We start from the raw sequence: 72,089 nt of genomic DNA, 5'->3' as shown, positions 1-72,089 counted from the left end.
TACAGGGGGCAAGGGATAGGAGAGAGAAAATACAAGCAAATCATTTTAATGCAAAGTATAATGTGGCAAGTGCCAAAAGAGAGATCCAAGCTAAATCTAGTTGGGGAGAGGGATAAAGAAACCATGCCCAGCTGGGGGACTCAGAAAAAAGCTTTATGAAAAAGAATGTTTTAAATAGACCTTGAAAGATGGTTAAGATCTGAGCAGACAGAGATGTAGAATGTATTCTAGTGAGTGTGAGAGGAGCATGTGCCCAGAAATGGGAAAGCAAAGTGTGTGTATTCAGGGAATGGTGAACAATATAGTTTGACTAGAGCTTAGGATACATATGGGGGATAATGAGAGATAAAATGGGAAATACTGGGAAGGGCCATATTGCAGAGTGCCTTTAAATGCTAAAGTAAGAAGTCTGGACATGATCTGGTGAAAAATGAGGAGCCAATGAAAGCTTTGGGGTGTGAGAAGGGTGCCATAATCAGAATTGCTTTAGAAAGGTTAATCTGGTAACAGCCTGTATAGTGATTTAGAGATGAGAAGAAAGCAGTGAGACTGGAGGTGGGGAGTCTAGGGAGGGGTTTTGGAACCGGAGAATCTTTGCCCCCATGAATGTGCCAGAGAATCTCTGTGCTTATTCCCTCCATCCTTGCCCAGAGCAGGATCTGGAGCAGAAGCCTTGGCAGGAGGATAATCCAACAATTTCAGTGCAGTTTTCTCCTGGAATTTCTTCTGCAGGAAGAGGTCAGGTCACTATTGTACATGTTAGACATGATGATGGACATTTCACAGTGGGATGGTTAGAAAGAAACAGATGCTACTTCTGAGTCTGTATGAAAAGGACAACCCAGCTTTCTAGTCTTTCCTGAGAACTGTTCAGTTTGCCTGACTGCTTACTATGGCACATAAAATTACAAGGTCAGTAAGCAAAAAGAAAACTTACATATATTTTAGAGGCTGGATTGGACATTAAGTTAACATATATTTTTTAAAGGTTCATGTGAATACTGCCCAAGGTAAAAGCTTGGGAGTTTGATTTCTGAGCCTCCATTTTTTTGTCATCACAGCTGATAGAAAGCTGAACCAAATTATAGGTGACTTAAGGTGTCATTATTAGGATAGTTGCTAGTAATTATGAAATATCAACCAGTCAAGATGGTGGCATAGAAGCAGGAAATTTTGTGAGTTCCCCCCACAACCACCTCAAATACCTATAAAATATGACTGTAAAATTTTAAAGCTGCAGAACCCACAAAGTGACAGAGAGAAACAAATCTGCCACTGAGAGCAGCCCAGCAGGCCAACAGGAAGGATCCATCAAAGCATGCTTGTAGCAGAGCACAGTCCCAAGGGACCCCCGGTTTTGGCCTCAGGGTAACTCTGACCAGCAGCAGCTGGAGCAGACTTCAGGAGAGTGAATTACCAGCAGCTGTGGTAGTTTCTAGACTTCTCAACCAGTAAACACAAAAGAACAAGTAAAAGGTCAGTGAGGAACTCTGTTGGAAAGGAAGGATGCAGTCCCCTGCCCCCAGGTAAGATTATTGGACTACTTGAAAGCCATGATCAAAAAAAAAACCTAGAAATCATCCTTCAAGAAATCCTCAAGGAAAATGTCCATGATATTCTAGAACCAGAGGGTAAAATAGAAATTGAAAGAATTCAGCGATCACCTCTTGAAAAAGATCCCAAAAAGAAAACTCCTAGGAATATTATAGCCAAATTCTAGAGTTCCCAGGTCAAGGAGAAAATACTGCAAGCAGTCAGGAAGAAACAATTTGAATATTGTGGAAACACAATCAGGATAACACAAGATCTAGCTGCTTCTACATTAAGGTATCAAAGGGCTTGGAATATGATATTCCAGAGGTCAAAGGAGCTAGGATTAAAACCAAGAATCACCTACCCAGCAAAACTGAGTATAATGCTTCAGGGGAAAATATGGTCATTCAGTGAAATAGGGGACTTTCAAGCATTCTTGATGAAAAAACCAGAGCTAAACAGAAAATCTGACTTTCAAATACAAGAAGCAAGAGAAACATGAGAAAGTAAATGGGAAAAAGAAATCATAAGGAACTTGTTAAAGTTGAACTATTTATATTCCTACATGGAAAAATGGTAATTGTAACTCATGAGACTTTTTTCAGTATGAGGATAGTTGAAGGGAATATATATGTATACATACATATATATGTTTATATAGAAGGGTATATGTGTGTATAAATACATATGTGAGTGTGTGTATAAATGTGTGTATGTATATATAGACAGAGGGCACAGGATCAGTTGAATAGGAAGGGATGATATTTTTAAAATAAAATTAAGAAGTGAGAGAGGAATATAATGAGAGAAGGAGATGGGGAGAGATAGAATAGGGTAAATTATCTCATATAAAAGAGGCAGGGGACAACTGTTACAATGGAGGGGAAGAACAGGAAGGTAAAAGGGAATGGGTCAACCTTGCTCTCATTGAATTTGGCTTAAGGAGGAAATAATGTACACACTCATTTGGATATCTTACCCTACAGGAAAGTAGGGGGAAAGGGGATAAGACAGGGGATGATAGAAGGGAAGACAGATTTGGGGGGAAGGTAGTTAGAAGCAAGCACTTTTGAAAAGGGACAGGGTCAAAGTAGAAAATAGAATAAGTGGGGGGGGCAATATAGGATGGAGGGAGATATAGTCAGTCTTTCACAATATATCTACTATGAAAATGTTTTGTGTAACTACACATGTACAACCTATATTGAATTGCTTATCTTCCCAGTAGGGGTGGGTGATTAGGGAAGAAGGGAAAGAATTTGGAAATCAAAGTTTTAAAATCAAATGTTTTAAAAAATTATTATTATTATTTCTACATGCAACTGGGAAATAATATATACAGGCACTGGAGTATAGAAATCCATCTTGTCCTACTAGAAAGTCAGAAGGGGTATGGAGGAGGATATTAGAGAGAGCAGATTGGGGGAAGGGGGATTCAGTAGGATTGCTATTTTGGGGTGGTGGGTAGGGGATAGATGGGGAGAAAATTTGTAATTCAAAATCTTGTGGAAATGAATGTTGAAAACTAAAAATAAACCAAATATATATATAAACAAACGTCAACCAGTTAGTCTAATGGGTCATCTAGGAACTGGAAGAAAAACTGAGACCAAATTTCATGCTAATAACAGAGAAATCATCACGTCACTTGTTAAAAGCTTACTTCTGCATGATGTTACACTGAGCTAAAGCCCTTGCCTCATCATATGTAACAGTATAACTTTTTTTAAAATACATTTTATTGTAACCGGCCAGTACCCTGTGACACATGGATGCCTCTTGCCTTTATTTCTCAGTGATAGTAATTTCTGGGAAAACAAAACAAAACAAGAAAAAACCGTGTCCAACATTGCAGATCAAGCTCTTCCTTTGTGACAAAAGAAAACAAGTAAGTAAAAGCATTCAAGGCCCTTCAATAAAGCTCTCAAATCTCATGGTACATATGGGTGTTCTGTCCTAATAGACCCTTTACTCTTCTGCCAGAGAGTTGAAAAATATGTTTCATTATCTGTCTCCTTAACTGTTTTTTCCACTCAGAGCTCAACTTACTTTGAGGGATAATTTCATTTACAATGTTCTAGCAATTGTCTCTATTGCTCTTTTTGTTCTAAACTGATAATTTAATTCTGAGGCTTTTCTTTGGATTTAAAGATATGGAGCTAGAATTATGTTAATTGTTATGAGATGAAAATTTGTTCCGAGATTGAAATGGAGGCTGGAGAGTCCTGGGAAACTCGTGTAATTGTTTGAGTCCTGTAAAGAATAAAGCATATAGGGGAGGGAAAGAGGTTGGCAGGGAGAGAGAGAGAGAGAGAGAGAGAGAGAGAGAGAGAGAGAGAGAGAGAGAGAGAGAGAGAGAGAGAGGAGGGAAGTGGTCAAAGGATAGAAACACTTCTCAAATGAAGACCTGCGAAATATTGATAACATGAAAGCTTGCTCCAAATAACTAATAATAAAAGAAATGCAAATGAAAACAACTCTTAGGTTTCACCCAGCAAACTGGCAACATGATAAAAAAGAGGGATATTCAATGTTGGGGTGTGTGTGTGTGAAGTTAAACATAGTAATTAATACACTATTGAATTAACCCTAGACATTCTAGAAAGTAATTCGGAATTATGCTTCAAAAATTTCTAAAATGACCTTATCCTTTGGCCCAGAGATCACACTACTAGGCATACAGAACATGGAGATCAAAGACAGAAAGTTTCAATTGATAGCAAAACATTTATAAGCAGCATTTCTTGTGGTAGCAAAGAATTGTAAACAAAGTTAACACATCAGTAAGGGAATGGTTTAACAAATTGTGGTACATGAATGTAATGGAATATTACTGTTTCTTAAGAAATGAGGAATATGAAAAATTCAAAAATAAGAATAGGAAGAGTTATATGACCTGCTATAGAATGAAGTAAGCAGAAGGGGGAAAGAATAAATACAATGACTACATTAATGTGAAAGGAGAAAAATCTGTGTATAGTGGTCAACCTCATCCTCAAATAAGACATGAGAAAATTTAGCTCCTTTACCTCATTGGTAAGGTAGAGAGCTGCAGGTATGGAACCTTGCATAATTCTACCAGTCAGTGGATATATTGGTTAGCTTTGCTGAACAGTTTTCTTTTTTTTGTCACAAAGTCTGTCTTCTTGGTAGAGATACATTTGGAAATTAAAGTGATATAAAAACAAAATATATCAATAAGAATTCTTTTAAAAAAAAGAAAACAAGAACTATCATTCTGAAAGGAAGGAGGAGGGGCTTTGTTGGGGAGAAGGATAAGTATTTATTAGCTCCTACTATGTGCCAGACACTGTGTTAAGCACTTTCCAAATACTATCTCATTTTATCACCAATACAGTATACATGAAAAAGGACAAGATAGTATTCTTGAAACTCATTAAACACCGTAGCTGAAATACTCAGCCCTAAGTCAAATGGTCGGTAATCTGAGGGGTAGGGGAGGAGAGTAATTGAATTAGTTCTTAAACATCTATAATATGCCAGGCATAGTGCTTGTTGCAATGAAATAGTCCCTGTCCTAAAGTAGATTACATTTTCTGTTTCTTTATGGACAAAGAGGAGCCAAATATACCTAATGAATACCAATGGGAGACAATGGGAACCAGTTAGAGTTAGGAAAAAACTGAATTATTGACTTAAAAAAACTTATACATATTTATAAATTGAGACATAAATAAATGTCAACAAGTGAAATGAGTTGTTAATAAAAATTGACATTCATGATAGTTTTATCACCTAATAAGGCATCAGAAACAACATAAAAATTGAAACCAAGTTAGAAGAATCTTCAAGTTATTAAATCCTCGATCTGTAGACTGCTGATCGACCTATGCTCACAAAACCTAAAGTTTGCAGATAAATTATTTTAAGCATTTTACTCAGTAACAACCATATGCATCAATGCACATTCATAATTAAAGGGGTAGAAACTATTCCAAAACCCTGAGTTCTTACAAAGGAATGATTTGCTTTTTATCTCTGGTATAGCCAGCAATGTTTCTCAGGGCATGGTTTGTATTTATGCCCCTTTGTTTTGTGGGGAACACATAAGAAAGAGCTGGGATTCCTGCCAGGCCCCCTGAATACCTGAAATTGACAGCATATGATGGGAGGGGCCCTTAGGGGATACTTGAGGGAAAAAGCATCTAAAGGCATTACCCTGGCTTAAGAAAAATGGGCATTGGGAAAGTATAAAGCTGGATGCAGCTAACCCTTCTTTTCCTCAGACAGCACCAGGATTCATTGTAGTACCCTGTGATTGCCTCTAGAGGGACTCAGTTGTGAATGGAAATGAGCAAGGGGCAAAGGGAAAAATTAGGCTATGTTGTGAGTGGAAAGCTAACTGCAAGAGGAAACTGTACAGGCGATCGTAGAATTTCAAAGTTGGAATAGACCTTAAAAAAAATCAAGCCCAGCCCACTCTACTTGAGGGAGTGGGGAGTGGGACTACTGGGAGGAGAATGGGGTCCCTGGAGACAGTGGGCTGTGGCAGAGAGGCTTACTCTCAGAGCAGCTGTTGTTAATCAGGAGGGTGATGTCTTGACTTGCAGAGCCATACAAAGTCCTCAGCCTCACTGTCCTCCAGAGTCATTGGGGTCCAGCAGCAGGACATAGGTCAGAATGACTGGCGAGCAGCTTGCAAAGGGGAGACGTTATAAGCAACAGGGTGTAATTTTTCTGGGAAGCAGTTCTACTTTGACTGCATCTCGTTTTTTTTTTTAAAACTGAGGAGTTTGTAACCCAAAATAGTACCCCAAGAGGACCCCCCCCTCCCCAAAGACACCATCTGGTCCAATCTACTTATTTTATAAATGGGATACTGAGGCCCAGGGAAGCTAAGTGATTTGCCTAAGGTCAGACATAGTTTGTAAATGTTAGAATTGAGATTTGAAGCTTCTGACTCTGGATTCACTCCTCTTTTTGCAACACCAAGATGCTTCCCTGACTGTTGTACTTTCCTAGTTCTTTTCCCCCTTCTCTGGTTCTTCTTCCTCGGTTTCCTTGGAGAAATCCTCTTCATCCTCCTATCCCATAAATTGGAGGAAGGGATTATCCTCCAAGACTCTGAGGTATTGGCAGTACTCTGCCAATATACTCATCTCCCGGGAGAACTCCTTTAATCTCCTGGCTTCAACTATTACCCCTTTGCTGAAAACTTCTTTTTAAAATGTCTTGATAATTTTTTATGTTACCTTCATTTCCATATGTATATATATATACATATATATATATATATATATATATATCTTTCCCTCTCCTACCTGGAGAACTCTTCCATGTAATAAATTGTGAATGAGTTCCTAACATATATTTCCAAATCTGAAATTTCTTTATATCAGTCCTATATTTCCACTTACTCGGGTGATGTATCAGATTGTATGTCCCTCAAACATAGCACATACAAAATAGATACCATCTCCCCCTACTCCCAAAATCAATTTCCTTCATTGATTATCTCATTTCTATCTATTGGTACCATCCTTCTAGTAGCTCAGACTAAAAATCTTGACTGATTCTTTACTAGTCTCTGTCCCCTTTATCCAATTGGTCACTAAGTTCTGTAGTTTCTTCATTCATATCTTTCTTTTGGCTTTTCAGTTCATTCCCAATGCTGCCACTCTAATCTAGGACCTCATCACCTCATGCCAAGCCTCTGAGGTCCAGGCAACAAATTCTGGCTACCAACAAATTCAACTCTACAAACATTTCTTAGGTACTTACTATGCCACGTATTAGGCACTGGAGATACAATGGAAAATTGCATAGTCCCTTCTCTCGAGTAGGCTATATTCTTTTGGGCGATGAGAAGGGAAGAAGAAGAATGTTGTAAGTATAATGTAAGACAGACCAATGGGAAAAATAACAGATCCGTGTAAAAAACTCTAGGAAACTTTGTGAAATAGAATGGTTTTTATCTGGGGACAATCAGGGTCCCACTTTCATGATGTCACTTAGTATTCTAGAGTAGGAGTTCTAGACTTGGGGTTCACAGACTTCTAAAGACTTCATGGGTAGATTTTAGAGGGTCTGTGTACTTGAATGGGGAAAATACATCTTTATTTTCACTAACCTATGACTCAAATTTGGATTTCCTTCAATTATTTAAAACCTTTATTCTGAGAAAAGGTTCACAGGTTTATCCAGACTTCCAAAGGGGCAGTCCATTAGAGAGACTGACAGAGAGAAAGAGAGACAGAGAGACAGAGAGAGAGAGAGACAGAGAGAGAGAGAGAGAGATAGATAGAGACAGAGAGACAGAGAGAAAGACAGAGAGAGACAGAGACAGAGAAAGAGACAGAGAGAGACAGAGACAGAGAGAGAGAAGAACCCCTTAGTCTAGAGCATATCACAAAGAATTCCCTACCTGAGTTTCAAGGACTTCAGTAACCTTATTTCAACCTGTCTATTCAAACTTATTTCCCATTACGAAAGCATTGTTGAAAGAAAAATCAAGGATTTAATGATTGGATGTCTATGGGGGACAAGTAGTAAGAGGAAAGCAAAGATGTTGTAAGTTGTCTTTATACCATTAATAGAGGCTGACTAGTTCTTTAGGAACTTAAGAAACTTAACTTCTGTACATCAATTTTAAGGAATTAAGCGCTCAAAGCATATCATTTGATAATCCTTTATTTGAGACTCCAAGTTTCAAAACTTTCCAAGGGGTAAATATAACACTAACAAGGGCCCTCTGGTAATAATAGCAGTACTCTTTTTATATAGTACTTTATGGTACAAGAGACGGCCATTATTTTAACTGATTTCACAAGAGCCCCCATGAGGCTGCTATAATATTTTTATTATTTATTATTATTCCTCTTTTATAGTTTAGGAAATTGAAGCTCAAAAGACTTGAGTAACATGGCCAAACGATAGCAGACCTGGGGACTCCAAGTCAGGTCCTGTGTCTCCCTAGATCTTGTTCTCTTACCACTACATCACAGGTCTCACAATAATAGGCTGACAATCCCTCAGAGGAATGTTATAAGGTGATCTTATCACAAGACAGGTTGCAACTACGGCTGTTTCACTGACCTGAAGTTTAAGGCAGATTTTGCCAAATATCCAATTAACTCATCAGTGTGTCCACTACAGTAGATCTCACAGTTTTGTTCAGTCATTTCAGTCCTGTCCAAATCTTAGTGATCCTATTTGGGGTTTTCTTGGCAAAGATACTAGAGTGGTTTGCCATTTCCTTCTCCAGCTCATTTGACAGATGAAGAAACTGAGGCAAACAGGGTTAAGTGACTTACCCAGAGTAACACAGCCAGTTAGTGTCTGAGGCTGGATTTGAACTCGGGTCTTCCTGACTCCGGGCTGAGCATTCTATCCACTGCTTCACCTAGCTGCTCCCAGCTTAGGGTCCTGACTTCCTTCAATATCCCCAGGAATGGTAGCATTGGTCCTCTTGATACTTTCTTTTTTCCTGAGAATTATTCGGTCAGTTTTCCACTGTGTAAGCAAACTTTGGAAAGGAGAATTAGTTTTAAACCTCAAGTTTAAAAGAGGAAGCCTTTTCATTATTTCCAACAGCTTCTTATACTTAGCATCTGGTACAATCGAGCAGACAATAGCTTTTCATGCTTTCTAATGAAACACAGCTGTTACTTTTGCTCATGAGAGGTGTGATGAAAAGACTGTTCCTGGTGATGGAAAATGCCCAGTATTAGTACCATATGTGTAAAGTACATTTGATAGTACTTAATAATAATAATAATAGGAATCTGAAAAGATATCCTGGAAGGACATTGGAGTCACCAGAAAGAACCAGAGTAGGGGACCCGAGTCGGAAAATGCACGAGCAGTCATTGGGGTTGAGGACTGTCAGTCATCTGTACTCAGCAAATGAGCCAAGAGTTGGAGACAGACCATATACTGTGAGCAGGAGCTTGGTGGGAGGTCCAACATGGAGTTCAAGCATTGAAAAAGAAGAGATGCCAGTTTGCTCCTGGTGTTGGAAAGAAACCGTCATAATACAGACCCTTCCAGGCATGATGGGACTTATGATTGAGCCCATGTGACCACTTAGGAAAAAGACTCACACATAAGGGGATGAGGCAGAGTTCTGGGGGAGGTCCCAATTTAATTCAAGCCAATTTGTGGTTATGCTATGGTTACTTTAGTATAAGAACTGGCAGTGTTTTGAGTATAGATCAGGAAAGGATCTTAAAGGCCATCTAGTCCAATGTCCTCATTTTACAGAAAAGGAAACTGAGTCTCATGGGAGTTAAATGACTTGCCCAAGGTCACACAAAGTAGTGCCTGTTAGGGATGGGATTTGAACCCAGGTTTTCTGACTCCAGAGTCAGTATTCATTTCACTACATTACATTGCCTCCTTGATAACACTATGCACCATAAATTCATTTCTATGCTTTTGAAATTTATTTTGTTTTGCTTTTCCTTACTTACCCAATAATGTTCCTCTCAAATAATCCCCCATATCCAAATCCCAAACATTTGAAGGGCTTGTTACATGGAAAAAGGCTAAGATATGTATGTTTTCCTGGCTCAAGGGGGCAGAACAGACAACAAAGATTAGATGTTTCAAAGAGGCAAATTTCAGCTCAACGTAAGGAAAACTCCTTAACAATTAGATCTATCCAAACAGTAGAATAGACTGCCTTAGGAAAAAGTGAGTTTGCCTCCACATGACATCTAAGAGCAAGCATTTAGGGTAGTAGTATAGACTAGTAATATAGTAGAATAATTGCTGGATGAAGATTCTGGTGGAGGGTACTCCCATCAGGCACAGGTTGGACTAGATGACATCTGAGTCTTTCCTATTTCTGAGATCCTGTGATTCTGTGAACTTTGTCTCAGATAAACAAGTGGTACCATATTTTCTGTCATGTAGTCTATTCCTTCAAGGAGCTTATGGAAGGAACCTTATATTCATATAGTACTTTGAGAGGCAACATGAACAGTGAAGAGGGAACTAGATTTGGAATCAGAATGACATAAGATCAAGTCATTCCACTAACTTTTTCACCTCTATAGAGAAGAGTCAAACTCTTTTTCTTACATGCTTTGACTCTTTAAATCCCCGCTTAAAAACCTAACGGAAAAATCACTTCAAGCTTGGATTCATATCTAAAGTCACCTTCAAAGGGTTTTTTAAAAGTACTTCAGTGTAGACGGTAGATCAGGTATGGGACAGCTATTTATTTCTTCAACAACAAAAAAGAATGCTTAAAATACATGTACTAGGCTTCCACACAAGCCTGAGGCATCTTGTGCACAGCTCAGTTTTCCTAGGATGATATGATTTGTAATTGGTTGAGAGAATGTTAAGGTGATGCTGGATACATGTATGAAAGGCAAATTTGGTGCCAGAGCCTCTTGGGAGAGAGACACATGTGGTTGCAGAGATTCTTTGGGAGAGATGCATGGGAAGAAAGACTTTTAAAGCTACAGACATGTATAGGAAGCGGGCTATTCAATAAGTCCCTATTTCCAGCTTACCTTCCTAGAGACTTTGGAAAGAAAATTGCCACTTGGGGGAGCTCAGGACCTCTTTCTTGTTTAAGTTAAGAGACTATATTTCCATCTCATTCATTCTTGTATTTTCTGGTAATGTTTGATAAATAATTGTTTTGATTTCTGTTTGTTTGGATAAATGTATTTATTGCTGTTGACCATTTGCAACCACAAAAAGCAGAAAGGAAATAACCACTGAGGATAAGTTAAAGGGACAGAGGAAGAAGCTTTTGTTTTGAATCCCTCTAAAATAGCACCCTAAACCAGAGATAATTGATGGTGACAGATAGATGCAATTTTAGTCCAATACTCATCTTGGATATGTGAGAGAAGGAGCAAGCTCCCAGCCATAGCCCTTCTCCTGCTTCTCTTGAGACAGAAATTATGGTCTCCCTTAGAGAGAGGTAGGCCAGATTTCAAAGATATCTATCCACCTGGTCCGTGAGCTATGCATTTAAACATTTAGATAACCAAAGTGGATATATATTGATAGTGCCCGACACACAGTAGGCACTTGATTGATTGATTGATTGATTGATTGATTGATTGACAAAGACAAATTAGGGAAGAGTGGCCTGTAAATGTTATAATCTCCCAGGAGGCTGATGGGACTGACAAATAACCATTTCACCTACAATTTGGTTTTTTACTGCTTGAGCAAGTCTTTCAATGTCCATAACTTTTGGTAAAATTGTGTACGGTTTGGTCTCATCCTCCTAGTGAAGATCATCTCCTCCTAAAAGAACTATAGGAATTTACTCCCACAGTACCAATGAGCACTGACTGAGAGATTGTAGTGCTCGCTACTACTCAAACTCATGAAGTTGTCTTCAGGGCTGGAAATGTGTATCTCAGGTTCACCCTTTGGTCATCTATGCATTTGAGACGGTGTACATCCTTCAACAAGAAGCCAAAATTCTTGTTGCATACTCACAGGGTCAGAGCTCATGGGGCAGTGTTGCTGCTTTTATTACATAGATGTATATGTATATCTGTACACACACACATATACATATATGCATGTGTACAGACGTGTGTGCTCTGGTACACCAAAAAATGTACACACATTTATGTCTATGTGCTTATGATACATGTGTACGTATATACCCATGTATATATCTACATATGCATAGATATTGTGCCTCAGTGTGTCTCAAACCATCCTGAGAAATTGGTAGCACAAACATCATTTTAAAAATCAGAAAGCTGAGAGATGAAGAGGCAAGGTCACGTAGCCACTAAGTAAGTGTTGGGTCTGAGAGAATTATGCAAATTAGAATCTGACATAAAGACATGTTCCATCAAAGAGGCAGAAACACAGTTCTTGTCTGTCCTGTTCCTTCCCTGCCTTCTGCAGTAATGTGGTAGATCCCCCTCAGAGCTGCCGTGAATATCTTGAGACTAGAAAACTTGGTAAGTGAATGAATGCAGGGTAGGCCAAGGCCAAGTCTGCCCACTGTTTTCCTAACACTCATCATTTGGGGCATCGTCCTCAAATTACAAGCCGTATATTAAGTTCCCTCTGTGTGTGGTTCTGTTGTAGCCTACAGGCTGCAGGCTTCAGTAACAGACGTTTCTTTATGCCTAGCCACGTGCACACACGCTCCTGTATACACACCCTTGGAGACACGCACCCAAACATCTGCAGGCTCAGACACTGCCCCCTCCCCCCAAAGTGCCAATACACAGGCAGAGGCCAACTTAGCTCAAGTTTGAACCTCCCCCTGTGCCTAGCACAGAGCTCTATCTATGCTAAATACTCAATATTTGTTGTACTGTGGAGACTGACACACTGTTGAATCAACCAGAGTACAGTGAAAGGGTTGTATTATGTGACCTCTAAATCCCCTTCCAGCTTACGAGTCCATGAGCCTATGACCTTTGGGGGGCAGGGGTAGGAATCACAGAGAACTAATGCTCAGACCACCCAGAGAGTATACATGTGTGTATTAGTGCAAAATCTGGTCAAGATCCACAAGAGAGAAAAAGCCTTGAAGTGTTCCGGAGGAAGCAGGGCCCTAAGTTTACAGGCAAATCAGAATTACTCCAGACCTACACAGATCAAATACCAAATCAGAGCTATCTCTCAATGGAGAACCATCGCCAGGAAGTTTCAACACTCCCCGTTTCCAAACTGACAAAGCAGAGACTTAGCCCAAGCTAGCTCCTCCCTCTCTCCCCACCAGGGCTCTGAGTCCCACTGCAGGCCCACCCACCCCCAGGGAAGAGGCAGCTTTGCAAATAGGATGGCAGGGTTCTGGTCAGAGACATTCTTAGAGCCCCAGTGGCAGAGGAAACAAGATCAGGCTATATTTCATGCTAAAAAGTGAAAACCAAATAAACACAGCCCCCCTTTCATGGCAACAGTCCAGGTCAGCTGTGTAAGTGAACAGCAAAAACATTCCTCTGTTCTTTGGAAACCTTTGGAGGAAATCCAAAACTGTATGGACTCAGCCCAGCTGTTTTTCTCTTATTACTTGAAAAAATGCATTTACTTTTTAATTTGTCAGTATCTTTCAGTTTCTGTCACTTGCTTGTCATTTGGGCTGCTGGGGCAAGGGTGGGAATAAAGGACTGGACAATACTGTAAAATAATGCTTCAGTCAGACTTGAAATGGAAGTGCTTATGACAGCCATATTAATACCAGATGGGTTCGCCCTGATTATTGTGGAGCTTCTTTCAAAAACACACCAGACTGAAAGAAATCCATCCAAGCATTTTTAACGAGTCATCCATCAGGATCCAATGACCTAAAAGACCATCCCTCAGAAGTGCCCTTCTCGTCCCTCACCAGGGGCCACGCCTGAACAAGTAAACATTCGCATTTTGGGTGGTGAAGATACTTTGATGAAAGATTTGGTAAGTCTGACCATTGTTTTCCCCAAAACTAGATCTCTTATTATTTCACTTTCAGACGAGTAACTTGTCAGGAATCATGTCAAACATCGAACACTGGGTCTGGTCCAGGATGAGAAGGCAAGGATTCTCCCTCATCTGCTGCTTAACTTCACTGATCTATTTGTTTGACCTGTTTTCCCTTGATGGCTGTGCTCCACAGGGACACTGCAGGACCCCTGGTTATTAAAAACTTAGAGCTCAGGGACCTTTCTCTTCAGGAGATTTGCTCTTTTTCTTATGACCCATGTCTTACCTAATCACAGTAACATACTCTTGCAGATTCCAAAAATTGCTGTATTTGAATAGGCAATTTGGATCATAGGATTTTACTCCTGAAGGGAAATTATAGATCACCAAATCTCTCATTGATAGGTAAGAAAACTAAAATCAAGAGAGGTAGAAGGACTTACCCAAGGTCACACAGGTAATAAGTAGAACAGCCAAGATTTAAAACCAGACTTCTGATTCCAAATTCAGTGCCTTATCCAGTATCCCACACAGTAAAGACATATGAAGTTCCCCCGAGGGCAGCTTAAGAGACAGATCTTACCAGAAACTTAAGTTCAGGGTTATTTTTTCTAGCCATTTCCTAACTGCTTCAAAGAAGTCTGTGTTCTCTTTATGTTAGTATATCAGGAAAGAATGCTGCAAAGGAGTCTGAAGACCTGAATTCAAATCTCAGCTTTACTACATACTGCCTTGAGCAATTCACTTTCCAGCCCTGAGTTTCCTTATCTGCAAAATGAGTGGGTTGGATTATATGACCTATCAATCCTCTTTCAGTTCTACATCTGTGTCCAGACTGGCATCTCTCCCTTGGCTTCTTGACTTCTATAAGCAGCTACTCCCAGATGAACGCCTCTGGTTACCAGAGAAACCTGTTCCTTCTAATCCCTGTTTGCACTGAACTAAAAATCTTTTCTCTTTTTCTCACCTTCTTCCTAGTTGTCCAGGTTCCTCTTTGATCTTTTATTTATCTGATTTGAAGCTGTCTTCTCCTCTGGGAGCCAGACAGGCATCATACTTATCTAATAATAAAAATTAACCATTTATATATACATACAGAAAAGACATCATATACTCATACAAAATATAATTTCAGGCATAGGAAAAGGAGACAACCTACTCTCTTGAAGATTTAGGATTCAGATATTTTGTGGACACTTCAGGCAAACCTATTTCACTCACTGTATAGGGTAGAGGAGACAATAGTAATGGACGTGGGAGGAGATGTTATTCCTCAACTCTTATATTGCTTCTATCTTTCCTTCCAATGAAGATGATTTCTAGAATAAGAAGGATGAAACAAAATTGGTTAACAGAGTTGAAACTCAGAGTCATTGAGCATATGGTAAGAAAACATCGGGGGAAGCTAGGTAGCATAGTATACAGGTCCTGGAGTCTTCCTGAGTTCAAATCTGACCTCAGCCACTTATTAGCTGTGTGACCCTGGGCAAGTCACTTAACCCTATTTGTCTCAGTTCCTCATTCTTAAAATGAACAGGAGAAGGAAATGGCAAACCACTCTAGGATCTTGGCCAAGACAATCCCAAATGGGGTCAACAAAGAGATGGAAATGACTGAATGACTGAACAACAACAAAAAAGAGAACATCTGATTGCTTTGCACAAACAAAATCAATGCAGCTAAAAATAAGAGGGGAAACTGTCAGTTTGAAACAAATTTCACCTCAATTATCTCTGACAAAGGTCAAATATCCAGGATATGTAGGGAATGTAAGCAATATGTAAGAACAAGAGACATTCCTCTGCAGGTAAATGATCAAATGATATGAAGAAGCATTTTTTTAAAAAATGCAAACCATTGATAATCATACAAAAGAATGCTCCAAATCACTAAAATTAAAATGAAAACAACTCAGAGATTTCACTTCACCATATTAGATTGACAAAGGTGACAAAAGACATAAATGGTAAATGTCAGAAGGGTGATGGGAAAAGAGACTAATATCCTGTTGTTAAATCTATGAATTGGTCCAATGTTTTCTAAAAAACAATTTAAAATTACTCAAGAAAGGTGACAAAATAGTTGACCTGACCATCCCACTGATAGACATATGCCCCAAGGAGATCAAAGACAAAAAAAAAAAAGAAAGATCCAGAGATAAAAAATACCAGCAACAATTTTCAGGATGCCAGACTCCTAAGAATGAAGCAGGAACCCATTGATTGGGGCTTGGCTAGACAAACTATAATATTTTAATATAATGGAAGGTTATTGACCTATATGAAATGACAAATATGATGAATTCAGAGAGACTTAGGAAGGTGGATGAATTGTTGCAAAATGAAATAAGTAATACCAGGACAACAATTCACACAATGACCACAATACTGTAAGTGAAACAGGCTCCACACAGGAGAGAATAATTCGAGAGATTTGGAAGGAGGCACTGAATGGCACTGTCAGAATGCCATGATGCCCAAACTGCCTCACCCACCTTTTTGAGTGGGGCAGATTTGTGGGTAGAAGATAGGAGAGGCTGAATCATATGAGCAGAGCTATTCAGAAAAGGCAACACAAGAGGTAAAGTATGGAAATGGAAAGTCACTGAGAGCTCTGCCACAGAAGGGCTCGACTGTGTCAGGGCTGTGACAGCCTGAGAGTGATGAGAGCATGGATCTGCAGCTCTGGGGGTGATAAGAGCCAGCCAAAGGACACTATTAATCCAGTGACCCCTTTTACCTCTTAGTAAAACTGCTTGTTCCCTTTCTAATTACCTGGGTGTCCCAACTTGTTTGTTTCTTCTCTATTACTCCTAATTGAGGTTTCGTTTACCTGCTATAAAAATCCTGCTTACCATCAGAAATGCTAGGTTAGATTGTTTAGGTTTTATTTAAAGGTTATAAATTGCAAAGGGGTAAGAAAGTGTGTGTGCTCCTTATTTTAGGGAGACAGGAAGTTTGGTTTGGACTGACCCTGGGGACTTGGAGCTATTTAGGACAGAGCAATATTAACCAGTTAGGAGCCTGGGAGGTAAACTTGGGATTCATTTTTCAGAGTGCAAGCTTGCAAAGGACAAGAGACAGCAAAGAGAATAAAGCATGGACGTTTTAACGATCACTTTTTGCAACATTGGCTGCAGGCATTTTGCTGTGCTAGGTTTTCAAAAGCAAGCCATGCCCTTGAAGAGAAGTGAGTTGCTTGAAAGGTGAAGAGCATGTCCCTGAAAGGGAGGGAGCTGCCAGGGGAGTTCCACCCACAAAAACAGAGGAGGAGCAAATTGTACAAAGCAGTGGATTGAACCCCAGATCTGGAGTCAGGAAGCCCTGAGTTCAAATCCACCTTAGATATAGACTAACTGCCTGGGTAAGACTACCAGTTCCATTTGCCTTCGTTTTTTCATCTTTAAAATGGAGATGATAATAGCACCTACCTCACAGGGTTGTTATGAGATGCAAATGAGATATTTTAAATTGCTTTACAAACCTCAGGACAGCACAGAAATGCTAGCTACAGTTGTTATTACCAGCATGTTCAGGAGGTCTGCTGGCTCAGTGGGTGACTGACTGTTCAGACCCACCTAATTTCTCAGGCCACTAGCTGCCTATATTTAAAAAGATTGGGGCAAAGGGAGAAGCACATCGCAGGATATCAGAATTCCGATTAATATAGTGACCAATATATTACCAGAGAACTGATGATGAAACATCTCCTCTTAACCAAGATAGGAGCAGAATAAGATATACATTGTCAGACAATGACCCTATTCTATTTCACATTGTTACTAATGATTTGGATTAAGACTAGTTTATGACCCTCAGTAAGTGTGCACTGAGTGCCATTATTGTGTGCCTAGGCTGTGTCCTTCTTAGATATGAGATGACAGGGAGCTGAGAGGCATAATATATGATAGAGTCAACAAGCTAAAATAATGGGCTTAACCTAAAAGGATGAAATTTAGCAGGGAAAAAGGTAAACTACACTTTCAAAAATCAACTGCATAAATGCAAGATGGGGGGAAGCGTGATTAGAGAGTAGTTCATTAGATAAAAAGGTTTTCCTAGATTAGTTATAAGCTCAGTATGATTCAATACGGCAACCAAAAAAATGTATGGCTACTCTAAGCTGAATTTATAGAGGCATAGTTGACTAGAATTAAGAAGGTGATTCATTCAGCAAATATATTTTGTACCTGCTAAGTGCAGAGCAATGTGCTAGATAGTAGGAATTTTGTTGTTCGGTTATGTCTTATTCTTCTTGACCCCATTTGGGGTTTTCTTGGCAAAGATACTGGAATGGTTTGCCATTTCCTTCTACAACTCATTTGACAGATGAGGGAACTGAAGCAAACAGGGTTAAGTGACTTTCCCAGGGTCACATAGCTATTTGGACTCGATTTGAATTCAGGAAGATGAGTTTTCTTGACTTCAGATCCAGCACTCTATCCACTGTGTCACCAAATGAAACAGCCCTCCTCCCCAAGGAGTTTACATTCTACAGGGGGATACAACATGTATTAGGACAGCTAAGTGGCTCAGTGGATAGAGCACTGGACCTGAAGTCAGGAAAACCTGATTTCAAATTCAGCCTCAGACACTCACTAGCTGTGTGACCCTGGGTAAATCACTTAATCTGTTTGTCTCAGTTTCCTCATCTGTAAAATGAGGATAATAATAGCACCTACTCTCATGGTTGTTGTGAGGATCAAATGAGATCATTGCAAAAAGGCTAGCACAACATTCAGCCCACAGTAAACACTATATGAATGTTAGCTATTTATTTTTGTTGTTACTATTCACTTACTTATTGGGGGATTTTGTGTCTTAATCTGCAATTTGAGTCCATCACCCCTATATCAAGAAGTAGGTAGTAGCATGTTCCATCATTAGTACTCTTGAATCATCAATGATCATTATGCTGATCAGAATTTCTAAATCTTTCAGTTGTTCATCTTTTTAGTATTATATTAATTGCATAAATTGTTCTCCTGGTTCTGATCATTTCATTCTTTATCTGAATCCATCCCCTTCATCATTCCTTACAAAATGATAGTATTCTATCACATTTATATATTACAACTTGTTCAGTCATTTTACAACTGATAGGCAACCCCTCTCTGTTTCCTATCTTTGCCACCACAAAAAGAGCTATAAATATTTTTGTACTTCCTTAGTTGGTGTTTTGCTAATGATTAATCCCTTGTTAATCTTCCCTCCAAATTACTTTCCCTTCTTCCTTTTCCTTCCTGTCTCCCTGTTGAGCAAAATATATTTCTGTACCTAATTTTATGTGTACTCTTCTCTCCTTCAACCAGTTTAAGTGAAAGTGAGGTTCAAGTGTCAGCTTCTCCCTCATTTATATAGACTTATGCACTCCAGTTATGTGAGACTTTTCCCTAAACTTCCTTTCTCTCTCTCTCCCACCCTCACCCTCCACTCCAGTACATTTTTCTTCCCCTCCTTTTCTATTCTTCTTTTAGGATCATCAAGATATAACAGAACTACTTTCAGGTCTTCTGTATAATTAGAATCTCTCTATGACCTCTGATGATAATAGGAATCAGAGGGGACATATATGTATATATATATATATATATATATGTCTGTGTGTGTATGTGTGTGTAGATGTTTGTGTATGTATATGTGTGTGTATGTGTACAGGTATACACACATATTGTTTATATATACATATATGTATATCCTTTCCCTATGTTAAAATATTAAGTTTATATATTTGTTTAATTAATCATCATTCTGCCTTCACATCTGCCTTTTTATGTTGCTCTTGTCTCCTTTTATGACACTTCATCGTTTCTATACAGCTCTGGTCTTTTCATTGGGAATTCTTGGAAGTCCTCTCTATGTTTAGACTTGGTTTTTCTGGGTAAGTTATTCTTGGTTGTAAGCCTATATCCTTTGCCTTCTGGAATATTGTATTTTAAGCTCTCTGCTCCTTGGTTTTAGTAGCTGCTAAATCATACTTAACATCCTGGCTATTTTTTTTTTCTTTTGAATCTCTTCCAGCTGTCTCTTCTCATTCTTTCTTCCATAAAAGAGAGTCCAATTTGGGTTCTTCTTTGAAAGGAATGTAAACCTGTATTTTGTATTCAAGAATTAGAAAACCTTCCTGTTTGTGTGGTGGTAGCACCTCCCTTGACTCAGGTAAATCTTGTATTCACTGAAGCTGTGCTTCTCAATGTTCTTGACTTTGAGAAGGTGGCAAAGATTTTCCCCAGGTATACATGATGGTGCTCTATTGCTTCTTCCTCCTCCATCTCTACTCCCTCTGCAAAATCATCATACAGGTCTCAGACGCCCTATACCTGAATGACCCAGGGCACTCCTGGGTCCTCTACTCTCTCTATACTTTCTTTTGATGATGTCATCAACTTCCATGGATTCAATTATCATCTCAGTGCAGTCGAGAGCTAAATGGTAATCTACATTTATCTAGGCTTCATTCCTCTACTGAGCAGAAGATTATGAAGTGACTCTCTGACAATTTGAACTGCCTTTTCCATAGGTGGGGCAGGTAGGCAGTGTAGTGGATAGAGTGCCAGTCCTGGAGTCAGAAAAACCCGAGTTCAAATCTGACCTCAGAAACTTACTAGCTGTGTGACCCAGGACAAGTCACTTAACCCTGTTTGCCTCAGTTTCCTGATCTGTAAAATAAGGTGGAGAAATAAATGGCAAACCATTCCAGTATCTTTGCCAAAAAAAAACACAAGCGGGGTCAAGGAGAGTCAGACATAACTGAAAGAACTCAACAACAACATCCTATAGGCATCTCAAACTCAACACATTCAAAACAGAATTCATTCTCTTTCCCTCTAAATCTATCCTACCTCATAACTTCTTTATTTCTGGTGAGGGCACCGCTATTCTTCCACTCTCCCAAGTTCACAGGAGTTATTCATTCTCCCTATTCACACCCAGCCCCTTACATATTCAGTCAATTGCCAAGTCTTATTTATTCCTTCTTCTCAAGATCTCTCACATATATTGCCTTCTCACATTTGTACCATACTCATTACCTCTCACCTGAACTATTGTAACAATCTTATAATTGGTTTCCCTGCATCCAGTCTCTCCCCTATGTAATATACTCTCCCCACAGCTGCCAAATATTGATATTCTTAAAGTGTAGCTCTAACTGTATCACTCTTCTTCTCAAGGAATAAAGGAAATAAACATTAATTAAGGACCTAATATGTGCAAAGCAAAGTGTGTTAAGCACTTTACAAATATCCCATTTAATCCTTAAAACAACCCTGAGGTAGGTGCTACAGTCAAGGAAACTAAGACAAGAAGAGATTAAGTGACTTCTCTAGGGTCACAGAGAAGAGGCTTCACTGGATTACCATGGTCTTTGGAATAAAGTAGAAACTCATCTGTTGTACATTTAAAGTCCTTTATCACCTGACTGCAGCTTACTGACATAGTATTCTCCTTGCCTAATGCATTCTACTTCACCCAGGTTAGTCAACCTGCTCTCTGTATTCAATACATCTTCTACACAAACTGACCCCCATGCCTAGAATGCTCTCTGTCTTTACCTCAAACTCTTGAAATCCCATCAAGGTTTTATTCAAGCACAATCTCCTTCAAGAGACCTTTCCTGATTCCCTGAGTTATTAGTGTTTCCCCTCACCCCCATTGCTATTCATTTTGTATGTGCCCCATATTTACTTATCTAAAAACATGTTGTACCTGCCTAGCAAAATGGAAGTTCCTCAAAGGCGGGGACTATCCTGCTGCATTTGTACTCCATACACACAGCATGGAGTCTGGCACAGTAGTTACTTATTGGTCATTGATTGATTAGCTGAGTAAATGGTGAAGATTGAAAGACTTATTTTTAACACCAATGTTCTTTGGGTGATGCTGAATATTGTACTGAATATTGTGAGTCATGGAACACTACAGTCTCCAAAGAACTGAAATTGAGGATCATTCAAAAGGCAATGGAAAGGTGTTTGATGGACACGAACAGGCAGCAGCACTTCACAAATGAGGAATTACTCAGCAGTAGCATATAGGATGCCATTAGGGAAATGTATAACCTTGCCCATAAAGATGGACCAGTCCTATGCTCCACTGGGATCCACCAAGGGTTAAAGGATTTAAAAGAAGGTCCCCTAGCATGTTGGGTAGACCCCTTGTGGCAGATTCAAAGAGGAAAGAAACAAGAGTCACACAATTTGGGTAAGCATGGATGGATATAAAAGACCTATCACATTTCAGTTATAGTGTAGTGTGCTGTACAATGAAAGTCAATTCACCATAACCTAATAATTTGTTTACCTGAGGGCCTTTGCTGTCATTATGGTCTGTTGAACTGGCAAAGTGATGAATTGTTGTTTTGTTTGCTCTTTGTGCCCAAGGCTATTTTTAAAACATGAAACATCTTTTGATACGATAAGAGTCCCTAAAGAAGACAGTTTAACTGTGTAGATCATTAGGTTGAGAACTGAAGTGACAAAAGAAACACAATCTGTTTCTCTAGTGGCAGATAGGCTTTACTTTCCAGTCGTGCCGCAGTTTAATGTTTTTATTTTACTTGTTTTATATGTGTTTCCATGGCATTGTGGCTGGCTTAAATTATATCTCCTAAAGACTGAAGACTATGTTCTTTTTTTTTTTTGAGGGCAGTTGGGGTTAAGTGACTTCCCCAAGGTCACACGGCTAGTAAGTGTTAAGTGTCTGAGGTCAAATTTGAACTCAGGTCCTCCTAACTCTAGGGCCGGTGCTCTCTATTCACTCACTTCGAGCACTATGTTCTTGACACATCAAGCTATTCATTAGGAATAATAGTAAGAGTAATTAGAGAGGGCAGAGACTGAAGAGAAGGAGGGTGACAATGAATAAATCAATAGAAATAAGGAAGAAAAGAAGGAAATAAACATTTATTAAGTGCTTATTATGTGTCAAGCACTGTGCTGGAAATAAAAATACAAGAAGAAAGAAAACAGTCCCTGCCCTCAAAGAGCTTACCTTCTAATGGGGGAAAATAACACACAAAAAGAAGTTGAAAAGCTAAGAGTGAGAGAAATGAAGGTTCTTGTGAGCATAGTTTTGAATTCCAAAGGAAGTCAGGAACAGGATTAGAAGGAGAAATAAAATTAATGAAAGAACATTTATTAAGCACTTAATATATGTGAAGTATAAGACTATCATAAAAAAATCTTACATTTGTACATCTATTATTTGATGGAGTAGATAAAACAGTATCATTTTCCCCTTTATAGAAATAAACTAAGAATCACAGAGCAATGAACTTCCCATATAATTCTTGACTAGTTCTCCCATCAATCCTCTACAGAGAGTATGTCCAACACGTTGAAGTTCTAACTCAAGATTCATAGAATCCTTCATTAAATTATTTTTTAAAAAGATTCATAGAATCCTGATCAAAATCCCCTCTCTATGTGACTTTGGGCAAGTCACTTACTCCCCCCAGACCTCATTTTCTTCTTCTTCATCATCATCATCATCACTAATTTTATATGGTACTTGAAGATGAGTTTTATAAATATCATCCCATTTTAGCCATATAGCGTTCATAGGAGATAAGTGATGTTATTATCCCCATTTTGGAAGTGAAAAACAAAACAAAACAAAGATTAAGTGATTTACCCAGGGTCACAGAGCCAGTAGGCTAGATGTGAACTTGGGTCTTTCAGCGCTCCGTCCATTGTGCCACCTAGTTGCCTCTGTAAATCGAGGGGATTGAATGAAATGCCCTCAGAGGTCTCTTCCAACTCTATATCTGTAATCCCATGATCCCCCGGGCCCTTTAATATTCATTGGTGTTACCTCAGCACTCAAAATTTCCATCTGTCATCTCTCACTCTCACTACATGACCACCTCACATCATTTTCCAATCATACATTTTCTTTGTGGTTTATGTTTACATTTATATTCCAGGAAATGTAAAGCTTAAGGCTCTATAGAAACAGGAGATGCTTATTATTACACCATGAACTTTGGGGGAATTCTGTTCCCAAGGCCTTAACCACTAGAAAGAGGTGCTGGTGGCAAAAACTGAAGCCAGATGGTCTCAGTGCCGCCAGGCAAGCTGAAAACAGTGGAGCCACCAGCGGCACAATCTATTCATGTGTTTATTGCTAATGGATATCACCCATGACATAGACAGCAAGTCCAGCGCCAAAGCAGGGGCGTAAACAGGGTGGAGACATGAGGGAGGTGGGGAGAGTAGTTATAGAACTTTCACGTGCATCTTGGGTGGAGTGAAGCAATCAGCTCTTCTCTAAAACCATCCAGCAAGGGCAGAATTCTGAAGAATGTAGTATGGGCCAGGGATAATCTAGTAACCTTTTAAAAATAACTAAGCAATCACACATGTGGAAATTGCTCAGAATTTGACTTTGTTCAAATGATGTTAACAATAATAATTTTAACACTTAAAATATGGTATAAATCTGAAACTAAAGTTATTAGTGAGGAAACAAAAAAAGCAATAGTCTATTAAATTGGGCCACGCTGTTATTTGATTAGATTTATTGTATTACCAATTTTTTGCTGTCTCTGTAGTTCTTTACCACATTGAGTTTACAATTTCACAGAAGAGCATATTCTTTTTTCACATATTCAGGTATTCTTAAATTCCCTAGGCTTATATATATTCCCAGGCACTTTTTTTCCTTTATCCTAAATGGCATTTCCAAAGAATCTACTGGCTTTCAAGTACAATGCTGTCATAGTATCAGCTGGGCTATTTGCAGCCAGAATGTTATGTATACTCCTTAAATGCATGGTTTGAATTTCTGGTCTTTGTACTCAGTAAAGCTCAGGGGACTATAGACTTGAGTTTTTGTTCCTGATTTGCAAAGATGTAATTCCTATGGCCTGGCCACAAAGCTTCATTGCAAGGAGATGAAGGAAAAGGCGAAGAAGGCATGGGCAATTTAGAGTAAGACTTAAGATGAATGTGAAGGAGATTAATGCTGTGGTGCCCAGGAAGGTTTATAACACCCAGGCAGCTTGTGCCATGCAGGGAGAGATCATTCCTTTATGCTTGCCTTAGGTGAAAAGAGAAGATATGCAAATTTAAGGAATGTTCCCGATTGAACATAATAGCATAGTATTCCACCATTTGCCACAGTAAAGTCTAAATGGATATATGACTCAGATAAAAGGTCATATAGTATAGATTATATCATAAAATTAGAGGAGAAGGGTTATACCTTTCAGAACTCTTGGTGATGGAGAGTTGTAGACCATACAAGGGATAGAAATGATCATAAAGGACAAAATGGACAGTTTGGATTATGTAAAATTGAAAAGATTTTGCACAAACAAAATGAATTAGAAGAGAAGCAATTCTTTTCTATAAGATAAATTAACTGGGGAAAAAAATCTTTGCAGCAAATTTCTCTGGTAAGGTTCTGGTATCCAAGATATATAGGGAAGTGATGCAAGTATGTAGGAATATGAACCATTCCTTAGTGGATGCTATGGTCAAATGCTATGAACAGGGAACTTTCCAAAGAAGAAATGCAAGCTATCAACAAACATATGAAAAAAAAAATTTCTAAGTCACTTCTAGTAAGATAAATGCAAATTAAAACAACTCTGAGCCTCCCCTCATGCCCATCAGATTAGCAAAGATGACATATAAGTAAAAAAAATTATTGGAGAGACTGGGGAAGGATGAGCATAAAGTACTATTGGTGGAGTTGTGAACTGGTCCAATCATTCTGGAAAGCACTTTGGAACTATACCCTCAAAAGTCACTAAATTGTGCATACCTTTTAGCCCAGTGACACCAGTACTAAGCATATAATACCAAAGAGATCAAAGACTACCAGGCCCCTCTATATAAATTTGTTTAAAACAGTACTTTTTGTTGTACCAAGAACTGGAAACAAAGAGGGTACCCATCAGTTGGAGAATTACTGAAGAAGTTACGATATATGAATGTAATGAATTATTACAGTGCCATAAGAAATTATGACTATAGGGGCAGTTAGGTGGTGCAATGAGCCCACTGGCCCTCAAGTCAGGAAAACTTGAGTTCAAACCCAGCCTTGGGCAAGTCACTTAACCCCAATTACCTTGTGTTCCCCACTCCAAAAAAAAAGGGGAAAGAAATTATGACTATAGCAAATTCAAAGAAACTTCAGAAAACTTGAATAAACTGATGCAGAGTTTAGTGAGCACAACAAGGAGAACAATTTATACAATGACAATCTCAATGTAAAGGGAAATAACTGAAAGACTCGAGAACTCTGATCATTAAAATAACCGGTAATGACTCCAGAAGACTGTCGAGAAGCATGTTTCCTGCCACTTGGTAGAAAAATAATGGACTAGGATGCAAGGGTCCATGCTCGATTTCTTTAAAAATATATTGATAGTTTTAATATAATTGGTTGCCTATGTAATCCTGTGTATTTTACTCATTTAAAAAAACATTATTCTGAAAGTCTATAGGCTTTACCAGACTGCCAGGGGGGTCCATGATACACAAAAAAGGTTAAGAGCTCCTGAACTGGAAGCACAAAATGAGGCATATATTTTTTGAGATGATTAATGTATGGATTTTTTTTTGCTTGACTCTACTTATTTGTTACAATAGAGGCTTTGATGGGGGTGGTTATAGAAGGGGTTAGAGGGATAGTGATAATAACTCAAAGAAAATAAAGAAAAGAGCATTGATCAAACATTAGAAAAATAAACTGAAGAAAACCAAAGGAAATTCAAGAGACACAGACAAGCAGGTACTTGTTGGCACTATAATTTTAAATTGCATATATATGTGTATATATTTTAATTTATTTAAACTATATATATAATTTCTTTTAAAAATCTATGTGTAATAGAGACTCATAGTTTCATATGCAATCTTTTTCTTTGGTTCATCTTTGGGTAGGGAAATATTGAAACTTGTTATTATTCTTCAAATTCATAATAGCCTAGGAAGGGCTGAATTGGAGCAAATTCCAGACAGTGCTGAGCATTGACCCCTGACCACTCCTATTGAAACAGTTCAGTATTCCATGGGGTGTACTTCAACCCAACCCTTGATACAGTTTAAAAAGAAAAAAAAATTAAAGTGACCCTGAAGGTATTTGAAGATCTAGAAGTGGGGAAGGTGGCTACCTGAACCTGTACAAGATCAATAAAATGCCTGGTGAGATCTGGCCGCAGAACCTTTGTTTCTTCCAGAAAGACTTGCAGAAATGTTCTGAGTTCTCAAGTCACCCACACAAGCAGAAGAAACCCTCTCTCAAAATTTTGCCAGCTCCCCCACAGGAACTACTGAGTCAGGGATTGAGTTTCTCAGTTTTGGTCTGATGCAGGGGCATCATTGCCTGGTCAGAGGAGAATCATGTGCATGAGTGAACAACAGAACTGGTAGTATCAATTTACTCATTTGTAACATCTATTTGTTATATATGACAGATTGTCTTAAATCAATGAAACGCAGAATAAGTGATATAGCAAAAAAGAGAAACCAGTAATATAGGAACTAAAGCCATAAGATCTGATTAGGTAATGCACAAATGTAAACATTAAACTAAAAGTATAAGGCATAAGTTAAGTTATACATAGTAAATATATATATATATATATATATATATATATATATATAATAAGGTATAAGTTAAGTATAACCTTAACTAGAAAGGGGTGAAGCTAAAGGAAGGAGCTGTTGTTTGTCCTTCTTGGAAGAGGACCAATGACATCACAGGGTGATGTCTTAACTGCATATGATTTTAATTTAAGTGAGGCAGAATTATAGAAAGTTGTCAGCCTCTCTCTGCCAGAATCACTAAAGTTCAGTGGCAGAACAAAAGTCAAGACGACTGGCCTGGTGATGGCTCAGATGCAGGAGGTGACCGTGGCATCTTCAATGTCTGACTAAACTCTCAGGGCTCCACAGCTCCTGCTTCAGCAGCTTTCATGACCATTGGCACAAATTGTTCTCATCCACTCATTCCACGCAGGAAGTCTCCGTGTGCTTGGGGTGGCCACCTCCATAACTCACCAACAGTTTTGAGGCCTATTGGTCACCCTTAGCCTGGTTTATTAGAATTATTAATACATGGATGACCACATGGATCCAATCTGGGATCCATTTCATAGAGAATCATGGAGAACTTGGTGACTGACCTCAGAATTCCTTCTGCTGTCGGGCAGTTCATAAGACAGATGGAAATGAACATCTGGTCAACAGCTCACCTTCTAAGGAAGCCTTCCCTAACACCTCTTAATTACAGTGCTGTCCCTCTTTTAATTATTTCCTATTTATTCTATGCATAGCTTGCTTTGAGTGCATTTGTTTGCATATTGTCTTCCCCCATTAGACTGTAAGCTTCTTGAGTCCTTGGGGACTTTTTGTCTCTTTTTGTATCTCCAGTGTTTAGCACAGAGCCTGGCATGTAGTAAGCACTTAATAAACATGTTTTCAATTGATCAAAGTACCTCCTAGTAGCTAATTATAAAATGAGATAATGGATATGAGCACTTTGAATTAGTATGTGATAGATACAAATGGTTATTTTTCTTTCTGTGGCTGTTATCACATACTCTAGATATGAAAGTGAAAAGGAAAGAGAAAAGTGGATTTGGGGTCAAAGTAACCAGATTGAAATCCTGTTCTGCTACTTATTGTGTGACTCAGAGGAATCCATTCTATATCTTGAGGAATGTCAAAGTTCAAAGCAATTCAACAAACATGAGAATGTACACAGCATTGTGCTTGATTCTGGGCAAGATGCAATATTTTCTCTGCTTTCATAGAACTCACAGACTAGTGCAAGTCTGCTAGGTGACAGTTTTGTTGGTGTTTGCAATGGGGCAGAGGTGGGGCGGGGGGCAGGGAGGACTGGAAAACTGCTACCAAAATTTCAGACTATCTGGTAGAATTAGTATCCAAATTATACTTTTGCCTAAAGGAACTCATGTCAAAAGCATAGCCAACTCCAAAGAGTACTTCCTGCCCTCATGGGATCATAGGATCATTTATTTAAAGATAGAAGGGGCCCAACAAGTCATATAGTTTGGCCCCCTCATGTGACAGATGAAAAAACCATGCCCTAACACAAAGTATTATAATAAAAACGCTAAGGTCCTCCAAAAGCTCTTTCCAAGTCGAGGTGTTGGCTATGGCATGTCACACCACTCCTGATCCCCTCACTCCCCCTCCTCCTCCAAAAAAAAGAACAGAAAAAGAAAAAAGACTGAGTTGCTATTCAATACATTCCTACCAATCACTCAGCAAACATTTGTTAAGCACATACTATGTGCCACGCATATTGTCCTTCTGGAGGAGGAAATGACAAGTCACTCCAGTATCTCTGCCAAAAAAACAAATGGGGACAGCTAGGTAGCACAGTGAATAGAGCGCCAGCCCTGGAGCCAGGAGGACCTGAATTCAAATCAGACCTCAGATACTTAACACTTACCCGTGTTTCCCCGATAATAAGACACTGTCTTATTATTTTTTTGGAAAGAAAAACACCAGAGGGCTTATTTTCAGGGGAGGGCTTATGTCGTCCTGCCTCAGCTCTCCTCCGCGGCACTGCTCTCAATGGCGCCAGCAAGCAAATCACTGGGGAAGAACAGGATGACACGCTCACTGCTGCAGCTCTAGATGCAGCTCGGAGTGCGGTGTGCGTTTCACGGGGGGGAGGAGGGGACGGTGCATACAGAGGGTACTGTAATGTAGCGTGTAGTGCAGGGGATCACCTTCACTACAGTAGCAATCTCAATAGGGCTTATTTTCGGGGGAGGGCTTATTTTAGAGGAATCTTACACAGTAAGGGGAGGGCTTATTTTCGGGATAGGTCTTATTGTCGGGGAAACACGGTACTAGCTGAGTGACCTTGGGCAAGTCACTTAACCCCAATTGCCCTGCCTTTCCCCCCCAAAAAAAAGACAAAATAAAAAATAAAAAAAAACCAAATGGGGTCATAAAGAATTGGGCAGGACTGAAATGACTCAACAACAACAAATGTGGCAGATGCAATTCCAGGTGCTAGGGACACCAAGGGAAAACTGAAAACAATCCCTACCCTCAAGTAGCTTGAAGACTAGCTAAGGAAGGCAAGCACAATCTGATAAAAATGAAAAGCACCACTGTGTGGTAGAAGGCACATTGGACCTGAAAGCTGAATCCTTGTCCTGCTTACTTAGTCTCTACTTTATGCCTTACTAGTCATGGGCTCACAAGCATGGTATTTAACCCATCTCTGAAAATGGAGAGGAGCTGGTCATAGTCATAGAGAGAAAATAACAGGTGGGCAAGCTCACAAGCTAAATCTACTTAATGTCAAAAGGATTTCCAGGAGGGTATGGACAAGATTCACACAGTATAGGTTGAGAATTGTACCCCCTGGATAGGAGTATCAGTGAAATCACAGATTTATCTAAGTATAGAAGTAAAAAGAAGTGATACAGGGGGTAGAGTGCTAGACTTGAAGGCAAACAGGAAGGAAGGAAACAAGCATTTATTTAAGTACCTACTGTGTGCAAGGCACTTTGCACATAGTAGGTGTTACTATCCCCATTTTACAATTGAGGCAGACAGAGATTAAATGACTTGCCCAATAGTTAGTAAATGTCTGAGACTGTATTTGAACTCAGGCTACTGTTCTCTCTACTATGCATCCTAGTTACTTACCACATCACAGCTGATGAGGCCAAATAAAAAGTTGTGCCAAGTGAGAAAGACCTTTGTGGGAGCAAAAGGCATCCCCCCCCATCTGGCGGCCCATGATGTCCACACCATCTGCTACCCAGATTCTCTCATCAAAATCAATGACACAATTCAGATTAACTTGCAGACTGGCAACATTACCAATTTAATCGAGTTTGATTCTGGGTAACCTGTGAATGGTGACTGGTAGTCGGGTAGAAGTAGTATGATCACCAATGAGGAGAAATATTTGGGCTCCTTCCATGTGGTCCACATGAAGGATGCCAATGGCAAACACTTTGCCCCCAGGTTTTCAAACTTTTTTTTGTTATTACCAAAGTCCCTATCCAAGGAGAGGGCATCCATCTTACCACTGGCAAAGAAAGAGACAAGAGTTTGGCAGCCAAACAGACCTGTGGATGTGATTGCACATCACAAAAGGGTTTCTGTGGTCAAATAAAGACATTAGAATGTGCTTTAAAAAAAAAAGTCAGTTTCATTATTTGGGACTACAGGATCTGAATGAAGGCTGTCAGATTTGCAAGACCTAGCTATTCATGGCTCTGACTGTTTATGCCCCAGGGGATTATGTTATACTTTTACTTTGAAAGATCTACCAATGTCTGCTCACTGAATTTACAGAATTACTCCATGTTACAGTTTGGAAAGAAAAAAAAATCATGTGAGAAGGGATTGCACCCCTGGCCAAAAAATAAGGTATTATGATGTGTATGAGAATCTAAAATATCTCTCTGGTTTGGGGGGCTTCTTGTGACTTGTGGCAGGCTGCCTCAGGTTCTATACAGAATCTCCTCACTTCCCCCCTTCCTATCCTTTTCTGGGAACACCTGAAAAATGGCACTGGCGGGGGTTGGGGGGGGAGTGGGAATTCATCATCTTCTTCTTGCCTGTGACATCAGAAATGCAAAATCAGTCAGGTATGCTCAAACAAGACCCTGCCCCAACTGCTGGTAAAAACTCATGTCTTTCATCTACCTTTGACCCAGTCTGGATTCACCCCTTCCTTTTTTCTGGTTTGAAAGTGTCAGACATGCTGTTCAGCGTATAGCTTTCCCTTGTGATTCCAGGTCTACGGTACCTATTTATGCCATCTCTTGTATGGCTTAAAATCACCAAAACAAAGGACTAATTCTATAAGCATTTGCTGGTCTAATTCTTTTGTGAAACCTCTTTTAGTTCTCCAGAATTCTGCAATATCTGGAACTGTGTGTCACTTAACCGAATGGTCAAAGAATTCAGGAAATGAGGTGTTCTGGACAAGGTAATTTTCTAGATGACTGAAGATTAACTTCAAATTAGGCCTCTAATTGCCTTTTTTTAAAAAAAGTAACTTTAAAAGGGTCTTTTTAAAATATAGTACACAATTCTCTGCCTTGGAAAACAGCATATTATGGAAATAATTTAATTTTTCTTGATGATTCAGGTTCATCAATTATTGTGCTATTCTGTGAATGTAGATGGAGTGTGATAGTATTAGATGTGAGCTGGCCTCAGAATAAACCAGAGAACTTGTTCCCTTGAAAAAGTCTCAGGCGGGATTATTTGACTCTTTATCACGAGAGTAAAGCAAAGGACTTATAATTGCATGACCTCCAGGCAAGATGCTTTCTGCAAAATTAACTATTAAATCAGTGGCCAAGGAGCCTTATCACAACTTGTCTTTTCACCTTTCATAAAATCTTCACTACTAACAGCAACCCCTTATTTAATTCTGTGCTGCCTTGTATGTATAAATATGTAGACATGTATGTGTATACATACATATGTGTGTGCATCCTATCTCTGTCATAAGATTAAAAACTACTTAAGAGCTGTGAATGTTTGCAACCTGGACTGTTCAATATACAATGTCTTGAACAAAGATTAATAAATGTATATGTAATTTTTGTGATCAAATATGTAAAAAATTCACAAGTTTATCTATTCCAAGGTTCAACTTCCTATAGGCCAGAAAAGGAAACAGGATAGCTTTATTTTAAAACCTCAGTTACATAATTAGGCTGTTCTATTAAATAATGTAACATTCCTTTTTTAAAAATTTCACTTAGAAATTATTCCCCTGCCAGGAGGAATTTGTACACAAGTACAGATACAACATAAGTGTCACAACCAGCTTCAATAAACTAGACTCTTCTCAGCAATCCAGAGTCATAAGTCAACCCCAAGTCTCATGATGGAGAGAGATGTTTACATCCAGAGAAAGAACTGAGTTTGAACCCAGATTGAAGCAAACTATCTGCCCTTTTTCTGGTTCTTGTTTGGTTTTGTTTCCTCTTTCCCCTTCTTCATTCCATCTGATATAATCCTTCTTTATAACCTGACTAATGTCTAATGTGAAAGTATTTGCAGGTCTTATACTTGATTGCATGCTGCCATGGGGGGGGGGGGGGAGAGGCAGGGAGGGGAGAGAGGGAGAGAAAATTTGAAACTCAAGGAATTGTGGTAACGAATCTTGTAAACTAAAAGTAAACAAATTAATAAAGACCAAAAAAAAAAAAAAGAAATTATTCCCCTAAGATTGACTAGGTTTGCTATAATTCATAAAGTTAATCTTGTTTTTCTCTTCAACCTTAAATAATATCTAATACTTACATAGTTCCTTATAACGACAAATTGCTTTCATGTATAGTATCTTACTTGAGCCTCACAAGAATCCTGTGAGGTAGTTAGTACAATTATTATTATTGGCATTTTAGTGACTGGGAAATTGAGGCCCAGCAAAGTTAATCCTATGCTTCATGCTGCAAAATCCTACCAAATTGTAGAGAAAATGCAATAGAAAATATGTAATTTTACCCTTTTACTTAATTTCACCCATAGTTTACTTCACCCTAGAAATTAGAATGGACTTTGGGAAAATATATTATGGGCTACCTTAATTCCAATTTTATTTTAGATTTCCAAAAGCATTTGCCAACTGTTTTTCTATTTCTTTTATAATTCTAATAAATGAACACTTTTTCTTCCAGTGTGCAAGATTTGCATAATTTGAAGGATGGTATCACAGCAACTTTGACCATGCTTTAAGATCAGTTCAGGTCCCACTTCCTATAAAAAAAATCTTTCTCACAGCATTGATACCCCCCAAATTAAGTTGCTTTATGTTACATATGTTTTGTATTTACTTAAATGTGTATTTGTTGTTTCTCCCCAGTAGAATGTAAGTTCCTGTAATGGGAATGTAAATTTTAAAGATCTTCCCTGCCCCTAGGCTAAAGTTCACCTGGAGCCTGGGGTGGGAGGCTTGTTTTTCAGTAGATACTTCTTGATTGGCCAGTGGGTCCAGAAGGTTGTTACATTCTCTGAGCCAGGAGGCTATATAAGCCCTGATGTGTAGCTTTGTTTTGGGGCTCACTTTGAGAAGTGTTCTGCGATTTGATACAGATTCTGGGAAGCCGTTGTCCTGAGCTCCCCGGCTTTGAAAAAACCCAGATGTTGAAACCCAGATGTTGACTGGGTATGGATGTAATGGTTGGACAGTTTGAAATCTGTCTACTAGATCTGTTTCTGTCTTGATAATTCTGCCTGTATACTTTGAAGTTTGGGGTGCTGACCTTTTTCCCCTGAACAAGGTAAACGATATATGTCTGACTGATTAAAGTAAACTTGTTAACCCATTTTGAGTTGCTTTCCTTTATCAAAGCAGATCCAAGAACCTGTGTTGGCAGCAAACCCTGAGGACGCTTGGGGTGCTTGCTGCTACAGTTCCTTGAGGGAAATGACTTTCATTTTTGCTTTTTTACATTGCCTAGCACAGAGAAGGCACTTAAAAATGCTTGTTATATTGAATCTAATTTAAATGGCCAGATGTTATTGTTTTGTTGTTCATTCATGTCTGACTCTTCATAACCCCATTTGGGGTTTTCTTGGCAAAGATACTGGAATGGTTTGCCATTTCCTTCCCCAGCTCATTTTACAGATGAGGAAACTGAGGCAAGCAGGGTTAAGTAATTTGCCCAGGGTGACACAGCTAATAAGCACATGAGGCTGGTTGTGAACTCAGGAAGATGAATTTTCCTGACTTCAGACCCAGTACTTTATAAACTGTACCATCTAGCTGCCCCCAATACTGAGGCTCTATTTGCATGGTTTATACCCCCCCTTGGGGGAGTCAAGTCCCGATTTTAATTAAACTTTAGTGAATTAGAAAAATCTACTTAGGTATAAAGGATGAAATGGAAGAGGAGGATGTATCTCCATCTTTTTTTTGAAGGGAAGAGGAGGGCAGTATTTTTCCCCAAGCAAATCTGGGTCAAGCCACGAAGCAGATACAAAAAAATCTGCAGTTTTCATTTCCCTTCAGAGTTCTGTGAGTTAGCTATATCTATAAGCTTGCTCATTTATTACCAAGACTCATGCACATCACAATTGTGTTACACAGGCATGTTGGATTGTTTGCAAAAAAAGACAGCTATTTCTGGGAACTTCTGAGAGGCATACTGTCAACCTAGATAGAAATAACCTTGTGGCATCTATCTATTACTGATTGTGAATCTGTTGTCATGTTAACTTTAAAAGTCACAGTAAATTGTCTGTGTTAATAATGGACTATGGATATGGCAGACTATTTAAATGTCAAGGGAAAAAAGAGTAACATGGGATGATTTTTCACTTAGCAGCTGTGACCAGCTTTCTTTATCACTACAATTTAATGCTAATACAGCTTCTCAGTGTGTTACTCCAACCTTACTGTATGTGTTCCTTGACAGTTGATACTTAATTCAATTCACCAAGTGTCTGCTACGTGCAAAGCACTGAAGGAGAAACAGAGGTGAATAAGAAAAGCTCTATGTGGTACTTGCCTTTAAGGAGCTTTACAACCTAATAAAGAAGATAGGTTGTTGTTCAGTCATTTCAGTCATAACCAATTCTTCATGATTGTATTTAGGGTTTTCTTGGCATAGATATTGGAGTGCTTTGCCATTTCCTTTTCCAGTTAATTTTATAGATGAGAAAACTGAGGCAAACAGGGTTAAGGAATTTGCCCAGGGTCACTCAGCTAGTAAGTGTCTGAGACCAGATTTGAACTTTTGAGATGTCTTCCTGACTTTAGGCCAAGGCACTCTATCCTTATGCCACCTAATTGCCCAAAGGAGATAAGAAACTTACTCAAATAAGGATAATATAAAAAAAGAACCTGATGGATGCATGAGAGCTAATTACAAAAGGATACCAGAAAGTAGAATGTGAAGTCTTTTACATTCTCTGGGCGTCTAGATGGTGTTCTTTGCCTTGTGAGTAAATAAGATAATTATGCAAAACCACTTTTAAAAACAGTGAAGCAGGGGATACTAGATGGTACAGAGGATACAGAGTCAGGCATGGAGTCAGGCAGATTCATCTTCCTGAGTTCAAATCTGGCCTCAGACACTTACTAGCTGTGTGACCCTGGGCAAGTCACTTTGCCTGTTTCCTCATTTGTAAAATAAACTGGAGAAGGAAATGGCAAACCGCTCTAGCATCTTTGCCAAGAAAACCCCAAAGGGGTCATGAGAAGTTGGAAATGACTGAAAAACAAAAGCAACAAACTCTCTGTTAACTATTACATGGACAGTCTTTCATTTTAAAAATTGAAAACAGTGAAGCACTATCTACAAGCACGATGTTGTTGATGGTGTTATTATTGTAAAGTAAGAGATTAAGAGTTCTGCTTTCCAAAGCAAGAGGCTGTCCAGGCTCATTTCAACCTATCAGTTTCTCCAGCAGAATGCTATCTATTCCTTAGAACTCATTCCATCTTAATCTCTTCATCTCCATAATCTCACTGTTCTGGTTATATGGTTTCAGTCAGACTCATGGTCAGCTATACCGCAGGTCAGAAAACCTTAAGGAGGAAAAGATTCCTTCAAACGATCAAGGATATCTATCCTTTCAGGGCTATAGACAAACAATGAAGGGCTGCTTCTTAAATGGTTTACAATTCTGGCTCCTTGATTAGACAGAGAGAGAGAGAAAAGTAAAATTCTTCTTTGTATCCCCTATAGAATCCAGCTCATTGCCTTGTACAAAGTAAATATTCAATAAAGATTTGTTGAGTGAATGAATGAGTGAATGAATTCATTACCCCAGACTTTCCCCAGGGCTGTCATTTAACATTATAAGGTTATAGTGGTAAATGAGTTTGGCCAGATGGTTTCCTCTTAGGTTCAAGCAATTCTCCCTAGAGAGATGGCCTGTGGTGGGGAAGCAGACATTCCAGTCCAGATTTTCTGTAGAAGACACCATAGCAGAATCACTGCCAACCTTAATAAGCAAATCTCCCCAAATTATTATGTCAGCTGATGAACTTGCAGAAAATAATGTTCAAAAGATTACAAAATTGATTCCAGACCATCTGAGGGATCTGCGTGCAAATTAATAGGTGCATATATTAACAATATATATAAATGAAGACATACCAAATTGGGTTTATCAGGAAATGAAATCAGGATTGCAGGGGAATGTGCTTTTGCTGATGTTAGCTAAAATCACGGGGATTGATCAATTCTCATCTCTACTGAAGTTATTTTGCCAGGTGTCTGAAAAGAGTGTCTGAAACCTTGGACATGGGGGAATTAATTTTCTAATAGCCAGGTCTTCGGTAGACAGATGTTAAAAACAGACAGGAAAGTTAGAAGATCAGCGTTCCTGTCCTGCCACATTGTAAAAATTTAGTTTCTATGAAAAAAATAATAAATGTATATTTCGGAGAAAAATCCTTATAATAATAGAGAAATCAATCGTTGGAACAATATAGAAATGCCAGATAGCCAACAAAAGATATACAAAAGATTAGTCAATAGATCCATAGAAAATAAAAAATGAGGAAAAGGTTTATGATTTAACAAAGGTATTTGGAAAAAGTAGATAGCAACATGGCAAGAAATAGATTTAGATCCACATCTCAACCATATACTTCAATGAAATCCATCTAGATACACTATAAAAAGATGGAAGAAATTGGAATTATAAATCTCAGTTATGGAGGGGAGATTACCAGGGACAATATAAATGTGCTAAATTACTTTAAAATAAAAATTTCTATACAAAAACCCAAATACTCAAGACAACCAATTGGGGAAATGTTATGGCAAATTATGATAAATATAAATCTTAAATCTAAAATATATATTTTTTAAAACGACCAAAAAATTTACCAAGGCAACTCCCAGTTCTTAATAAAGTCAATCAATATGAAAACATTAAAAAATACACACGCATAAGTTAGCAAGTCTATTAAATTCCTACTACGCAGCCAACACTGTGCTAATCACTAAGAATCTAAAGAAATTTCAAAAATGAAAATTAGGCCTTGTTCTCAGGATGCTCACAATCTAATGCAAACAACATACAAACATGAATTGTAGATAATCAGTGAAGGGAAGGGGTTGAGAGGGTTTGGGAAGAACAATTTACAAAAGGTGAGATTTTTTGCTAGCGAAGTGGTAATAAACACTATAAAATGGTCAACCTCATTAACAATCAAAGAGAAACAAGTGAATTGTAATGTACCACATGATACCAAATTGGTAAATAATAATAATAATTAAAGAAATTCAGGACTGACTTAGTTGTAGAGAAATGTGTGCCATCTTCATTGCTGATAGACTATAAACTAACAATCTTTTCAGTGAGGAGTTCAGCAGTGTGCAGTAAAAGTAAAAAAAGAAAATCATACCATTTGACCCAAAGCTCAAGATCACACAGAAGATAGTAATCAAAATTGGCAGTAACCTGAATATGGGCACTCAGAGGATCTGTTGAAAGAGCATCATCCCTAAACACCTGGAAAAGAGGAGACTCAAGGGGCCCAGAACTCAATAGCTGTCTTCAAATATTTAAAAAGCTGTTACCAAGAAAAGGGATTAGATCATTCTATTCGACTCTGAAGGACAATAATAGGATCATTGGCAGAAGTTTCAAACTAGAAAATTTAGGATTGATTTTAACAAGAACTTGTAAACAAATTAGTTATTTGGAAGTAGAATGAGCTTGGAATTTGGAAGCAGAATTGAGAGGTAGTGAGTCTCTTGTCATAGGAAGTTTTAAGCCAAGCCTAGATAGCCCCTTGCCTGGTTTATTGCACACAGACTAATTTCTGCATAAGGGTTCATCCCGTATAAATTTTGTTCCTACATAGCTGTTTGCATGCTGTCTTTCAATATTGGACTGTGAAGTCCTTGAAAGGAGGTACTGGCATGTGCCTTTATTTGTATTCCCAGTGCCTACCACAGTCCCTGGCACAGATAGGTGCTTGATAAATACTTGTTGACTTGAGTAAATGACCACTGACTTGGAAATTGTGTTTTTAAAATGTTGAATTGAATGTTAGACTTAAATGAGCTAGGCCTTGCTTATTATAGAATCATGTCATCCCAAGTCCCAAAAGGCAGATGGATGGATTTGCTTTGACCTTCAGAATGTGCTCATTTCTTATTTAAACGTGAATATAACCAATTACGCTTGCCTTACAAAAACTCAAATTCAAATTAACGAATGTCATTAGAGGCAGTGTAACATGATAGATAGAGACCTGCACTTGGACTCAGAGAAACCCAGGTTCTAGTCAGTCCTTTGATTCCATACTGACCAAGAAATCCTGGACAAATCACTTAAATTCTGAATGCCCTCAGCAATTCCCTAAGATTGTAAGATGCAGAGGGTGCTGACCTGCACCAGTAAAGAAGGGTCACTGAGAGCGCTGTGTTGAGCACTAGTGATAGAAAAAGAGACAAAAGACTGTCCCTGCCCTCAAGGAGCTTATCATCAAGGGGGGAACTCGAGATGCAAACAAATGTAGGGAAAGCAAGCTATAAACAGGCTAAATGGGATTTAATGAATAGAGGGAAGGCACTAGAATTAAGAGGAGTTGAGGAATTACAAATCACAAATAATGATTCTTTGAAGAGAGAGTTCTTGTTGTTGATAGCACCATGTCCTCCCTAGATGTGGGACTGGATTTCAACACCTGACTCTAGATGTGATACTCCAGAATACAAGGGGACTAGCACCTCCTTATTCCTAGAAACTATCATAATATGGACCAAGTTTGTTTTGACTTTTTAAACTTAAATATCATTCCATTGATTTATATTCAGCTTGTAAACCACTACACCCCCAAAACATTTTTAGACAAACTGCTATCAAAATATGCCTTTCCCAACTTGTACTTGTGAAGTACTTTTTTAACTTAAGTATAGAGACTTTCCATTTATCTCTGTTCAAATTCCTCTTATTAGATTTGGCCCAGTGATCTGACCTAGTAAGATATTTTTTAATACTGGCTGTCATCCAATATGCTGGCTATCTCTCATCTTTGTTACCAATAGATTTGATAAGTATTCCAGCTATGCCTGGGGCAGCTAGGTGGCACCATTGAGTGCTGGGCCTGGAGTCAGGAAGACTCATTTTCTTGAGTTCAAATCTGGCCTCAGAAACTTAATAACTATGATCCTGGGCAAGGGATTAAGTCCCTTAATCCTGTTTGAGTCAGTTTCCTCATCTGTAAAATGAGCCAGAGAAGGAAATGGCAAACCACTCTAGTATTTTCTTCAAGAAAACCCCAAAAAGGGTCTCTAAGAGTTGGACATGACTAAAGACAACAAAACAACAGCCACCACTTATGTCTTTTTCTGAGTTATTGGTAAAAACATTAGCAACAGAGAACTACAGAGCCCTGGTGCATTCTACTGGAGGCCTCCTAATTGATATCAATTATTAATAACTAGTATTTGAGTCCTGCCATTCAGTCAGCTCCAGACTCATCTAATTATATTTTCATCTAACCACATCTCTACATCATTTCCTTGAGAAAGGCGTGAGGGACTTTATAAAATGGATTGTTAAAGTCTAGGTGAACTACTCCTATGTAGTTTTTCTCAACTTTAGTAAAACACTTCAGTAAACCTTTCACAAAAGGAAATAAGGTTCTTTATGATTATTGCTCCCTTTTCTGGTTCACCAACCTTTTCTTTAAAAATACATTCCAGAATATATTATTTTGCCAAGAATGAAAGACACGTTTCCTGGCCTATAATTTTCAGATTCTATTCTCTTCCTCTTTTTGAAAACTGAGTCATTTGCCTTTTCTCAATGTTCTTTATACTGTTGTTGTTATTGGAAAGGAAAATGGCAAACCCCTTCAGTATCTTTGCCAAGAAAATCCCAATATCTGAGTCTATTCTCTTCCCTTTTTTGAAAATTGAGTCAACATTTACCTTTCTTAAATGTCCTTCCCTTCTCCGATTCTCTACAGTCTTTCAAAAATCACTAATGATGGTGATCTAACTGTTCTTTCAGTATCAGAGGCTACAGTTTGTTCTGGGTCAGGTGACTGGAATTTATCAAAGGCAGCCAGGTGTCTCTTACAATCTCCTTACTTACCTTGGGTATCAACTGTCTATTAGGCATTTTGGTTCTGTCCTTTTCAGTCCAAAGATCATTCTTCCCTGCAGAGAAAATGGGGGAAAAAATCGAGCAGTTCTGCTTTCTCTCTGCCACCAGCTCCTATAGTCCTATACACATTATGCAGCTATCTTATCCTCTGGTCCCCCTCCACATTTGGGCATCTCTTCAGTTTCTAATACCACAAAAAGAGCTGCTCTAAATATTTGTATACAAATAAGTCCTTTCCCCTTCTTTTGAATGTCTTTGGGATATATGCTATCAATGATAGCAGTGGTATTGCTAGATCAAAGGGTATGCACAGTTTTATAATTCTTTGGGCATAGTTCCAAATTGCTCTCCAGAATGGTTGGATCAGTTCACAACTCCACCAACAATGCATTAGTGTCCCAGTTTTCCCACATCCCCTCCAACATCCAATATTTTCCTTTTTTGTCACATTAACCAATCTAATAGGTGTGAGGTGGTACCTCAGAGTTGTTTTAATTTGCATTTCTCTAGTCAATAGTGATTTAGAGCATTTTTCATCTGACTATAGATATCTTTTATTTCTTTTTTTTTTGAAGGGGGAAGGTACAGCAATTCTGGTTAAGTGACTTGCCCAAGGTCACTCAGCTAGTTTTGTGTTAAGTGTCTGAGGCCAGATTTGAACTCCAGGGCCAGTGCTCTATTCACTGTGCCACCTAGCTGTCCCAATTGCTTTGATTTCTTCATCTCAAAACTGCCTGTTAATATCTTTTGACCATTTGTCAATTTGGGAATGACTTGTATTTTTAAAAATTTAACTCAGTTCTCTATATAGTTGAAAAATGAGAATTTTATCAGAGATACTTGTGGCAGAAATTTCCCCCCAGTTTTCTGCTGTCCTTGTAATTTTAGTTGCAATGGTTTTCTTTGTGCAAAATATTTTGATTTTATATAATCAAAATTATCTATTTCACATTCTGTGATGCTCCCTGTATCTTCTTTGCTCCTAATTCTTCCCTTATCCACAAATCTGACAGATAAACTATTTATTCCATACTCTCTTAATTTGCTAACAGTATCACCCTTTATGTGAAAATCATGTACCCATTTTGACCTTATCTTGTTATATAGTCTGAGATGCCGATCTATACCTGTTTCTTTCATACTGTTTTCCAATTTTCCCAGCAGTTTTCATCAAATAATGAGTTTTTATTCAAAAACTTGGATCTTTGGGTTTGCCACATACTGTATTACTATGGTCATTCGCTATAATGTAGTTTGTACCTAATCTATTCCACTGATCCACCAATCTATTTCTTAGCCAGACCAGATTGTTTTTATAATTACTACTTTATAATACAGTTTGAGATCTGGTATGACTAGACTCCCTTCGTTCACATTTTAAAAAATCAATTCCCTTAATATCCTTAAGCTTTGTTCTTCCAGATGAATTTTGTTATTATTTTTTCTAGCTCTACAAAATAATTTTGGTTGTTTGATTGATATGGCATTGAATGAATAGATTAATTTAGGTAGAATTGTCATTTTTATTATATTGGTTCATCTACCCATGAGCAATTAATATTTTTCCAATTGTTTATATCTAACTTTAATTTGTGTGAAAATTGTTTTCATAGTTGTGTTCATATAGTTCCTGTTTATCTTGGCAGATAGATTCCCAAGTATTTTATTCTGTCTACAGTTATTTTAAGTAGAATTTCTCTTTCTATCTCTTGCTGCTAGATTTTGTTGGTAATATATAGAAATGCCAATGATTTATATGGATTTGTTTTACATCCTGAAACTTTGCTAAAGTTAATAATTTCAAGTAGTTTTTTAGTTGATTTCCTAGGATTTTCTAAATATAATGCTAAGTCTCTATTGATTAGGGAAATGCAAATTAAAACAACTCTGAGGTACCACCCCACACCTATCAGATTGGCTAACGTAATAGAAAAGGAAAATGACAAATGGTGGAGGGGATGTGGAAAAATCGGGACACCAATGCACTGTTGGTGGAATAGTAAACTGGTCCAGACATTGTGGAAAACAATTTAGAACTCTGCCCAAAGGACTGTAAAACTTCAGACTCTTTGATCCATTACTATCACTACTAGGTCTGTATCCTAAGGAGTTCAAAGAAAAGGGAAAGGGATCTTTATGTACAAAAATGTTTATAGTTGCTCTTTTTGTGGTGGTGGTTGTATTTCACCCTTTAGTCTCAAAGCAGACCAATGGCATCAGGAGGGTGGTGTCTTGACTTACAAGTGAATTGGATTTAAGTGAGGCAGAGCTGTGCAAAGTCATTGGCCTCACTCTCTCTTCCAGAGTCATTGGGAGTTCAGTGACAAGAAATAAGTCAAGATGACTGGCAATGACTTAGCTCTTTCTGTGGTGGCAAAGAACTGGAAACTAAGGGAATACCCATCAATTGGAGAATGGCTCAGCAAGCTGTGGTATATGATTGTGATGAAAGACTATTAAGCTATAAGAAATGATGAGCATAATGCTTTTAGAAGAGCTTACATGAACTGATGCAAAGAGAAATGAGCAGAACCAAGAGAACATTGTACACAGTAACAGCAATATTGTAACAGTGATCAACTGTGAAAGACTTAGCTACTCTGATCAATATAATGATTTGAAACAATTCCAGGGTACCCATGATGAAAAACACTATGTACCTACACAGAAAGAACTGACTCTGAGTACAGATTGAAGTAATTTTTTTCACTTTCTTGATTTTTCTTGGTTTTGTCTAGAGTCCAGCTGAGACTGTGCTTGGCTTTCTTCTCCTAAATCACAAATTCTTGAAGGGAATGTCCACTTACCCCTTCTATCATTCCCACCCAAAGAGCCAATTTCTTCCTGTTTGTGAAAATCAGAACTTGAGTGGCATTTTCCTTTGATAGTTCCTCCACCTTTTGAAAGATGAAACTATCATTAAGTCAAACTAAGATATGATCTGCTCTGCTTTTGGCAAAAAGTTGGCATAATTGATGTGTTCCATCACTACTGTGGGGCATCAGGAGCACAAATCTGTTCACTGGTTATGTGACAGTAGGTAAGTCACACTTAACCCTGTTTGCCCCAGTTTCCTTATCTGTAAAAAGAGCTAGAAAAGAAAATGGCAAATCACTCCAGAATCTTTCCCAAGAAAGTCCCAAATGAGGTCATGAAAAGTCAGAAATGACTGTAACTATTGAACAATCATTACTACATAACACATCTGTACCAGTCTATAGTTTTTTTCTCTCTGTTCAATTCATCTGCAGAATATTTTGATAACAAAATTTCTTCTGTTTCTCTATCCATTGATCTCCACCCAAATATTATTCACCATGCTTCCCTGTTATGGTTCCTAGAAAGGTTTGTAAAATTTCTAATAATCTGTTATCCATTAATATTTTATCTTTCTCTGACTACTCCATATTCTCCCACAGAACTTAAGTGTTAGTAATTCTCCTTTGAAGGCATCCATTAATTTCATGAGACATTCTAACACTTCATTAGTCTCACCAACTTCTACACTCTGCCATCCCTATATTAAAGCTCCTATTCTGTGCTTCTCATTCTTTGATTCTATTTCCCCAAGATTACAAAAAGTTTCATTTTGCTCCATCTTTGGGAACATTTTTGCTTTCCAGACCAAACAGTCTGAAGTCTCTACTATTTGGTTATATGTAATCAAACAAAAAGTTGGCCATGCAGTTAGCAAAGTATTGGTGGATTATCTCATCAACAATTTCTTCTGGTAGTATCATATAGGCTCGGTCAAATTACCCAGAATTCATCTATTTTGATAAGGCTTGATTCTTTTGAGAACTGCTTTTTTTTGGTCTAGGATATGTCTCAGGAAGACAGAGGACTTTTTAAAAAATTGTCATTATCAGGTTGACAGCAGCTGCCCCAGCTACCCCTCAGTGGGAAATCACCAATCATCAGTATTCTTCTCTTCTTTCCTCTGATCCTCACTGGATGAGCCCTCTCCTGACAGATCCATCTCCATGGATCTACTTTATTATTACTTGGAAGACATGTAACTTTCCTCCTAAGAGTATCCCATCCTTCCTCTTCAGGAAGTCTCTATTTTATTTGTTTTCCTGTGTGCCTTCAATTTTTTAAGTTAAATTTTATTTTTTCAATTATCTACAACATTTTTGTTCTCCCTCCAATTCCCCAACACTGAAGAGAGACAGAGAGACAGACATAGAGAGAAAGAGAAACAGAGTAAGAAGGAGAGACAGAGAGGGACAGAGAGAGAAAGAGAGCAACAGAGTGAGGCAAAGAGACACAAAACCCTTGTAATACCCATTCATAATAAAGACAAATTGACATATTGCCCATGTCCAAAAATGTGTATCTCATTCTCACCCAGAGCCCCTCACCTCTGTCAGGAAGCAGACAGAATGTTTTAATGATGGTCCTCTGGAATCATAGTCAATCATTGTGTTGATCAGAGTTCTTTCACAACTGTTTTTTATAGAGTGTCAAATGTATTAGGTTCCAGTATATGCAAAGTAATGTGCATATCTCTGGAGACACAAAGATGAAAAAAAAATAAAGTCCCTAATCTCAAGAAGCTTGAATTCTTGTGTAAAAGAGAGTTTCAAAGCCCTCAAGGAAAAGCTGAAAAGGAAAACAACAATAGCCCTTGAACTTGAGAGAGAGGGGTGCATTGATACAGGAAGGCTTCCCTGAGGAGGTGTTGACTGAATTGAATCTTGAAGGAAAAGAAGGATTTCAGCTGGCAGAGATGGGAAAGAAGCATGTTCTAGGCATGGGGTACAGCCTACACAAATACACGGAGTCAGGAAAGGGTTGGATAAGAAGGAGGATTGGAGAAGTACAGTTTGGTTAGAACTGAGAATGTACAAAGGAGAATGTAATATGAAATGAGACTAATAAGGTGGTTGGGAACAATTTGTGAAGTTTTCTTTGTCAGACTGAAATGTTTGTTTTTTATCCAAGAAGCTGCTGATGATGAAGCATAATGCTCCAAATCCTTATGAAGAGGACCTTTATGGACTTCCAAAGAGGACTCAAAAAGGAGATAGCTCCAGAGAGACAGGTTAACGCAGCATGTATCATGAAGAAAGAGAATGCTAGACTTGGAGCCAATAAGACTGGAATTCTAATCCCACCTCTGACTGACTAGCTAGTGACCTTAGTTTCTCCATCTGTGAAATGGAAATATTAGCCTCTCCCACAGGTTTGTTATTATAAAATTAAATAATATGCACAAAGTGCTATACAAATGTGAGTCTTGTCTTCCCAAAAGGATGGATGAAAACAGACTCCTCTATCCCCATTGCTGAGAATCTCTGTTTCAGCCAGCAGCCACTTTCTAGACTGTGTCACAGATTCTCTTTACTCCCACTACAGTGAGCTGAGTTTCAAAGATATAATAGGTGCTGAATAAATACATGTTGATGTTGCCGCATCTAAAAGCAACCACCTATTTGAGCATCCCCTGAGGCTTGACACACTAAGTTACCTCAACCAGAACAAAACACAGACTCCTCTTTTTGACATTTGAAGTTCTCCTTAATCTAGCCTCAACCTCTCTCCAAATTGATTTCAGGAGACTAGGTGGTGCAGTGATTAGAGCACCAGCCCTGGAGTCAGGAGGAGCTGAGCGCAAATACGGCCTCCGACACTTAACACTTATTAGCTGTGTGACCTTGGGCAAGTCACTTAACCCCAATTGCCCTACCTTCCCCCCTCCAAAAAGCAAACAAAAAAACCAAATTGATTTCACCCCCACCCCTCTCATGCTTTCTGTTCTAGCCTGGCTGGCCTAGCCACAACACAGGACAAAGAGAACTAGTTCAAATCAAGTCACTCTCTGGGCCTCAGTTTCCTTAGACATAAAAATGTGGAACATTACCTGCATTCTCATCTCAGCATAGTTGCACAGGCTGTCAAGGCTCAGCTCAAGGACACTCTCCTATACAACGTGTTCCTGATTCTCTCAGTTTTAATATGCCACCCCCCCACACACACACACCAAATTAATTTGCATTTAATTATATAAATTTATCTGAATATGTGTTGTATGTCATCTCCCTAGTAGAAAAACAGCCAAAAATAGTAACATATTTAATAATATAAAAATAATACTATACTATACTAGATAACATATTAATACTACATAGTCTTGCTTTTTAGTCTTTATACAAGGCTTTAAAATTTATAAATCACTTTAACAATATTATTTTATTTGATCATCACAACAACCTTAGGAGGCAGGTGCTATTATCATCCCCATTTTACAGTTGAAACTGAGGCAGATGGGGACAGAGATAGACTCATCCACAGCTATCAGGTCTTCTGGACTCCAAGTGCGGAGCTCTATTCTCTCTCTCTGCCTAATTGAATGCATATATCTTGAAAGCAGGGACAGTTTTCTTTTTGCCCTTGTTTTTCAGGGGCCTAGACAATGACTAACATAATACTAGGCACTTACTAATAATAAGGCATGTTGAGTTTTATTGAATTGAACCAACTTGAATCCAAGTTTTTCTAAAAAAGGAAGATGTTAGAAGGTGACCATGACTAATGAGTAAATTTCCAGGTAGGATATGGACAATAAATGATAAAATTCCGCTCACCCAATTGGAAGATTTTTACAGCCCTGGATGATTGAGCTTGGAAACTCAGGGAGACAAAGAACTCAGTAATAACAAATGGGTCATTGTCTGGCAGGAACTTTGACGTGATTTGCCAGTTCCTAATAAGGATTGTTAAATAGCAACACAAGCAGGGTGTTGTATGGATAAGAATGGAGAAGTGAAATTGGGAGAAACTTAGACCAGAGATCTCGCCTCACCAAGAAGTCACCAAATGGGAAGACTGGCAGATTCAGAATAAGAGGATCTGAATTCAAATCCAGTTTCTGCTACTTCTATGTGAATGACCTTGTGAAAGCCACCCTGCTTCTCTGTGCCTGTTTTCTCATTTGTAAAAGGAAGAAGGTGGTCTTAGATTAAAGGTTCTTAAATAGAAGTCTGTGACTTGAGCTTTTTATTTTTATTTTGATAACAGCAGTTCAATATGATGTTTCCTTTGTAATCATATATCATTTATTTTAACATTCTCAAACATGATTCTAATAAGGGGTACATAGCCTTCACCATTCTGCTGAAGAGGTCCATCACACACACACACACACACACACACACACACACACACACACACATACACACAAGGTTAAGAACTTTGGACTAGATGTTCCCCATCCAAAGATCCTTCAAGCTTTAAATTCTATGATCCTCTGTACAGAGATTTCGATTCTTTTCCATCACCCATCTTTTTACTAGAATAGTAGCCAAAGCTAGAATAAAAAGTCTAGGGTTAGTTTGCCTTCCAAGTTTGTATAGTCTTTTTTATTATTATTATAGCTTTCTATTAAAAGCTCATGCAGAAACAAGGGACACATTTCTAGTATGTCCTTATTTGTAGCCTTGTTTTCCACATGTGCTCACACATGGAAATTCCCCGGCGTTCTGCAGGATATCCTTTCCTTTTGCCTTGGCTCCTGTGAAGTCTCTGACCATCCTGTTCTCTTTATCTCGGTTGCAGATGGCCTGAACCACATTCTTCATTAGTGACTCACTGGCTTAGATCATTTGCCTCAACTTCCTCTATACCAGCCTTTGGAACAGTCTACTATATATTCTTGCTTTTCTTGTTTGTCTCATTATTCTCTAAATCATGCAGAAAAAATGATTTGTTTCTGTTGTTGAGATCGAATGACAATTGGTACCTAGGAAACATTGCCAGACTCCTTTGTCAGTCCTTTTCCTTTCTTTCTTCTTTTTGCCTACAAATTTAGCCTCTTAACTACTATATCTCTGATTTGCATTCATTTAATGAGTTTTCTGAGCCACGTTTTATGGCTGTCTCCCTGATGACAGAAGGAAAAAAAAAAGTTTGATTAAAATTTGAAAACACCATTTGGCTGTTTTAACTCCATGATTCCAAACACTCTTATTTGGTATTCTAACCCATTTATGTCCATCAGGCCTCTTCCCAGCACCCTCTTGGTCAGTTTGGGGGGACTAAGTCATGTGACCAAGAGTGATCCCAATGTGAGACACAATGTAAAAGATGTCTAGTATGACATATTTGAAAGAGGACTGATGGATCAATGGCCAAGTGCTGCTATAATACCCATGAAGACAACCAGAATAAGGTCTCCAGCAGCAATGAGTTGCTTATCTGCAGAGGACTTAGAGATAGGAATGGATAAGAATTGTCCAGGACGAGCTGTGATCTGCACCATGGCAGGGAGTAGACTTTTGATGTGAATGACCTCCTTCTGAGACGACATCCAAGCTATCTTGTGTGTATCTTGTTTGTACATATTGTTCGTGTGCTCTCTCCCCCACACACCGGGAGCTAATTGAAAGCAGGGACTGTTTTTGCCTTTTTTTATATCCCTGGTGCTTAGTCCTGTGAAGTGCTTAATAAACATTTATTGACTTGACTTGAAAATACTAACACTTTGGGGCTGCCAGGTAGCACAGCGAGTAAGAGCACCGGCTCCAGTGTTGAGAAGACCTGGAGATCGAATCCCAGCCTCAGACACTTAGCACCCACCCAGAAACACCTGGCCATGTAACCTTGAGCAAGTTACTTAACCCCACTTGCTTAGGGGTGGCCAGCTGGCTCAGCGAGTAAGAGTACCGGCTCCAGTGTTGGGACGACCTGGAGATCAAATCCCGGGCTCAGATACTCAGCACCACCCCCAGAAATAACTGGCCATGTAACCTTGATCCAGTGTAGACGAGTATTTTTCACTGACCCAATGTTTGGGCATTATATGGTCAGCCAAGTTCTCCTCCTCTGTCTTTAAATTAGTCTGTGCGTTCTCTCTCACATCTGTATTCACTACTTCCACTGATACCACCATAGTTCAGATTCTTTCACTTAAAACACCAAACTAGTTCCTTAATGATTTTTCTTCTCTCCAGTCTCTCCTCACTCCAATATATCCTAGACATTAGATTTTCCTTATACAAAGACTTGATCATTTCATTGCTCTGCTCAAAAAACTTCAATGGCTCCCTGTTCCTTAACCAACAAAATTCAAACTCTTTAACCTGATATTCAAAGTATGGATCCAACTTATCTTCCTTATCTCATACTACTTTCCTTCATAATAGCACCTCAGAAAGGGCGGCTGGGTGGCACAGTGAATAGAGCACCGGCCCTGGAGTCAGGAGGACCTAAGTTCAAATCCAACCTCAGACACTTAACACATACTAGCCATGTGACCTTGGGAAAGTCACTTAACCCCAACTGCCCTACCTTCCCCCCTCCAAAAAACAAAAAACCTAAAAATAAATAAAAAATAATGGCACCATAGGCAGGTGCTATTATTATCCCCATATTACAGATAAGAAAACTGAGGCAAACCGAGGTTAAGTGACTTGGTCAAGGTCACACAACTATTAAGCTTTTGAGGCTAGATTTGAACTTCTTAACTCCAGACCCAGTGTTCTATCCACTGTGCCACCTAAAGACCATGTCTATATATCTTCCTAAGTGTCTAGCTAGCACATTGCATTGTGTGTATTAAGTAGGTAATAAATTATTGTGGGGGTTTTGGTTTTTTTAGGAAAAAATGTTGAATAAGTGAATTTTCATTCTGTGTAATAGGACTTTGTTGGTCTTAAGGCTGATGGAACAGTGATATTGCCTAATTTCAGAATCAGCACAATTTGACTCCACAAGTACTTATCAAGCATTGTCTGTGTTTGATTTCCTTTCTCTCTCCCCAACAAGATTGATCCCACTCCCCACAGAAACAAACTCACAGTGCCAAGAGGGAAAGTCCCGGGGTATGAGGAGAACTGGGCACCTTGTGAAGCTTCCCTCTGCATCTCATGCTTCTCACCTGCTCCCTAAGGGGTCTGCTCATTCACTTGCTCTGGCTTTATGATGCTCACTCAGTCTGTACTCATCTCTCATGCATGAATCCTCAGGATGGCATCATCACATCAAATGTGGCTCCCACAGCTCCCAGCTTGACTAAGGAACTCCTCTTTCCATTCAGCATACTGACATTATCTAGCATAACTCCTATAAGGCTGCAATTCATTTCCCTTCTCTGGGTTCCTCCTCCCCAAAAAGCCCCTCTCTACATCCCTTTGCCCACAAACCTGAGGCCCAGGGCATTATGGGGAAAGGGTTTCTTGGTTCCTTTCATAGAGAACTCAGTTCTCTTTGAAACTGCTCAGGCCCTTCTCTATCAGCACATTTGCTGCCCAAATATGAATAAGACTCAATCCATTCCCTCATGGGGCTTACTATTTAGTAGGGAAGAAAAGACACAGAGGCAGGAAAGATCTAAAACACAGGATTAAAGCATTATTTACCTAGAATTAGAAGGTAGGTCAAAGATTTTCTAGCACAACTACCCATTTTACAGATGTGGAAGCTAAGGTCTAGAGCACAAGTGGGGAACCTGCAGCCACAGGTGGCCCTCTGGGTCCTCAAGTGCAGCCCTTTGACTAAATCCAAATTTCACAGAACAAATCCCCTTAATAAAAGGATTTATTCTGTAAAACTTGGACTCAGTCAAAAGACTGTAGCCAAGGACCTAGAAGGTCACTTGTGGCCTCAAGGCTGCAGGTTCCCCACCCCTGGTCTAGAGAAATGAGGTAATTTGCCCTAGGTCATACAGATAGCAAGTGGCAGAGCTCATCTGGGCTGCCTACCCATTTGGCCCTGAACTGACCCCTCTTATTCCTTGGGAACCCTTCTTTTCAAAGCTTCTCAGAATTTATGCTTATTGTACTTTACCCTCCTTAACATAGTCTCTTATTTTCCAAATGTAGCTGCTAACCCAAGTTTCAACTGAAAAACCTAACAGTAGTCAGTCAATGGACTTTCACTTTCAATAGCTTGTTATTTGCTGGGGGGTCATTCGACATTCAGCTCCTTCAGCTGCCTCTAATATCAACTACCTTTGACTGTGGCTGAAGTAATCCAGATTATCAAATACAAAGGGCTTTTCAAGTCTAAACATTTTTACACAGCTTTCATTTGAGAAAAGATTAGGAAGAGAGTGAGGCAAAAATCCTGCGGGAAGCACAAAGTCACTCCTTTTCTACTGGGGAAGGTATTTGGAAAGCAGAATGCAGCTATAGAATACCAGATCCTTATTTCATGATCGGCTTTAAACACAGAATGTGAGAAGCTAATATAATGTTCAAAGTCTGTGTATTTTCATTTTCAGGAAACTTTAGGGGATCCAGAAAGGTCCTGTGCCCCCACAATAGCTCCTCTAGTCGGGTCCCATAATGTCTGAAATTCCACTATGATAAAATAGTTTCTTTGAGGTCCTCTCCATTTAGTTCTATTGGAAAATGCAAATATTCTTGGGAGACCCAGTCTTACAAATCACACTACATGGCAACTGACTTTTTTTTTTTTTTAATAAAAGGCTGTCTAATACAATAGAAAGAAAACTGGTCCCAGAATTAGGGAACCTGAGCCCAAACCTGGTTCCGCCACTTACTAACTGTGATCTTCCACAAATCACTTAACTAAGCCTTATTCTCCTTATCCATGAAATAGACACAGTCCCTGACAGCCCTGCCTCACAGGTTTGTGGTGAGGATCAACTAAGATAATAAATGTGAAAGTCTTTTACAGGTAATAAAATACTTTGTATTTTTAAGGGAGTAGTTTGAGAGTCCAAGTTCTCTCAAAAGTCTCTAAGAGAGAGACTGGGAGAGGGGAAAGAAGGGAAGGAAAGAACACCAAAAAGAGAAGTGAAGGGTAACAAAGATCAATCCCACCATTTCGCCTGATTGAGCAACCTTGCCTTTTACTCTGGGGAAAAGTAGTGACTTTGGTGACAATGATGGGAAAAGATCATAGAACTTTTAGCATTCTAATGGACCTAGAGATCATATGGGTAAACCCTGTCATCTTCAGTAATAATATCCTCGTTCATTTGAGTCATTTTCAGAAGCTGACAGGAAAAGGAGACAGTCTAATTAAATAGCGTCTAGCAAACATTAGTGTCTCTGAGATACTAATAGGGCCAAAGTTGTGAGTTGTGTAGATTGTCTGTGAAGGGTTTCTGGGGGCAAAAGATATGTATGAGAATTACCCAAGAGAGGGTTCGTGTCATGGTGAAGAATAGCAAGACCACGTTGACTGGACTATGGAATGTATGAAGGGGAGTAATACATAAGGCTGAAAAAACAGGTTGGGGCCAGGTTATGAAAGACTTTAAATACTAAACAAGGTAAGTTATATTTGGCCTGACAAGTAATAGTGACCCACTGGAGTTTATTGACCAAAGAGGAGTGACATGGCCAGACCTGTAATTTAGGAAAATCGCTTTGGTGGCTCTGGGGATGAGGGACTGGAACAGAGAGGCAAGGAAACCAAGTAGAGGCCATTGCAAAAGTCCAGGTGACTCATATTCCCATTTTCTGATTTTTACAAAATATTTACAAAATTACACATATTTAAATGGCTTTCTTGGTGAAGGCATGAGAATGGAGCAGAATGACTTTTTTGCAAATTGTAATTATTACCCAATTGACTAAAAGGTATAATTCAGAGGTGCTAAAAACATGGCCATCAGACCCCATATGGCTACCAACACTCCCAGTGAGGCCTGAACCAGATTAAAAAGTAATTGGGAAACATTTAACAAAATAAATTAAAATATGACAAAATATAAATAATATTTTACTTTAAAATGAAGTCGTTATGAGGCCTGCAGGGAACCTTATGTATAGTTTAGTGGCCTTGATTCTATTTGAGTTTGAGACCACTGGTGTGGATTATATGATCTCACATTGCATTATTGTTCATTGACTATTAAAAAAGCATTTGACTTTATCAAGCAAAACATTGTCTTGAAGACTTTTCCACAACAGGATGTTTTCCATTCACAAATGTTACAATTGTCTAAGATCACCTGAAGGATATATCAACAGACTTTTGTGCAATGATCCTTTGATTATTAATATCAAGGGAAGCATATAATTCTATGACATATGCTAGCAGGAGATGATAACCATAGTCATGGAGAATGCCCAGCCCAGTCTCCCAATGTAAGCCTTTCCCTAGAAATGGTGAGATCCTCCAGATTGTGCTGACTGCTTTAAGCCTTGACACATTGGGGTCCAATGATTGTACTATCTCTTAAATGAGATCCAGAGTTATTCAGAGGAGTTTGAATGTAGCACCAATGCAATATTCATGGCACCCACAGTCATGATAAATATACCTGCATAGTGCTCGATTGCAAAATATAACAGACTCTCCATATATAAGACAGAAGCAAAACATCTATTCAAACACCAGAAAACCAAATCCCAAAACCAGTAAGCTGATTCCATCATAGTAGCAAAGAAGTTAATAAACCATGATAGCACAGAGAACCACAGCATCCTTTAGTCTTCCCACAATTACTCACAAGCCTAACTGTCTGGTTGCCTGCCATCCTCTCTCATAGCATCATCTCTCTGGCTCTGACTCCCAGCTTCCTGTGGGCTCTGCTCCACCCTTCAGCAAACTCCTCCCACCACAGGCTCCATGTGATTACATTCAGCCTATTAGGGGGCAGAATTTATTTTCAAAGCAGGGAAGGTCTTCAAATTCCCATAGGCTTATTAAGGGGCAGGGAAGATCTTCAAATTACCATTACCATTACATTGGTCTAATCATCCACATTAAAAAACAAACAAACAAAACCCAAATGAATGATAAATACCTGTTGTATATATCCAATTCATTCATTGAGATATATATATATATCTTAGAGATTCACTATAGATAAACAAGAACCTAGGCCCAGAACTGAACAGGAGGAAGGGAAAGGTCTGGCTTTCTTTTAGGAATTATTGAAATACTTTAATGACCTCAAACTTCTCCCTGTAACAAAACCCCTTTTTTAACATGACTATTTTTCCAGTGATGTTATATGACTATGAGTCATATGATACCATAGCCTCCAAAGATTTAAAGTTGTGGGTCACTTAAAGGGCAATGCAGACTTGTATGGCAATGGTGAGCAAGCTGCAATATCTAACTAACAAATAATTGCAGAGGGAAATCAGTGCAAATGATACCATCAGCTAGATATGTGGTCAGAAAAGGACATGGACTGGTCTTGTAGTAAGAGTAAGGAATAACCAATAGACAGCCTGTATGTTCCATTAGTATCCACACAATGTCCTAAGATCTAGAGGAGAGACTCCAGACATTGGGTGTGTCCCTTGTGAATGATTTGCAGAAGAACAAGGAAAAGAGTCTTAGAGAACAAAAAGGTATAGATGAGTTGCTATCTTCGCCACTGGAGGGAGAATCCACATTGAGGAGATCACAGATTCATTGAAATGGGGGTGGGAGGAGGGGAACATGTCTCAATATTGGTTTTGCTACTTTAAAAATTTCTAAATCAACCAAAATGGCTGGAGCCACTGTTATTATTCAAAGCATATGACTGAGGGGTTCTGAGCTCTCTGCTTGTCACAAGTAGGATACAAGAAATCAGATGCTCTACATGAACATTTTGTTTAGGCTTTCCTGTTAGCCTTAAATAACATGAGTTTAACTCTTGAAGACATGATTATCACAGGAAACCGTCAGGAATATTTACAGCCCAGATTATACAAAACTGGCTTATTCAATTATATTTCTTTAAAATACAAACATTCTGCCCCTCTCCCCCTTTCTCCTTTTATTCTTTTTATTACAAGAAGTGGTTCTGGGCAGGGAAAATGGAGATGAAAACAAAAAACAAAAACTGAAGGTAAAAACAAAAAACAAAGATATCAATAAAACTAAGATTTAAAAAAAATTTTTTTAAAGAATAGGGTCAAAAAGAATTGGAAACTGAGGGGAAGGCCTTAAATTGGGGAATGGCTAAACAAGTTGTGGTATATGAATGTGAAGAATTACTATTATGTTTCAAGAAATGATGAAGGGGGTGGTTTCAGAAAAAACTAGGAAGATTTTTATGAACTGATACAAAGTGAAGTGAGAAGAACCAGGAGAACAATCTACACAGTGATAGCAATATTTTAAAGGTAATCAACTTTGAAAGATTTAGTAGCCCTAATCAACAGAATAGGCAAGCACAAATATAAAGGACTCATGATGATTGAAGCTCATTTTTCCTTTTTTTCTTTTTCTTGCTGATTTTTAAAAATATGACTAATATAGATATTTGTTTCATTTAACTATACACATTTGTAAAGGATTTTATTTTTCTTACCTTCTCAGTGGGGGAAGGAGAGGAAGGGGAAGAGGAGGGAGAAAATTTGGACCTGAAAATAAAGTTTTAAAAAAGAATAGGGTAGATCAGTGAGTAAGAGCACCAACCCCAGAGTTGGGATGACCTGGAGATCAAATTCCAGGCTCAGATACTCAGCACCACACCCAGAAACACCTGGCCATGTAACCTTGAGCAAGTCACTTAACCCCAATTGCTTAAAAAAAAAAAAAAGAATAGGGTCAAAAGTGGCCTACTATGGGGGGGGGGGGAACAATACACTGTAGGTATAATATATCAAAGTTTTCAGGACTTTATTTCTAAGTTAGAAGGTTCACCCCTTTTCATGAACCCAGGCAAGGTCTTTACTCACTTAACCTTCCTGAGCCTCAGTTTCCTCATCTCTAAATGAAGAGAGTAGTCTAAGATCAGGGTTCTTAACCTTTTTTTTGTTATATCCTTTAACAATCTAGCAAAGCCTATGGATTCCTTCTCAAAATAATGTTTTTTAATGCAAAAAAAAGTAAAATACATAGAATTACAAATAAAATCAATTATATTAAAATATAAAAATATTTTATATGTTTTATAATTTAAAATATTAAAAAATAAGAATGCCTGGACTAGTTGATCTCTCAAGTTCCCCTCCAGCCCTCCATCTGTGATCCCATGATCCATTGCCCAGAACATCAGGACAATCTCTACCTTTAATCTTCACAGTGACTTTTGTATAATTTCCTGTGAGTCTTGGTGAAATATACTCATTCGGGGATAAGTTCAAGCTTCAAGGCTTGGTGTTACCTCTCTGTCCCCGGCTCTATCTTCCTTTCTCAATACAGATTCTATGGACATCAGCTTATGCCATCAGCATCTGTCCATGTCTTCCACCCTAATCCACTGATACACATATAACCATTGAGGCAACATTTGTAAAAGAAGAGATTTTTGTTACTTTACCTATTCTCTGTTGGAAGTGTCCTTGCTTCAGATCATCATGACCTCTGGTCCTCTGACCCCTGGCTTTTCCAAATAGAATAGTTCAGTCCCCTTCTGCAATTCTCATCAAGTTTTCAGTAAACTCTTGCCTTGATTTCCACTGGTGACCCTTATCATCTTTGCCTTGTTTCTCTGGTTGTACAAGAGAAAATAATCTGGAGTTAGTCAAAGTGGAATTTTCCAATTAGATCACTCTTTGCAGCTCTGAGATCATCCTCAAGTTTGTTTAATCTTTTTTAGCAATTGATCAAAATTTGGTGCCTTCCACTCAAACTCAAGATGAATCAGGTGTGCCTGCAGCCCCCCTGTGGAATACCATACCTCTTCATACTTCCTCCATTCTGACCTCAGCTGCTCCCTCAAGTTTTATTGCTGCTTTCTCTATAAGCCTGTGTAGTTGACTATCCACATAAATTATAAAACCAAAAGACTTTACCTTTGCACTGAATGGCAGACTGCATGAATTTAATGTACATTGCCTTGATGTTCCATGGCTGCCACAAATTGTTCCTCTAGTCTTCAAAAGTATACTTGCCATGTGAGTTTAAGCTTTGCAGGCATCAGACCCCATACAATACTAAAAACTGCTCCTTTGGGGCTTTTTGGCAGTACACCCCAATTTTTCTTACTCAGGTATGTACCAATGCTCTAGTGACACATGTCTTATTCAAGCTTCACACATGGTTATTGCTTGGGGGAATGTTGTTCCTTCCTTGAGAATATCCGGGAATCCTGAATTTCTGAGAGGATCCAAGCTTAGCATCACGCACTAGAAAGTATGGAGACCTATCAGCATCTATAGCAGCTCTTCCTGGCTGTTCAAATGACTTTTTCTCCCAATCAGTTCTGATAATCTGATCCTCCCTCATTATTTATCATAATTTTCACTATATTATATTCTGTTAAGAAGCCTAATAGTAATTTTCCAAGTACTTTCCAAAACTTCTTTCTTTCCAGGAATTTTAGAAGGGTTTGTGCATTAGCACAACTTACAGAAGAGAGACAAAATGTTGTCCTTCCCACTCTTCATCTCCCCAAAGTGTTTAAAAGACACCAAAAAATGCTCTCAAGAGTCTCATGTCACCAGGCACTTTAAAAGCCCTCTGTGTAGCTCTAGATAGATTTCTAGGAAATAGTATTGTAGGGAGGTAACATTCATTCTACTCATATTAGCTTCCATACTCATAATGCAAACAATAATACAAGATATCAATACTTACGCACTCAACCATGTAAAGATAATCTCAAAGCAAATGAACTGACTGATAAGGAAACACCTTGGAAAGTTGACCACCTAATTAACAGAAAATAAAAGAAAAAATACTAATCATTCTCCAGTGGATCCTGATTAGAACCCCCAAGCTAAAGATCCTGCAAGATCTATTTACAACATCCTCGGAAATTTACCCCCGCAAATTCAACAGTGTCCCCAGACTTAGGACCTTGAAGATATGATGTCTAAAGTCTACTGCCTACTTGACAGTGAGGAATATTTGTTAGAGGAGAAATTTGTATACTTTAAACATCATATCTTCAAGGTCCTAAGTCGATTTGGTTGGGAACTTTACTCTAAACAGACCTTTAGCTCTGATAGGAGGCAGCATGGTGTAGTCTAGAATCAGGAGATCAGGGTTCAAGTCCTGATTCTGCCACTTACAGCTATGAGATCCTGAACAAGTCACTTAAACTCCTAGAGCCTCTGTTTCTTAGACTGTCAAATGGGTCTGACAATGTTTGCATTGAAAGGCAACCAGGCATAGTATATAGAAGGCTTATCTTAGAGTTAGGAGGTCATATATTCAAGTCCTGACTCTGATAAATGTTGATGATATGACCTTCAAGCAACTTTTTAAAGAATTTAAATAACAGAGGATTAATAGATCTACATGGGTAGAAGGAGTTTCCACACTGGGCATTACCCACTCTTACAAAATCACTGGTCTGTACTTCAAAATAAAATAGGTTTGCACCATTACCTCACAGGGTTTACTCATCCCATAAATATTTATCAAGGGCCTACTATGTACAGAATACTGTGCTAAGTGTTTAGGAGAGGTAAAGTTTAAATAATTAAGACAGTCTTCTCTCTCTCTGAGTTCCTCTAGTAGGATATGAAACTACCACTGACAACTGTAATTCACAAAAAGATCATTGCATCAATTGGAATGATAATATGTATGAAGCATTTTATAACCATAAAATGCTTAATTTTGATTTTTTTTTCTAGACCTGTGATTTTATCATTTGTAGGTGAGGAAATTCCTTCTACCAACGTGGGTCAACTACTCTTCTGCAATCTGTAGTCTTTAGAAAGTTGCTTGGAACCATGAGAGGTTGAATGACTTGCTCAAATTCACAGTCAGTATGTCTCATAGGCAGGATTTGAATCCAGATCTTCCTTATTACAAGGACATGAGCTATTACTATAGTAAGTGTTTCTTCTAAATGTAAATGCCACAGCAGAATGCAAGCTCCTTGAGGGCAGGGGACTGCTTTTAACTATTGTTTTCATATCCCTAACATTTAGAACTATGTCTGATACCTAGTAGGTACTTAATAAATTTTTGATGAAACCATGGTTCCAGAGGACTAATGATGAAACTGTTTTGCTAGAGAAGTGATAGATTCATTATTCAGGGGGAAATGTACATTTTCAAACACAGACAAAAGGGGATTTTGTTTTACAGGACTATTAATTTTTGCTTGATAATCTGTCTCTAGATCCTTCCTCATTAATTTTTATATTTTTTCATCCTTTGCAATATCCTCTCATCTTCTGTTAAAGCCCTAATAATAATTTTCCAAGTACTTTCCAAAACTCCTATCCTACCAGGAATTTTAGAAAGGTAGGGGCATTCAGGTAACTTACAGAAGAGTGGCAAAATTTTTGTCTTTCTCCCTGCTTTGTTTAGAAAAGACTCCAGATCTCCCCAAAGTGTTTATAACATATCAGATATTATTATTCATGTTTGTTAGAAGGATTTTGTTTTCCTCTTTTTCTTCCTTAATGGATATGTGAGAGGGAGAAAAAAATTAATTTAAAATATTTTAAAAATAAATTTAATTTTTAAAGTTTTTTTTTTAATTATTGGCAAATTGTTTTTTAATTGGATTGAATTTGGGCTTAGTGGTTTCCTTGAGGCTCCTCCAAACACTTCCCCCTCCCCCCTCATAGCCCAACACTGCTTCCTATTGTTATTAATTGATCCATCAGTCACTGAAGCTTTGGACTGATGACAGAATCAAGCCCCTTTGAGTCTCTGCATCAACAGCCCTTTTGCACTCACTTTGGAAAAGATCACAGGCTCCAGAATATGGGGGCCTGGGAATATGACGCATTTTCCTGACCTGAGAATGGAAGAATGCCTGCCTTTCACCTGTCAGCAGCCAGCATCCTGTGCTTTGTTTGGAGTTGGAACAGAAATGCTGGGGGGCAGAGAACATGGGAATCATGGAAGAAAACCAGGCTGAGGCTGCGGAAGTCTTTATGCTTGGTTGTGTTACTTGTAGCTTTCCAAGCTACCGGAGCCTGTAGCAGAAAGAACACTGATTTCAGAGCAGCTAGATTATTTAAGGCAAGAACACAAATTGCTCAATTCAATTCAACAAATGTCTATCAAACATCTATTATGTGCAGAACACACTGCTGAGCTAAGACAACCTACACGTGTCTGGCCCTCATGGAATTTACAGTTTGGGAGGGGCTAACATATGAGCAGATAACTGTAATTCATAATAACAAATGGTAAATACATTCGAAGAGGTAGCTATGGAGCAGGGGATAAAAAAATCAACCTCAAAGTTACAGAGACCTGAGTTCAGGTCCTTGCCCTGACACATACTGAATGTGTACTCTGGGCACCTTGCTTTTCCCCTCTATAATATTCTGAGCCAGGCAGCTAGATAGCACAGTGAAAATAAGAGTGCCGGGCCTGCAGAGTCAGGAAGACTCATCTTAATGAGTCCAAATAGGACCTCAAATATTTATGAGCTGTGTGACCCTGGGCAAGTCACTTAACCCTGTTTGCCTCCATTTCCTATCTATAAAATGAGCTGGAGAAGGAAATGGCAAACCACTCCAGTATCTTTGCTAAGAAAACCCCAAAATGAGGTCACAAAGAGTCAGACATGACTGAAACAAAAGAGAAACAACAAAAAGATCCTAAGTTGCAGAACAGCTGCTGATCTAACCTGGGATAGGAAGTTTCCTCACCCAGGGTTCCTTACACAAACGGAATCCCAAGTCCAGATGAAAAAAGGGTGCAAAACAAAGTGATCTGGTGGAAAGGGAAAATAACTGTCACTTAGCATGATTTCATTTTGTGCCCACTCCCTACATCTACATCCATGCAGATCAGTGGCTGAAGAGTTCATCACTTGGTGGCTAGCCTCTGAATTTAACCAGGTTAGTCCTCTGAAGCTTGTCACAACCTGTCACCTGGCTGACACTCCAAGCATTTTGAGAGGACAAAAGAAATAAATTGAAGTTAGAGTTCTGAATTTGTCCCATCTGTTCTGTTCTCAAAATCTCTGGAAGTTTTACCTAAAGTAAGGGCTCTAAACTTGGATTCATAGACTGTTTTGGCATGCTGGTGATGCTTGTGGACCCTTTCTCAGAATAATGTCTATAAATTCATCAAATAAAATACATAAAATCAAAAAGGAAACCAGATATATTAAAATACAGTAGTTAAAATACATTTATTTTAAAAGTTTATGAACCCTAGGTTAAGAACCCTTGACAGAGAAAAGGGCATTCTGAAAACAGGGTGTGGGCAAACTTTCAGAATGTTCAAGCCATAGATTGCATCTGGCTCAAGTCATACTCACTCAAACACTTGCTTGGTGAAACCACTGGAGTTGCAAGAATGGGGAGAAGGTGGGTGCCTAGGTACAGAAAACAGAGCCATAACTGGATGGAGACAACAATCTGCACTGAGAAAGTGCAGCTGGGGTACCTAAGCCATCTAAATTTGCTGGGCCCCCACTATGACTCAGATTGAGAATGGCGTTGTCAGGACCCACCCAGTTACAGCAGACTGAGAAGAAAGTATAGCCAGTCAATGGTTTATTAAGCACTTAATATTATGTGCCAGTAGCAAAATAACTGGGATTCAAAGAGCTGGAGATACCCAAAAGTCAAACAAACCAAAAAAAAAAAAAAACCCAAACCTCAAACTCACAGTACACACTTTCAAGGAGTGTTGATTCTGATGTAGGAGGCAACATGTAACAATCTAGGTGTAGACCTGCTAGATAGAGAGTATCCATCTATTCTGAAAGCAAAGGTATTTGCTGTCGGGAAGACCAGTTCAACAGAAAACCCTTGAAATCATCTGACCTGGTTTTGTACCTTGCTAACAGACAAGTCAAGGTACACGTATTGTAAAAGTAGAACATTTAATTAGGATTAAAACAATTAGCAAAGGAATAGGGAAGACACTTTGCACATGTACACTCCAGAGATTATTCTCACTCTGAAAATAATTGCGGGGGAAAACTGGGGCAATAATTCCCAGAAAAGCTCCCACTCTGAGGTGGAGAGGACATGAGAAAGTCTTATGCATAGTTGGACAGAACGGGAAGTGAGAGGGTCCAAGATTCTCTCAGGAAGCTTTTGAATCTCATCTCACAATGTACTGCTTTCCATCACTCAAGTCAAAGGAGGATGCCCTATTTCTTCCTCAACTCTCCTCGGATTGTTCTCAGTGTTCCTACTTCCTTCTTCCTGTACCACATGCTCTTATGATCATTATCCATAGTTTCCCCTTTCTTCCTCCAGGCTAGAATCTTTTTGTCCACAATAATTTCACCGGCACTCTACTCATAGCATTTAGTGAGATTTAGACATCTATAATTATAATTAATAATTTATAATTAACTGTTTTTATTCCTGTTGAGAAATGAATTGAGTTCACTTTTATTCTGTAGAGAAGATATTTTATGGAGAATTCTAGAGGGGAAATGAGAGATTTTAGCTTCTGTCATGAGGTAAACTCAAGTGACATTCTGAGGAGAGATGAACAATTAACTAACATTTCAAATGAGAATCAAGTAAAATATCATTCTGAGAGGCATTTGTTGTAGTTTCTCATTGGTTTTCTTGATCATTATATAGTCTGGTGAAAACTTCAGGGTTCTGAAGAAAACTTCAGGGTTCTGGGAGCTAGAAGGCCTGACTCCAGTTCAGGCAGTCATCTTCACAGAAGTCCCTACATGCATTTCTCATGTTGAGCCAGTTTATGACATCAAGAACTTTGACACAAGAACTTTTTTTTCTGGGTCTTACTCTGCAGCACCTACTGAGGAAGTTGCTGGATCTTATATCCATAAGAGATAATGGCTTCAGGGCAGAAAATCATCAGGGATGAAGAAAAGGGAGAAAAGTACTGCTTTCCAGGGCTATTGAGTTTTCTCAACCATCAGTGGCATTTGGTCAGCAATCAATGCAAGGTGTGTTTACCTCTCTGATAGAGCTAATTGTTGCAGTGGACTGGAAGCAGGGCTGGTGGCCTGATGGGGTGCTGCTATTCTCTGGACTCCTGTGCAGTCTCCACTGAAGTATGAGAGGAGGAGTGCTGAAATCAGTGACGGTTTTTTCTTTTGTTTTTTGGGTTTTTTTTTTTTTAAAGAATTTAGCACATATCACTTCCTATCTATCTATCCTTCAAGTGGCTCTGCTGCTTCAGTTAGGCTAACTTACCCGACTTGGCGGCAGCAGTTAATGTTGGTGGTGACAGAGATAGTGGCAGTGTGAGATATTGGAAAGTGATCCTCTGTATGTTGGTTAATGTTTAGTTAGCTCTCTGGAGAAAAAAAAAAGTATGCATGACACACTATGAAGTTTGCAGATTAAAGAATTATTAACATTTTCTCCATCACTCTCTCATACTTGACAATCAACAAACAATAAATCAAATCTAGATTTGTAGCTTACTGATTTTTGAGGTATAAATGCTCATACTAAAAGTTTAAAGATATGCTCTTGTGCTGTTTAACTTGCCTTGCCTTCAGCATACCCCTGGAGTGATGGGGTGTAACAACAAAAATCATCAATAAACCTTCCCTTCCCCTTAGAACCTTAAAAAAAAGGGTGGGGGGCTGCTAGGTGGCGCAGTGAATAGAGCACCAGAGGACCTGAGTTCAAATGCGGCCTCAGACACTTGACACACTTATTAGCCTTGTGACTTTGGGCAAGTCACTTAATCCCAATTGCCCTCCAAAAAGCAAAAAAAAGAAATATTTGTCTGGCATAACTTGTCCTCAGTAAGACCATGTTGACTTTCTGTGACCACTCCTTCCCTTTGTAAGTAGATCATTTTAAAATCTGTTTTTATAATTTTGTCAGGGATTAATGCCAAGATTATTAGTTAGGAGCAGCTAAGTAGCACGTAGATAGAGTGCCAGTCCTGGAGTCAGGAAGACTCATCTTTGTGAGTTCAAATCTGGCCTCAGACACTTATTAGCTGTGTGACCCTGAGCAAGTCATTTTAACCTATTTGCCTTGGTTTTCCTCATCTACAAAATGAGTTGGAGAAGAAAATGGCAAACCACTTTAGTATCTTTGCCAAGAAAATTACAAATGGGATCATGAAGAATCAAACTCATCTGAAAATGACTGAACATGCTTGAACAATAGCTATTAATGAGAACATCAGAAAATCTGCCTGCCTCCAGGCTTCTAATGCCACTCCCATTCTCAATGATTTCTCAAAGATCTCTACTATTAGGGGCATATTTACTTCCTTGTGTTAAAATTCTTATTTCACTTTTTTGGTGAAAAAAGTCTTTGGAAAGTTGTAGCTGAAAAGCAAAACTGCCACATAAGGATAAGAATTATAGGAAGAGAACAGATGCCAACAGGGAATAGCATAGGTATTTGGCCTTTCTTGTCCCTAATTCCATAAGCAACACACAGTTGGTGGCTCAGATGTGCAGAAAAATGAAGGCCCAGAGACACTTAAAACGCAAATGGAATTTCATGGCACTAATACCGGTAGGAGATTGGCCTGTCATCAGTGAGGGGAGGTGGTAGGGTAGTAGATCACTGAAAGAGTGTATTCTCTGATTGCCTAATAAGGAATGAGGGGCATCTAGCCAGGAAACTTAACTCTAACTATGCCTCAGCATAAAAACAGCTGGGAACTAGGGGTGAAGAGAGTTAAGCCTTACCATCCTGGGGCCTAGGGCCAAACACGTTACACAGAATTTCAATGGTTTGCAACTTTTTAAAAAATTGTCATCCCCTTGTTTAATGTTAAGGTATTTGTAGATCATTTGATTGTGTGCCACCATGGTGGGGGTGTGTAGGGGGGAGGAGAGGGAAGGGGAGAAAGTTTGAAACTCAAGGGATTGTAGAACTGAATGCTGTAAACTAAAGGTAAGTAAATAATTTTTTAAAAAATTATCATCACCTGTTCATTGGTGCACAGGCATCTGAGACCATAAGTAGAGTTCCTGACTGTCTCCTAAGTTATCTTTCCATTAAGTAATAGACATCTCTGTCACTATCATTTTTTCTGTGATGCCCCATGTTCACAATACTATACAGCTCTATAGTTTTAGCTGGACAATCACACCTCCATCTTCCAACCCAAATTTTCAGTTTAAAACCCTCTTGAGAGGGCAACTAGCCTCTGGCCTGATAAATATTTTGTCCCTATCAGGCCTTGTCCCTGTTAGGTTTCTTAAGTCATAGTCCAGAAAACCACACCCTGTTCTTTGACACTGGGGGTATCATTCATACATGAATTGGCAAAAGTGAGTAGCTGTCAGCACATTTGATAAGTGTTGGCAGGCTCTGAGTCACATGTCAGATAGTTGTCCCTGGAATATAGCATACTTCCCAATCAGCAATGTCAGGCTGCTGCTCTACCCCTCAACAGGAAATCACCAACCACTTCCATCTTTCTTTCAACATCCTAAGTAAGTCTAGTAGTCAGAGGTCGGACAGTGCTAGCTCTTTTGTGAGCCTAGGCAGCAATCAGCAAGCACTTTATTGGGCTGGTCATGCTAACTTAGACTGAACAGGCAGGCTTAAGTTTCTCTAGTTTAGTGGTTCCCAATGGTTTCAAATACAAATATCTCTTTTTAAAAAATCAGAGATACACACATGGGAGAGCTTCATGTGTGTATAGATTTGCAGATCCCTTGCAATAGATTGGTCCTCTCTCTGTCTCTGTCTCTCTCTCCTTGTCTCTCTGTCTCTGTCTCTCTCTGTTTTTCATGCACACACACACACACACACACACACACACCACACCACACTTCTTTGCCTTAAAAGGCAGTTATTGGAGGCTACTATCAGAGACTTCTCCTGGCCACAAGGACAAAAGATTCCAGAGAGCTGTGCTACATAAACCCTTAAAAACCCACACTGTGATTTACATTACATTACAAAGAACATTTAACATTGTTCTTCAGAATTCTAAGACACTTACCTCAGACTCTTAAACTAAAAATTCACTACCTGTTTGACCTTGCGCAGTTCATTTAACTTGTCTGGGTCTCAATTTCCTTATTAGTAAAATGAAGGTATTGGATTAGATGACTTTTTTTTTTCTGGCCACCTGACTAAGCACATTTAGGATTTACTGAAAGAGTATTGCTAAACCACAAAGTGAAATACTAGACCAATGTCCAAATTAGAATGGGACTTATGAAATTCAGGAAGTAGGCCTAGTAAATGCATTTAGGAAACAGACCGGAAAGAAACAATAGATTTCCCTTTTCCTCAATTTTTCTTTGCAGGGATCTGGTTGTGAAGGGACCTCTTGGTCTTCTGTTGATAATACATCTTCCTAGTTGGAATGGGCCAACTAGATCAGTAGTCTTGGACTCAAATAGAAAAAAATAAAGGGCAGCATATTAATTTAGAAAATCACAAATTAGCATTATCTATATTGCATTGTATTTTCACTTATTTTGTTTAACATTTCCCAATCACATTTTTAATTAAATTCAGACTCACTTAGAAGTTTCATAGGCTGGCTCAGAACCAGAGTTGGACACCACTAGACTAGATGATTTTCAAGGTTCCAAAAATCCTATAATCATCACAGATGATGTATCTCTTCTTCCAGGCCATACTACCTGGATTTGGGGGGCAGAATCAAGATGGCGGAGTGAAAGAAGGAACTTGATTGAGCTTTTCCCCCAATCACCACCAAATACCTGAGGAAAATGGCTCTAAACAAATTTTGGAACTGCAGAACCCACAAAGCGACAGAGTAAAATACATCTCCAGTTAAGGAGAACCTGGTAGGCCAAAAAGAAGGGTCTATTGCACTGGGCTGAGAACAGAGCACAGCCCTGCATGGGCCATGCCAGCACAGACCAGCAGCACAGGTCAGCCAGAGCAGACCTCAGGGGACTGAATCACTGGCAGTTGTGGCAGTTTCCAGACTTCCCAACCCACAAACACCAAAGAGAAAGTAAAAGGTCAGTGGGGAAACTCTGTTGGATCCGGGTGAGAGAGGAGTATGGTGGGGCCCTGCCCCTGGGGCAGAGGTGGTGGTAGCTGCGGTTGCAGCAGCTGAGGCTGCTTCTGGAGTTCCAGACCCACAGATGGTGGGGAGATAAAGCAGCTGATCAGAGGGCAATTGCTGGAATCTCTTTGCTGGTGTTGAGGCAGGATTCTCTTGCTTTACCCTGCTTGGATCTGGATCACAGTCTTGAGTGGTGGTCCTGAGGTAAGGAGAAGCACTAATGAGGCAGAGCTTGTGGCTGCTGTGGAAAGGGAGTTCTCCTCAGAGTTCTGAGGGAGATGCCTAGAAGAAGCTCTGACAACAGCTGCTAAAACCCCAGAAATTTGGGACACAGCACTGTCTACTCTGGAAGCAGAGTTCTACTATGGCAAAGAGGTCAGAAATCAAGTAATTAGCTGGGAAAATGAGCAAACAGAGGAAAAGACATAAAACTGTAGAATCTTTCTTTGTCTTCTTGGTTGAAGAAAACAACAAAGTCAAACTCCTGCATCAAAAGTCTCCAAGAAAAATATAAATTGCCACAAGCCATGGAGGAACTCAAAAAAGATTTGGAAAATCAAGTAAGAGAAATAGAGGGAAAATTGGGAAGAGAAATGATGATGATGCAAGAAAATCATGAAAAACAAGTCAACGGTTTGCTAAAGGAGACCCCCCAAAAATACTGAAAAAAAAATAACACCTTAAAAAATAGACTAACTCAAATGGCAAAAGAGGACCAAAATACCAATGAAGAGAAGAGTGCCTTAAAAAGCAAAATTTGTCAGATGGAAAAAGAAGTCCAAAAGCTCACTGAAGAAACTAATGCCTGCAAAATTAGAATGGAGCAAATGGAAGCTGATGATTTTATGAGAAATCAAGATATTATAAAACAGATCCAAAAGAATGAAAAAATAGAAGACAATGTAAAATATTACATTGGAAAAACCACTAACCTGGAAAATAAATCCAGGAGAGATAATTTAAAAATTATTGGACTATCTGAAAGCCATGATCAAAAAAGAGCCTAGACATCATCTTTCAAGAAATTATCAAGGAAAACTGCCTTGATATTCTAGAACTGGAGGGTAAAATAGAAATTGAAAGAATCCACCAATTGCTTCTTGAAAAAGATCCCCAAAAGAAAACTCCTAGGAATATTATAGCCAAATTCCAGAGTTCCCAGGTCAAGGAGAAAATATTACAAGCAGTCAGGAAGAAACAATTCTAGTATTGTGGAAACACAACCAGGATAACACAATATCTAGCAGCTTTACATTAAGGGATCAAAGGGCTTGGAATATGATCCTGGAGGTCAAAGGAGCTAGGATTAAAACCAAGAATCACCTCCCCAGCAAAAGTAAGTACAATACTTCAGGGGAAAATATGGACATTCATCGAAATATAGGACTTTCAAGCATTCTTGATGAAAAGACCAGAAGTGAACAGAAAATTTGACTTTCAAATACAAGAAGCAAGAGAACCATGAAAAAGTAAATAGGAAAGAGAAATCATAAAGAACTTATTAAAGTTGAACTGTTTACATTCCAACATGGAAAGACAATATTTATAACTCATGAGATTTCTCAGTATTAGGATAGTTGAAGTTGATATGTGTGTATGCATGTATATGTGTGTATACATAGAGGGCACAGGGTGAGTTGAAAATGAAGGGATGATATCTAAAAAATAAAATTAAGAGGTGAGAGAGGAATATATTGGGAGGAGAAAGGGAGAGATAGAATAGGGTAAATTATCTCAAATACTACCTGAATTTGTGGTGAATAGCAGTATATCCAGTCATCCTTTTGCCTTCTCTTTTCTATGGTGTTTAACAAAGTATGAACCTATTAATAATAATGACAATTATTATTATTATTATAGAAATTATTGATAGCTTTTTTAACATCAACTTCAAGTCACTTAACCCCCCATTCAGACTCAATTTCCTTATCAAAAAAATGGGAATAACAATAGTACTTACCCCACAGAATATGTTTACTAAATGAGATAACATATATAAAGCATTTTGTAAACCCGTAAACTCTATTCTAGCTATTTTTTATTATTTCACCATTTGTTTACCATAATTTGCTGAGTATTTCCCTACCAATTGGTATCTAGTTTGTTTACAATTCTTTGCTACTACAAAAAGGTCTGCTGCAAATTTTGTGGTACATATGGATCCTTTCTACTGTCACAGTAGAGGGCCCATAATTCACATATAATTTGGATAAAAGTCAGATAGGGAAGTTTATGATTTATTACAAGTCATGGCAAAGACACATCAATTGACTGATAGCATTCCTGTGTCAAACAAGTGACTTCTGAAAACAAACAATTTCCTACCAATATCTAGAGTGAAGTATGTAGGAAAAAATGGAGACCATTTAGTCTGAGTTTGTAGATGAACTCAGAGGAGGGACAGAAGTTTACTGATCTGTTGTTGGCCTCCAGGAAAAAGAGAAAATTACTTTGTTTTGCTCTAAGGATAAAAGAACAGGCAAACTGAGGAAGAGCAAAATAAAAAAATACAGCAAGTTGGATGTTACTACTCACTTTAGATTGAAATGGAAGGTAAAGACAGAGTCAACAATTCCAGGAGAAGGAAGATGATACAGAGTTCCTTTTTCTTTACCTCTTATTACCTTTGAAATCCTTGGATATATGCTTAGCACTGAGATCTCTGGGTCAGAGTATAGACATTTCAGTCATTTTCTTAGCACAATTCCAAACTGCTTCTAGAATGGTGATTGATTTTCAGCTCCAGTGACTGTTTATAAGTGTGCCTGTTTTTCATAGTCCCTCTAATTTGCACAATTCCACTCTTCTTTTAAAGCAAACTTATTGGAGTGAGGTGAAAACTCAGGGTTGTTTTGAATCACGTTTCTGTTAATATTAGTAACTTGAAACCATATTTTATATGGATGTTAAGAACTTTACAATTCTTCTGAGAACTTCTTGACTATATCCTTTGAATTCATTCTTTGGGAATGGCATCACTATTTGTTTGTTATTGTTGTTTTTTTTTTAATAGAAGACAATAATTAAGCTTATAATGATGACTAAGCCATCAAGAAAAATAGAATCAACTTTATTGAATTTCTAAGATGGAAAACTAGGCGACTTCTCCCATCCTTATGACTTCTCCAAAATAGGAATTATGCACAAGAAATTCACAATTTCAGTTGCTTCCAGAGTCTAGGACATCAGGACCCAAAATGTAATAATCCAATGAACTAAATGCAAGGAAGGTTGATCACTAACCTCTAATGTGCTCAATTACCACTATCCAGCACCGCGTGTAGGGCTGCATGAGCTGACCCCAGGTCTTATAATAGAACATAGCTCTACCATTCTCCCTTTCCAACGCCAAAGAAGACCAAAAGGCAGAAGCTTGCTCTTGCTGATCATAATAGTAATGTAATTAGATCCCTTTGTATTGGCAAAGCTAACAGGTACTTAGCACCTAGTTTGAAGTTAATTAGATCAAGCCTCTGTTAAGAAACACAAGGTATGAACCCCTGTTGCTAACATAACAGGAAGGGGCAGAACAGGAAGAGCTAATAGGTATATAAGGAGAAGCCCTAGCTGGAATTTCAGATCTTCTTGGAGCCAGGTCCTGGAGGCTGAGGAAGAGAGGCCCAGGCTGGAGAGAATGATTTTTATTTTAGGAATCTCGATGAAGTGATTTTGATTCTGGGAACCAGCTGAAACTTCTGCTGAAGACTTCCGAGGGCCAGGCAGAGCTGCTGAGGAGCTACCAGAGGAAGCATGACTGTGGTGTTGCTACTTTGTCTGTCTGTGGCTTTGTTAAGCCTTGACTTCCCATCAACAGAAACTGTGAAGGATTTGGGGTGGAATGGACACTGTGAGCTCCAATGTAGAGCAGGAACTGCATGGAGAGCTGGACAAGGAACTGGAATCTGTCTGCCTTTGAACTCAGGTGGCAGTTGGTTAGATTTAGGCAGAAGCTGGGACCATGTAAGAGAAACCATGGGAGCTGAAAGCCTGCCCCATGTCCAGATGAAAAGACCTCTCCATGGGTACTGAGTAGTGACTGAAATTGTAATTTACTAGTGACCTAGGGGTGGATGGCTTGTGTATTTCCCACTACCCCTTAAGAGGATACTGAATAGTGACTGATGATTGAATAGTGACAGATTTGTAACTTGGTGTGCCCCATGGGTGGAGGACTTTGACCTTTTGTACTTTATGATTGAATGATTGAGTTACTAAGTGATTGATTGACTAAATTTTTGTTCAAAACTATGTGACCACTTTGGTGAAAACTATGTGGCCATTTTAGTGATGTCATTGTGAATACTGAATTTTGTTTTTCTGTGATAAGTTGTAACATTGTGAATGCTATACCTTTATTTTCTGTGAATGCTTTGCTCTGATTTGTTATTGAATAGAGTATTCACTATACTATGTAATCAGA

General features: G+C 38.7%; 1 long non-coding RNA gene across 1 annotated transcript; it reads left to right on the top strand.

The window, feature by feature from the left end:
* The first annotated feature begins 13,271 nt into the window (after positions 1–13,271).
* LOC138152206 (uncharacterized) lies at positions 13,272–47,939 on the top strand. The gene is made up of 2 exons (XR_011166047.1): positions 13,272–13,893; positions 45,905–47,939. It is a non-coding gene; the product is annotated as an uncharacterized lncRNA (long non-coding RNA).
* Positions 47,940–72,089: the final 24,150 nt, after the last annotated feature.

This window comes from Petaurus breviceps, unplaced genomic scaffold (genome assembly GCF_028583685.1).
Source record: "Petaurus breviceps papuanus isolate PSGF00001 unplaced genomic scaffold, PetGlider_PUasm1.0 151, whole genome shotgun sequence".
NCBI lineage: Eukaryota > Metazoa > Chordata > Mammalia > Diprotodontia > Petauridae > Petaurus > Petaurus breviceps.
Note: the sequence above shows the minus strand (reverse complement) of the source record. Positions and strands in the feature narration are given on the sequence as shown.